The sequence below is a fragment of the Crocuta crocuta genome, unplaced genomic scaffold, assembly GCF_008692635.1.
Source record: "Crocuta crocuta isolate KB4526 unplaced genomic scaffold, BGI_CrCroc_1.0 scaffold515, whole genome shotgun sequence".
Classification (NCBI taxonomy): Eukaryota; Metazoa; Chordata; class Mammalia; order Carnivora; family Hyaenidae; genus Crocuta; species Crocuta crocuta.
Window position 1 is genome coordinate 177,786 of NW_027528633.1, and position 72,089 is coordinate 249,874.

A 72,089-nucleotide genomic window follows, 5' to 3' on the forward strand; every position below is an offset into this window, starting at 1 on the left:
AGAGTAAAACATATATCTAGTATGAGGTTCAGTGTTAATTATTAGAGGGTGGAAATCCATTATATTCATTTATTTGAGCTTCTGTAGCAAACTGGCACAGTTTGGTGGCTTAAACCATAAATATTTATTCATGTGTTTCAGCATGTTGGGAAGTCCAAGATCAAGGTGTCAGCAGATCTGGTATCTGATGAGAATCCCATTTCTTGGTTCACTATGTTCTCACAAGATAAAAGAGGCTAGGTTCTCTTATATAAGGTAGGGGTATCTGAGGTCTCTTTTATAAGATACTAATCCCATTCATGAAGGCTCCACCCTATGACCTGATCACTTCCTAAAGGCCTCACCTTTAGTAATGCTAATTCCATCACTTTGGGCATTGGAGTTTCAATGCATGCATTTTGTGAGGATCAACCATTCAGTCTACAGCAACTATATTTTAAATAGCCATTTTGAGAATCTCAAATGTAGGGGGTTGAATTCTTGTCAGGTTTTGTCATATTAACACCAAATGTTTTTAATCTGGGCAGGCAGCTAACAAAAAGCTTGTATTCAGGAGAAAAACAGACTTTGTCATTTACAATTTGCTTGCTTTTTATTACTATTATCTTTCATTTATAGTTTCTTTGCTAATAGTTCTTTTGGGATTGTTTACTTAACACAAGAAGATTTTACTTTTGCAAATCCACTTAAAGAGGTCCCTGCAGTGTACTGTGGCAGTTTCCATGAAAGTCACCATTGCCAGCGTCTGCCTCAGGGAGGACCACCTCCTGTTAGGACCTCCTTGTGTGGATCATGGGGCATGATGGCTACCTGGGATGGCCAAAGTGGGGCCATTGTCACTCTAGCTAAGGATGAGTTCAGCTTATTGTTTAAATTTTAGATAAAACAAATTGAAACAGATATTCTAATATATTCTTTTGAGATCCTTTTAATGCTCTGCATACTAAGGATGTAAGATCTGAGGGGGCCAGGAGTTGTCCTGTACCTACTGTATCCCAGCCTCTAGAATAATGCTCGACACATGATGTATATTCAACACATGCTTACTTAAGGAGCAAAGGTATTTGGATTGAAATCAACTTTTTGTGAACCAAAGACTGACTTCATGGCAGGTAATAAATATTCAGGTGGAGTTCTGACTTCATGTCTAAATCAGTCTTCTCTGGACTGGAGTCCCCTCTAGTCTGGAAGGCCATCAGACAAACTTCCCAGACTCTCACTTACTGCACCCATTGAGTCTGAACAAGTTCCCTAAATAAAAGGGTTGTGGAGTAACCAGTATACAATTTGGGGGCCTTCAGATATGAAAAGAGTTCACTAAAAAGGAAACTTTGGTTATAGCTTCCCAAATAGGGATAAACCTGTAAAAGTAATAATAGTCACAGCAGTAGCAGTAGAAGAAGCAATAATAGTAACAAAATGGCAATGGTAGTAGCATCAGCAGTAAAAGCAGTAGCAGTAGTAGAAGGAGCAGTGGTGGTTAGTAGTAGTAGTAATCGCAGCAGCAATAGTTGTAGTAGCGACAGTGTCAGTAGATGTACTAGTAGTAGCAGCAGTACCAGTAGATATGGCAGCAGAATGACAGCAGTAGCCACCCTTTATTGAATGCCTCTTCTGTGCAAATCACTGTCCTAGATGTAATCTAATTGAATCCTGAAAATGGCCCTGTTTAAAACTTTTAGTAGCTTCAATTGCCCTTAAAATAATGTCTGAGCTCCTTAACTTGACTGATAATACCCTTTGCAGCATCTAGCCTCACTTAACATCCTTTAGCCATATGCCTCACCAGCACTCAGCCTGCATTCTTCTTTCAGTTCTGCACATTCTATCCTCTTCCTTGTTCAGGTTCTATGGGAACAGGCACCAGTCCTTAACATTCCCAGGCCCCTAGTCCACAGCCTTCTGCCCCCAGTCTTAGCTTTTAAGCAGTCCTATTCGGTAAAAGCACCTTGTGCATGGTAGTTCTGTGTTATTGTAATTGCTTGTTTAACACTTTATCTGCTCCTACAGGGTCAGAAAAGAAAGAAGCACTCAAAAAAGGATGGAGAGACTTTTGAATGCTGACAAAAACTGAGGACTGATGGATGTGGGGGGAGGGGGGGATGGGCATGGAGGAGGACACTTGTGGGGATGAGCACTGAGTGTNAGCAAAAAGAGTTGAGCAAAAGAAAAAAAAAATAATGTTAAAATGGGATTCTAATCCATAGAATAAAATAAATTCCATGGGTCTATAATAATATAAAAAATGCAGACCCAGTAAGAGGAGGAATTCACTTGTCTTGCCCACTACTTATTATTGATCTCTCTAGGATCTAGCATACAACATGACACATAGTAGATACTTAATGAATAAGACTTAAATGAAGGAATTGTGTTATCACCATTTCACAGATGGTTGAAAAGTTAAAGGATTGCCTAAGGAAGTGCAGTTAGTAAGGGGCAGAGCCAGGATTTGATCTCAAGGATTTCTCTTTAAACTCTGCTTTTAAAAAAACTCCTACCTTCCAAAGGTGAGGCCCAAACTCAATTAGCTTCCTAGTTGTTATCTTGCCATATGAGTCAGGAGCCGGGATTGACACTTAGCAATTTTGTAAGATACTGAAACCTTTGGCTCCTCATTGTAAGGTGTATAGAACTATTATTTACACTGTAATATGCCACAGCTTACCCAAGCGGTGATGGAATCCTTTGTAATTCCAAGCGGTGAATCTCCTTGGTTTAACAATGCAATAATGACAAATGGAAATATTGTTCTGGCATATCTTATGCCATTCAGACTTTATTTTTGAAAAGTTAACTTAGAATGTTTTGCAAATGATAAAGATAATTGATAAATTTTAAAGTACTTTTTTAAGATGAGTTTAACAGCATTTAGCAGAAGTCTAATGCTTCATACCTTGTTATTTGGAGTCATCCTTATTCCAAATGTTTTTGTACAACTTTGACTACCTGACTGAGCAGCTCATTGGCTGACTCTCAATTTTTGGCTTATAAATTTGGCATGTGGGTGCCAATGAATTGTTTGGAATTTATGTCAGTATTACATAATACATTATAAACTAAGCAATGGTTATTGACATGTCCTATGACATATCCCTGTTTCATTGCTGCTTGAAGCAGCATTCAAGTATGTGGTGTGACTTATGCTCTCCTAGATTCTGTTGTATTTAAATACTACATTTAGAAAAATGAAGACAGAGATTTGATTCCTAGTTTCAGGCTTCCCAGGCTGGCAAAAACTATAATTACTTCAAAGCCAGTCACCAGAACTCTCTGTTGAGTAGAGAAGTCCCCAAAGGAGATGGGAGTAACCCAACCTGTATGCATACAACTAGGAACATTCCATGGGGTCCTATACTATGTCAGGGGCTGTTTCTGGTGGTATGGAAATAGCCAAGACCAGAAAAATAAGGTCCCCACTCTTCTGAGGCCAAAGTCTCCATGAGAATTTGGTGACTGGAATGCAACTATGATTTTAAAATGTGAGGATGGATTTTGTGGAGAAGTGGTTGATTCCAATATACAATGGAATATTATTCAACTGTAGAAAAGAATAAATCTTGCTATCTGCAGTGACATGGATAGAGCTAGAGAGTATATGCTAAGTGAAATAAGTCATTAGAGAAAAACAAATACCATATAATTTCACTCATGTGTGGAATTTAAGAAACAAAACAAACAAGCAAAGGAAAGAGGGAGAGAAAGACAGAGACAGAGAAACCAAGAAACAGACCGTTAACTACAGAGAACAATCTGATGGTTACCAGAGGTGATAGGGGGATGGGGGAAGAAGGTGATGTGGATTAAGGAATTCACTTGTCGGGATGAGCACTGAGTAATGTGTAGAATTGTTGAGTCACTATATTATACACCTGAAACTAATATGACACTATATTTTAACTCTACTATAATTAAACTAAAAAAAGGAAAAAAGAAGTGGTTGATTCCAAAATTGGAGCAGGGAAAATACCAGATAAGCCTGAGACTTGTGGGGCCAGAAAATAGGAGTGTTTGAAAAAGAAAGTGAAAGCACAATATAAAATTTGAATGAGCTCCCATTGGCCAAAATTGGAATAATTAGAGCAGCACAATACGTAATGGATTCTAATCTGTAAATAAGAAGTAATTTATTCTAATCCACAGGAAAAAATATTCATGAATCTATAATGATATAGATAGATGGTAGATGATAGATAGATAGATAGATAGATAGATAGATAGATAGATAGATGATATAGATAAATGACAGAGAAGGAGCAGATCTTCCTTATACATGAATCCAAGTTAGTAAGTGTGGAAAGAATGAGGAAAATATACAATCATCGATAGACAAAGATGATCATAATAATCATTGCAAGCAAGATTCTCTGATAGATACAAAATTACTGGTCTAAGACTAAGAAGAAAAATATTTTCAGTCTCATTTTCCCCAAGTGACTGACCAATTAGAAAGGGAAAGAAGTAACTTTGCAGCAGAGAAACTCTGTAGCCACCTTAACAAAGTGCTTAAGGAAATATCACCAGGAAGACCTTACCAAGTCACATACTCCTGATATGATGCACCAAAGGATGGTGCAGCATCATTTCCATGGGACTTCCGCCAAAAATGTGTTACCTCAATATATAATCAATAATGAGATAACATCAGACAAATCCAAATTTTGAGACATTCTACAAGCTAGGACTATCAACAGTGTCAAGGACATGAAAAATAAGGAATGACTAAGGAAATGTCAAAAAAAATTTTTGGTGATATGCCCTCCTAAAAACAAAAAGGGAAGAGTTGGATAAAGAGAGTCTCTTAAACTCTGGCAGGAGTTGGGTATTATCTGGAAAGCTTGAGATGTAAAATGTAAAGTAAAATGTATCTCTGAAGTTTCTATAACGATAAAATGAAGTATCAGAGAAAAAAACATCTGAATTTGGCCAGTGTAGATGAACAGTTAGGATAATGCAAACCCAAATATCTTATTTGTCTCAGTAGCAGGTTGAAAAAATAACCTTTATTTGAAAAATTGCCTAAATTCTTATTTGCCTTTCAGGTAGCTTACTTTGTACACAGCATTATTTTAATTCCTGTGGAAAATAATAAAGATATAGAGAGTGTAACTCTTACCTTTAAAACTTATTAGGAGGAAGGAGGATATTACAAGAGAAATACATAAATTATAGATTAAAAACATGCCTGTACTGAACGGATAAAGAATATATGGTATATAATTACAATGGAATATTATTCAGTCTTTAAAAAAGAAGGAAATTCTGCCATTTGCAACAACAAGGATTGGCCTGGAGGGCATTAGGATAAGTGAGATAAGCCAGATGCAAAAAGACAAATACTGTAAGATATCAATTATATGAAAAATCTAAAATAGTCAAACTGATAAAAGCAGCAAGTAGACTGGTAATTGCCAGGAGGTGGCAGGAGGGAGATAGAGGGAGGTACAAAGGGTACAAAGTTTCAATAATGCAGGATGTGCAAGCTCCAGAGACTCACTGTGCAGTATAGTGCCTATAGCTAACAAGACTGTATTGCATACTTAAATTTTGCTAAGAAGATGGACAGATCTTATGTTAAGTGTTTTTACCACAAAATTATAATAATAAGGGATGTAGGAAAACTTTGGGAGATGATGGATATATTTATAGCCGTGATAGTAATGATGATTTCACAGATGTATACCTACCCCCAAACTCAATTATGTACATTAAGTGTGTGTGTGTGTGTGTGTGTGTATTTTTTACATGGCAATCATACCTCAATAAAGTGGTTTTAGAAATAAATAAATAATTGACTTTAAAAACCATGCTTATAGATATTACACAAAGGTCAGCCCATTAAAGGTGAGTGAGACATAAAGGATCAGCCCAGGAAGAGGAAGTTGAAAACTGATTGAATGGCTGAATTAGGACTATGAAGAGAGTATTCCAAGATGCACAGAGACCTGACTTTTGCTGCTAAAGACAGAGCACTTGGATCCTTTTTTTTTTTTTTTTTTTTANAAATTCCTAGCAGCAGAGCACTTGGATCCTTAGGAGATAGGGGTATAGTAGAGGTTAAAGGCAAGCTTTGAGGTGTATTTTTTTTTTTTTATTGAAGAAGACAGCATAAGCCAGTGGGCCCAAGGTTATGAGAATAATTGGTGTCATGAAGATAAACATCTTTGAAGTATTTGGTCAGATAATTTGGGTTGATTCAAGTACATTGTGAGGCTTAGAGATTCTGAGAAGCAGGAAAGGAGTTCAGTTAGACACCAAAGGATTGTGAAAGCTATGATGCCAAAGATCAGATTAGGAGGGATGTCCTACAGAAGAAGCTGCTCATCGTAGGTAGAAGAGCTGAGAGGCCTAGGGACTCAGAAAAGGGATGAGGCCATTGGATTTCTGCCAGAAAAATCATTGGTGGTTTAATAAAAGTAGTTCCTCCAAGGTAAAGACCAGAGAACTAGAGCTACTCAAGTGAAAATTTATTGAGGGAAGGAACCATGCTTTAATATATGTTTGTATTTCCCCAAAATACCTAACCCAGAATATCATCTTTGAATTTTCACAATGAAGTTCTATGTTTCCCTGCTGAGAGCTTCAACCCAAACCAGGTTGCAAGCATTCCAGAAAAAAAACACATATGTGAAAATAGGAGTAATTTGCACCAAAGATGTGCTTAAGAATGAATTGTATACTAAGAAGGAAAAGATGGAGGGCTGGCAAATTGAGGAATTAAATAAAAGTGAAGGTCAAGAGATATTTCATAGTTGACATAAATCTACATGAGCAATCTTAATATGTGTTAATTTTCTGCTCTTAAGATACTATTTTCATGGTTTTGATTATATTTTATGCCCCTAAAAGTAAAAACTTCAGAAAAAAATGAAGATTAAAAACAATTTATATAAATAATGTGTGACCTCACCACACATGTTGGGGTTTTCCCTAACTCTTGTGCATTTTTCTCAGTTAAGATGGTATCATGCATATAATTTTGCATTCTGCTCTTTTCCCTTAACTTTATATCATAAGTATTTTCCCCAAGTTAACAAAAATTTTCATAAATAAATTTCCCAACCATGTGAATATACTAACATGTATTTAATTTAATTTGATTTAAATAGACACTTAATTCCAAATTTTACAGTAACAAATGCTGAGATGAACATTTTTAAAAATACACAATTACTTTCTAAAAGGAGAGTGTTTATTTTAACCACATGGATATTGTCTCATATGGTCTCATTAAATGGGTATGTTTTTTTCTCTTTTTAATGATCATTTATTCATTTATACAGAAAACATGTATTGCACATCTAATATATGTGGAAACTGTTGTATGTATTGGCTATGCCAGTAAGCAAAAGCATCCAAGTCCATACCTTCATGGGGCTTACACTTTAGTTAGCTGAGATGACCATCAACAATGTCAACAAGTAACAAAAGTAGATTGTGAAGAGCTAAGTGCCATGTGGAAAGATTAAGACAAGTGTCTAAGCATTGGTTTGGGGGTGGTGGTTCTCCTGCATGGAGGTCTGAGTAAAGGCCTAATGAAAGGCAGGTAGCAGGCACAGATAACTGCAAAGAGTTTTCCCAGAGAGAGAGGTTATTAATGAGGCTGAAATTTTTTTTCAATATTAATCATATTGGGTTCATTTTATAATGAGGTATGTAGCCAAAAGCAGTCCTTACTGCTCAGTTCTTTCTGTTGACATCAGGTACCTCTAATAACTCCATCTATCTTAATGTGTTCATCTCTAAAAATGGGATCATTATTTATTCATAAAAGTCTGCCTCACTTTTCCACTGTGTTATAGTGGAAAACAATTGAAGAATCAGCGAAGAAAGTCCCATTTAGTTAGCCATAGGCCAGATGTTAGGTTGGCTCCTTTGCAGTTTGCCATAGAACACTACTCCAAAGTAGCATTTTTGTGGAGACTTCTGACCTTTCCCACAGTCCACTTTGACCATGCGAACAGGTCCCTGACTGAATGTGTGGCTCCCAGGCTCCCTCCTTCCAGTGCAGGACAGAACAGCTTCATGTTTCAAAACAGTTTGGGGGAAGAATCGTCCAAAAAGTCACTGTATTCATAGGAGCTCCCCATCTTCCCTCCTTCATCTGCTTGCATATGGCAGCTGACTATTCTCCTTGTTTGCCTCATAGGTCCCAACAAGTCTGCTCTGACCAGGCATAGCATAGAGCAGTGTTTCCTTCCAGGGAAAAGGAACCTGCAGCAGCCCATAAAGGAAGTTACCTTGGGTCGTTCCCACCCAGAGCCACTCCACAGCCACACTGAATGAAACTTCTATTGGAGGGAAGTGATCAACATCCATGGTCAGAGGAAGCCTAGTTCCTCCTGACCTCCCCCTGCACCCAACCATACAAGTTTGGGGCAGGCAAATAGAGAAGCCTGCTGTTAACCAAAATAGCCACTGTGTTTAAGATACTTAATGAGTCCTCTGCTATCTCCCTGTTAGCCAGTGAGCCATATACCTGGTTCCCTATCTAACCTGCTTCCAAACTTGAATTCCAATTGTTATTTATGGGACTATCTGTCCAAACATCCTTCTTGGTGCTTCTAAGCCCAAATTCCCAAGACAGACTTTACACCCTCCATCCTTTGTCACTCCGTTGTCATTTCCTGTTCCTGGTTCTCAGTATATCTGGTACCTCTCTTGCCTACACCTCAGTGAGCCATAACTCTCTGTTCCAGTACCTCCTCTGTGACTGCCTTGGTCCCCAGGGCCTGCCTCATACCCAGAGATACATAGACTTTCCACCTGCATACTTTTGCACCTCCAATCCATGTTGTACCCACTGCAAATTTCCCTTCCTGAAATTTGAGTTGGATTATGGCACTTCCTGCTCCAAAACTGTTAATGTACCTGCCCAATGTTGTCTGAAGTGTGTGGTCCTGGAACCTCTGAATCAAAATTCCCACTGTCTTATAGAAATACAGATTCTTAGGTCTACTGACTATCTCTAGGATATAGTGATGTTGAAGAACCAACATTCTCTTAATAAAGTACATGTCCCTTAGTTAGTTTCAAGTCTCTCCTTGGTCTCCCTTGATGGACTTCAGCCTCCTTTCTGGCCCCTGTACCTGCGTCCTTATCTCAACCCTGGACTCTGTTCTTCTAACAGCATCCCACTATCATATTTCAGAACTTTGGCCATGCTAGTCTCAGCCTAGAATGTCCTTCTCTCTTCTGCTACAATATTGAAACTGTGTGACTTCAAGGTTCAGGCCAAATGCCATCTGCATGATGTTCTCTAGCTCCTCCAGTTGCCCTTCTCTTTTTCTATTTTGTCATAATTATATTTCATTCTGCCTTGTGATTCCTCTGGTGGGTAAATGGTGTGTGCTAGTCTAGGCCCATAATGTGGTAGGTTCTATGTAATGGTTATACTGATGTCTTCCTTGGTGGCTGGTGCTGTGCCTCATAAAAGTATCCTATCTGAAATAAACCACAGAATCTTGAAAGAAAATAATGCTTTCTTGAGACTCAAGATGTAATTCAAGCTTGATTGGGTCTAAGAGAAATGTTGTGTACTTGCTGCCAATTTCAGGACTTTGCTTCAGCAAGCTCTGTCTCTTCAGAAGAGAGGGGGGACCTGCAGCAGAATTGGGAGAGGATGGGTGTCCTAGAAAATTCACACAACCACTCTGGAGAAGGGACTCAAAGAATGCAGTGGAATGTTCAAATGAATTGTGTAGTGGGTGAGTGGGACTAGGAGTGCTCCAAAATCACATAAGGTAGGTCCCTCTTGTATTTCTGTAAGAGACCTGGTCACAAAACGGGGTTTGCAGCCCCTGGAAAAGAAAGTATGTCCTCTGCTTATACTTTTGCACATTAAAACATCTTCTTCAACTGGACAAAATGAAATAGTGAACAGAAGTCTCTCAGTCAGAACAGTCAGAAATGGCTATGAGCCTAGAAGTGGGGGTGAATGCACATGAGTAGAGGTCATGGAGTCTCATCACACACTACTAGGGAGACATGTGTCTACAAAACCCATGGTGAGGAGAGGGCTAAAATTACTGAGATCTGTGCCTGATAAGTCAGTATTTCAAGACTATACCTTTTTTCTAAAAATTATTTGATAGGTTAATGCAAAAATAGTACACACGAAATATATACTCATCTAATGGGTATTTTAACATGAGAATCAAAATTAAGATACCCTGGAACTTAGCTTTGTTGATGGACAATGAACTTGATTTTCTCTTTTTTTAAGTTTTTAAAAAATGTTTTATTTATTTATTTATTTATTTTTTTAATGTTTTATTTATTTCTGAGAGAGAGAGACAGCATGAGCAGGGGAGTAGAGAGAAAGGGAGACACAGAATCCAAAGCAGGCTCCAGTCTCTGAGCTAGCTGTCAGCACAGAGCCAGATGCGGGGCTCGAACCCATGTACCATGAGATCATGACCTGAGCAGAAGTTGGACGCTTAACCAACTGAGCCACCCAGGCACCCCTCTGAACTTGATTTTCAAAAGGAAGAAACATTGAAGGGATTTGGAAGTTTCTATGGGAAAAATAATAAGAATATCCATTTCAGATTTATAAAGATGGAGGCAGAAAAGAACTTATGTTAAACCAAAGGTAAAGCCAATAAACAGTAAAAATTTACCCAAACAAAGAACAGTATATTAATTTATAAAATAAAAAGTCCATATAAATCACAGACTTGCAAAGTCAACATGTTAAGCCTCCCAAATGTTCTGTGTAGGTCACCCAGGCTGAACACACCCAAGTACAACCTGTAAGAATGAATTTATGAACTGTGACTACATTGTCAGGGACTATAGTGACACATTGATTGTTCAAGATAAAATGAAAGTACATCTGCCTAAGAAGCTTAATTAAAATGTTTATAGCATAGTCCCTCTGAGGTCTTGTCTTTTATAGAAGTTGGTTCCTTTTTACATTTGACAGATGATACCAAATAAAAACAAAATACCAAATTCAGTGAGTGGAAAAGGACAGACAAGTCCCTGGATTTATTAAAAATTTATACTGGCTTTTGGAGCGCCTGAGTGGCTTAGTCGGTTAAGCGTCCGACTTTCGCTTAGGTCATGATCTCGCGGTTCGTGGGTTCGAGCCCCGCGTCGGGCTCTGTGCTGACTGCCAGCTCAGAGACTGGAGCCTACTTCAGAGTTTGTGTCTCCCTCTCTCTCTGACCTTCTTCCCCTGCTCACGCTGTCTCTCTCTCTCTCCTAGAAATAAATAAAAATTAAAAAAAATTTATACTGGCTTTGAATAGTATTTTGCAAAAAGTTGAAGAAAAGCCGCAACATTTAGAGGAAAAAGGGAATTTTTGAAGGGAGTTTCAAAACCAAACTTTCAGTTTAAACTGGATGAAGGACACAGGTTAGTTCAGGAACACAGATTAGTTCTGTGAGTTGGGTGTCTTCAGGGTGTTTCAGGAGTACAAAGATAGCCTGAATAGCCCCAGGGTGGTCCTTCACACAAGGGTCTTAAAGGGGTGGGAAGAGAGAAAAGCAGATAAGGCTCTCACAAAGTCAGCAGGGAGGAAAGCTCACATCTCACTGGAAGTCTCAGGCATTTCTGAGCAGAGTCATCCTCTTAAAGACCTCTGATGTTCACAAAAAGTGCCATTATCTGTCAATAATAGCTGTCAAATAAGCATTATAGAAAACAACTTATAACAACATATGCCTTTCAAGAAGGTTCAAACGTTTTGGGCAACTCTTCCTGTCAGTTGAATGCCAACAAAAGGACTTATGTCCATTTCTATGGGTTGTGATTCCATTCGCATATCTTACTATCCTGCTCATAAGTATCCTTTCAGAACTTTGAAGGTTTTAGGTGAAATGACTAGGCATATCTTACCAAACACCTGGGCCTGACTGCAATGGTTACTTAGAGGGAAATAAAACAAGCATCCTGGTGGTGCCTCCAGTTATTCCTTTATTCACTCATTCAGCTGTATGAACAAGTTGAAAGTGGATACAGAAACTCCCTCTGGGACAGGAGAAGGTGGAAGGGAAGTTGCCTGGGCACTCACATCTCCTGCCTCATCTTTTCTGGAGGGGATGAAGGTGGGGGTGATGGGCAAGCATGCAACATTGTGCACTGTGAGGAGTAAGTTAGGGAGAAAAATGGAGAAGGCAAAAGCCAAGTCTGCAGGACTACCAAAATACAAGAAAGGCCAAATCTGTGTGGCTTTGTTTTCTCAGGACCATCCTGCATGAGCGAAAAGAAACAAGTGGAAGTGGCATTGCTGATGATCTTGGGTAAGGACTGATAGAATGGCTGAGTGCAAGGTCAGAGGCCAGGGGCCTGTGGGAATCAGCAAATCATGTGGCCAAGGGCTGTCTTCACTGCCCAGTTCTTTCTGTTGATATAGGCACCTCTAAAAACTCCTTGATCTCAAATGTTCCTCTCTAAAATGAATACATAATGTCTGCTCTACTTCCCCATTGGGTTATAGTGAAAAATTATTGAGGAAACTATCTTCCAATGTGTCACAAGCCTCTCTGAAGTATCAGAAATGAGGCCTGGCATTGCCAGCAGGACAAGAGTCTAGTGGGAAAATGCAAAGCTGCACCAGTGAAATTGAAAGGAGAGAAGTTCTAATCTGTAATCAGAACAGTCTGGAGAGTGGGATGTGTTTCCAAGCCAGATGGGGCAGGCCTGGTGTTGCCCTCTGTGCTCCCCCAAAATATCTGAGCTTGAATGGATGTGTGGCCTTCTGGGCATGTGCTTTGCCACATTGCCTTAAAGGAACTCCCACTCATCCCCAGAGAAACATAGAAGGCCCTTGGAGGGCCAGCCCTTTATTCCAGTTCAAGATCCAAAGCAGGCATTCCTATCAAACTTCCAAAGTTGTCCATTTCCAGAGCTGCTGGTGACTGTAGGATAGGTAGAGAATATATATCAGAACAACAGTCCAAATCGAGTAGCCACCTGATTTAGCCTAAGTAGCCCTCTCACACTTCTAAACCAGAACAAATCAGCTGCCTTACAACATTAGAAAGAAAATATGTTCAGATTTTTTAAGCTAAATATTTGTGGAGCGATGTGGAAAGAATATTTGTTTGAGTTGCCTAATATCCAAATTAAACTTAGCCAGTCTTTTGCTAAAATCCATAATGCGTGTAAACTTCTTAAACTGCTGTTTGACAGGGGCCATTCTAGCATATAAAGTATGGAGCAAAGGAGGAACCAACAATTTCTCACTCTAAAATACCCTCTATGTGGCTAAAATGAGCAAATCAGAGGACTCTAGATGCCAGCCAGGATGTGGAGAAACGGGCACCCTCCTACACTGTTGGGGGGAATGTAAACTGGTGCAGCCTCTCTGGAAACAGTATGGAGGTTCCTCAAAAAATTAACAGTAGAACTCCCCTATGACCCAGCAATAGCACTGCTAGGAATTGACCCAAGGGATACAGAAATGCTGATGCATAGGAGCACATGTACCCCAATGTTCATAGCAGCACTCACAACAATAGCGAAAACATGGAAAGAGTCTAAGTGTCCACCAACTGATGAATGGATCAAGAAGATGTGGTTTATCTATACCATGGAATACTACATGGCAATGAGAAACAATGAAATCTGGCCATGTGTAGCAACATGGATGGACCTTGAGGGTGTTATGCTGAGCGAAATAAGTCAGGCAGAGAAGGACAAATATCATATGTTTGCACGTATAGGAGGATTAGGAGGAACTTAACGGAGGACCATGGGGGAGTATAAGGGAGGAAATAGTGGGGGAGGGGGAGAGAGGCAAACCATGAGAGACTCTTGAATGCTGAGAACAAACTGAGGACTGGTGGGGGCGGGGAGCGGAAGGGGGATGATGGGCATGGAGAAGGGCACTTGTGAGGATGAGCACTGGGTGTTTTATGGAAGCCAACTTGACAATAAACTATTAAAAATAAATAAATAAATAAATAAATCTGAGGACAAAAGTAAAAACAAACAAACATTGGAAAAAAAATTTTTAAAAGAACTGCCTCTACATAAAATAAAAACATGAGTTCAAAAGAAACCAGTTATTTGGAAACACAGTTACCAAAATAGTTAAATAATAATATAGTAAAATATCTAGCAAGCTCTAGCAGCAGGCTTAATAAGTATTGTAATTTCAGAGTTTTGATGAACCTGACATTTCATGATGTCTGTAACAATCATATGTGATATGGAAATATTTGTGATATCTATTGATGACAAATTCACAAATTCTGCTAATTATTGTGGCTGTTGCCTACATTCATATTTAAAGAAATGCGAATTTTTCAGTTAAAAATTTTTAAAAATAAAATAAAACAAATAAAATACCCTCTGTGAACCTTCCCCAAACAACCAGAGCGATGATTCTCATCTCCTGCCCTCTCCTCATCCATCTTCTCTAGGTGTCAAACCTCCCTCCAGCCCCTACACCAGGCCTTGGGTTCCCCTAGCCTATTTGTTTGTCATTGTCCATGATTCCCCTACCTGCAATGCACCTCCACCCTGCCCTGCCTAGAAAACCCCAACTCTCTCATTAAAGTTTTGTTCTAATATCATTTCTTCCATTAAACCTTCTTACAAATTCCCAACAGCCTCATCAAATATTGCTTGGTTATACAAGTGATGTCTATGGTTTTTTTCTGCTCTTATCTCAGAGGTACAGTGATCTCTAATGTGGTTATTCCTTTAATCACACTGATGGAACTGGCCTGATGCATCAGTTTAAAAGGAACAAGTTGGTAGACTGTACAGATAGGAACACTGAGGCCCAGAGGAGACATGCACTGCCCTTGTTCCCTATAGCTCATGCTGGAAGTCACCATTCACACTGCATTGAAGAAAGGATTTATTCCCTCAGCTGCTAGAAGCACTGCAGAGAGGCTTGAGTTCTCAGTTTCCCCTGAACAAATGCTCTGAGCCAGCAGAAGTCACCTTCCTTCCTACAAAGAGTTAGTGTTCCCTCTTATTTGGAAATGATAGAGGCTTCTCTTCTGTAAGACAACATATACTCCCATCAAACTTTATCCCATCACTCCTCCTGGTCCTTATGCCAATAACCAGGGTCAAGTTATTAGATAGCCTAACTGGGAATGTGCAGAATGTGCTAAGGGAGCAAAGGGATAGTGCTCTGAAGGAACCACAGTGCTTACCTACATGTACAACAGAATCTTGGAGGGTACTCATGGAACTAAGTTCTGAGAGTGCTGGGATAAGAAGGTGAGAGTTACCTTCAACTAAGAGTGACAGGATTGAACCGTCAGCAAGGCCCCAGAAGACGTTGGAAATATGCAGGTAGGATGGTGTCTAGAAATATGAGAAAGCAATGGTCCACTTTAAGTAAAGCAGAAATGCTGCAGCCCATGAGTGGGTGATGGAGGAAGCCTTCAGAATGCTTCCTATTGTACTTGTCCCCAGCAGGACAAATAGGTCAGGGAACTAAGGGATGGAATTAGGAGCAACCCCACTGTCATCACTGCCAGAGACCACCTGGGGAATATATGCTTCTTATATCTGCAAAGCTGGGCTCAGCAAGGATCCCTGTTCCAAAGGGGACGATATACTCCAGGAGACATAGCAAGAGTGCTACTGAGCTCTAAGCTGTGGTAGCCATCTGAGAAGCTCCTGGAGCCCAAGAAACCACTGGAATCCTGGAAGACCTGCTCGCAGAACTTGTAAGAGAAAGTGAATCAAAGTAAAACAAAGAGTATACTTTGGTGGATGCTGTCATGCACTGCTAGATACCCACTTGAGAGGTAAGAAGTCACCATGTTGACCTTGTTCAACAGGAGATGTAAGTTTCTTATACAATAAGGTGAGAACTGAGTGACTTATTTGGGCTCCACTTGTGCTCTCTTGTGCAGTTTTGATGGTGAATGGTATGTGGGGATGCAACACTGGTGGGTCAGTAAGGGCATGAGGAGATCAGTGCTGAAGATTTAGACCTTGTCATCAAGTCTGACACTGGCCCAGCAGAGTTGCTGGCTAAAGGTGAAAGAATCTGGAAAGGACAGAAGAGGAGGCACAATTGATAAATTTCAATTGGGGCCCCCAAACCAGCTACAGTGATGGGCTTATAATTTGCCTCACTAAACTCTCTTCAAATTTCCTCCAGGATAGGGTTGTGAGATAAAATATAAGTTGCCCAGTTAAATTTGAATTTCAGATCAACAATTAATGGTTTCTTTAGTATAAGTATGTCTCAAATATTTATGGAACATACTTAGAAAATTATTCACTGTTCATCTAAAATTCAAATTTAACTGGGAGTCCTATATTTTTATTTGTTAAACTTGATAACTCTACCCTAGGAAAAGAAACTACTGGTAAGCTACTCCCAGAACCTATAAGAGAAAGTCAATTAAAGTAAAGCAAGGAGTATACTTTGGTGGATGTTGTCATGCACTACTCAGATACCCACTCCAGAGTGATGAATCCAATCCCTTGGCTACTAGACTCTTCCTAGAAGATAGTACTCAGCAAGCAGCCCTCTTTGAAGGTTGCTTCCAGGTAAAGAAAATCACCTTGCCAAATTTATGCCTCTTTCTGAGGACAGCTGACACCTGTGACTGATCAGCTCATGGGTTTAATGACACTATCTCTTCACCCCAATTTGAAACAGATTCTTCCCAGCTCTAAAACTCTCTGATGCATTGACTGAGGCCTTTATAGTAGGCATTGAATCTTAGCTTCTCTGCCTGCCCAATCCTGCTTCCTTCTCCTGACTCCATAGGTATTTAGCCTGTAGGTATTTACTGCCTAATACTTATAAGTCCCACAAGCTAACCTCCATCTTAGAGTCTGCTGCTGTTCCATTGGTTAGAGACTCCTCAGTCTTTCACTAAGGATCCCACTGTAATCTTCTCTCCAAAAGCATCCCCTTAAAGGCAAGACACATTCATTTTTAGTGCTCATTGGTACAAGGCACTCAGCACATTTAGATGTTATGGTTCAACGATGAGCAAGAGATAATTCTGTGTTTCCAGGGAGGAAAGGGATAATGCCCCTAAAGGAATCACAGCACTTACCTAGATCAGCCTGGATGTTGAGATCATCTCAAATTTCCCTGTCTAGTCTCCCATAAAAACCTTCCTCCTCCAGATGTCTTTATTTAGGTTCTTAGTCACACCATGCCCCCAATCTATGAACCTGGAAACTGTCCAGTTATCTCTGACCCCTCTATATTGTTGCACCATATCCACATAACTCCTTATGTACTCTTCTTTCTTTCTAACAAACTCTCCATCTTCCCCTGTCTGAGAACTCCTTGTCTCTCAACTGTATCTTCCTAGGACTCCTGGCCTTTTTTCTCTCTCCTACCTTACCCGTGTTACTGCCAGGCAATTCTTCCTTCATTGTAGTTCTTACCTCATAACAGGAGAACATGAGTCATGGTGATGTAATGCTTAAAGAACCAGTATGTGGTTCTCCCTGTATGATTTCTCTATGCCATGTGACCAGGAATGACCTAAATAGATGGATTAGTCTACTGGCCTGGATTCTCAGAGTAGTGATAACCAATCAACAAATAACTCACGTAAATAAGAAGTAGTACTGCATTGTTGTAAGCCCCTGAGATTTGGGGGACTTATTACCAAAACATAATCTAACCTTTCCTGAACATATACTCTATCACCCAAAATGCCCTCTAGTCTCAGAAGTAGTACTTCATTTGACAAGTAATGGTGTGTTGTTTCACAATGAGGACATTGTTCAGCTGAAAAGGCAGTTGATGAACTTTAGAATAGCCCAAAATTATGAACTGCTACAAATGGGTGGAATTAGCAAAACTATTTGGTTTTCACTTATTGCTTCAATTTTTGGAAAATGCCCAAAGTTATTGTATTTGCATTTTTATTGGCTTGGTGAAGGGAGTTGGAAGTATCATGTGGCTCTTGTTAAAAACCACTTCATTACTTATGTAGAGAGAATAACAAGTCAGAGAGAAAAGAAATGTTACAAGGAGACTTCTTAGAATACTGGCAAGAAGAGGAGACAAAAAGAAATAGTTCTTTATAAACAAAAGCAAAGGAGGCAATGTTGCTTTAGTGTCACTGACTTTGTGACTTTTTCTAAAAAATATAATTTATTGTCCAATTGACTAACATACAGTGTGTAAAGTTTGCTCTTGGTTTTTGGGGTAGATACCCATGGTTTATCACTGACATACAACACCCAGTGCTCATCCCAACAACTAAACCATATTTTCTTTGTCCATTCATCGGTTGATAGGCATTTAGGCTCTTTCCATAATTTGGCTATTGTTGAAAGTGATGCTATAAACATTGGGGTACCTGTGCCCCTATGAGTCAACACTTCTGTATCCTTTGGATAAATTCCTAGTAGTGCTATTGCTGGGTCATAGGGTAGTTCTATTTTTAATTTTTTGAGGAACCTCCACACTATTTTCCATAGTAGTTGCACCAGTTTGCATTCCCACTGACAGTGTAGGAGCGTTTCTCCACATCCTCACCAGCATCTGTAGTTTCCCGATTTGTTCATTTTAGCCACTCTGACTGGTGTGAAGTGGTATCTCAGTGTGGCTTTGATTTGTATTTCCCTGATGATGAATGACACTGAGCATCTTTTCATGTGTCTGTTGACCATCTGGATGTCTTCTCTGGAAAAGAGTCTATTCATGTCCTCTGCCCATTTCTTCACTGGATTATTTGATTTTCAGGTGCTGAGTTTGGTAAGTTGTTTTTATTACAAAATTGATTAAAATGAATAGTCTAATTTCCTATAAGCCTGAAAGCAGGTTATATTCTGCCTAAGCAAAAGCCACACACTTTAGCTCTGTGGCCTAAAAGAGTTCACAAGCCAGTCCTAAACAGCTGTGTTCTGGAAATGCTTATGATGGAATTCTGCACAGTTCTTTCAGTGAAGAAACTCAGAGCACTTTGCAAATTAAAATTAGGAAAGTGTATATAACCTCTGTATGAAAAATTGTTTACATACCATATTGGTATTAGAACTTACCACTTTACAAAGAAAGATCAATTAAATTCCTAAACTGGGTGTGCAGTGAAAGCATTTAACATAGAATTTTATTTCCAGAGTATTCCATCCTAACTCCTCTTCTGTATAAGTAGTTTATAAGGTTAGATTTTTTTCAAAGGATTAATATTTGAAAGTAGTGGCTGAGAAACACACCCATTTCCTTCAATTTCCTCAGTGAATACAGCTTCACAAAGAAGAGTTAAGTGAAGACCAGTTGTTAGATCAGTCACTTAAAAAAAATACAAATTTTCTTACTAGGAATCTATCATAACCAAAAAGGCAACCAGACTGTGATTGATGGATTTAAGGTAGAGCAGAAAAAAGAAAAAAATTTGTTTAGGTTGGAAGAAGGTTTGGTGGTTGTCTGCTGCCAACCTCCACTTCACAAACAAGGAGAACAAGGTCAGGAAGACTGCATCTTACCCAAGTTGTCTTAGCTAGTAAGTGCCCAACTAGAATTAATATGCTACCTCTATACTGATAGGACTGCACTCAGAGGCTGATTCTGAAATATTAAGGCAACAGGCAGCTAAATTCCTATAGACAAGAGGAAAGAACTGTCGGTTAGAATGTGTCCTTGGGGAAACCATTTGGACTCAGTGGACCTCTTTCCTTATCCATACAATGGGCTAAATATTGCCTGCTCTGCCCATGAGGAAGATTTGGTTGGGAGAGCAAATGAGATAAAGTGTGGGAAACTTCTTTAAATGTTGAATAATATATGATAACTTTTTGAACACTTGGGATGTGCCAAGTATTGTGCTAGAAGCATCATTTCATTATCACAGCACACATTATCACAGGCAATAAAGCCATTACCTTCATTGCATATATGAAGGTAAGACTTTGGCTAAATAGTTCACTCAAGACCTCATGGATTTGAACTAGATCTAGTTGACCCTCATACTCAAGTATTTAATTATCAATAGTACCATACAATAATCATGCTATAATATTATATAATGTAATACTATAATACTACATTATATCACTATAGTATTGTAGTAGTGCTGTAGTGCATATTACTATATCACTACAGTATATTGTATAGTACTATACTATTACATGTTATACTATTATATAATATTATTAGTATTACATATAATACATATTATACTACTAATTTAATATATATTATTACATTTATATAATAATACAATAATAGTATTATAATAATACTGCATTACAAGATACATAGCTAATAGTAAAACTTAACATTGTGTACACATATTGCTAAAGAGAATATATTTATCCTAATGATTCTACATCATAAAAACAAAAGATTTTATTATTTTCCTGATTTTTACAAGTAATTATAAATGCCCTTTAAACTTTTTCAAGAATATAGTTGCCTTGTTTCTAACAAATTATAACACCTCTTTTTTCTTTTTAAATTTCTGAGAGAGAGAGAGAGACAGCATGAGCGGGGAGGGTCAGAGAGAGAGGGAGATACAGAATCTGAAACAGGCTCCAGGCTCTGAGCTGGCAGTCAGCACAGAGCCCGACTCAGGGCTCGAACCCACGAACTGTGAGATCATGACCTAAGCCAAAGTCAGATGCTCAACCGACTGAGCCACCCAGGCGCCCCAATACCTCCTCTTTTTAAAAATGAACTAGTAAGAAAATAGTTTTAACAAAAATAAGATTTCAATAATTTATTTATTGTGCCGAGTATGGGATTTTAAAATTATTTTTTCTTGTATATGAATGTATAGTTTTTAAAGATTGATTTTTTACCATATTGGGTTTAAGTAAATTCAATTTTTCTTACAGTCTTTTTATGATATTGTAACTTGAAAATTGCAATGCTTAACTCAGATTGGGCTCCCTTTACAACTTCTGGACAATTCGCTGAAATAGTGTCCTCACATAATATAATGATCAGCCTTTGTTTTGGATAAACACTCAGTTAACTGATTTCTTATTTGTTTTCACTTTTTAACAAGTTGTGACATTTGAAAATAAATGTCTAGTCTTTTATCAAAGAACCCTTTGATTTTCCCAAGTGTATGGAGGGTGGGGGTGCTCAACTTTAAAAACTTTTGTTATTTTTGTTTCAATTATGACTAAGATGTAAGCCTTCAGTGAGTAACCGGCAACTCCTACCTATTCACTCCCTCCCCTACCCCAAGGGTAATGAGGACATCAAGAGTTTTAGCATTTAAAATATATTATTCTTTGTATTCACCTCATCATAAAAATTAGCAGATCAATATGACAAATGAGTAAACCAGAAGATGGCGTTGAAGATTAGCAATCACATTTTACAGCAAGGTAGATGTGAAGTCTCAGAAAGTTTCATGCAGTGACTGTTGTTTTGCACTTCTAAAAGTACATGAGTGAAGACTGTTCAAACTAACTACACCTGGTGTAGAGGACATGTGTAGCAAAATGCAAAAAGTTGTTTGCCATTATTGTTCTTAGCAATCTCCGTTGTTTGAGAACACTTTGAGAAAAAGTAATCCATTAATTAAAATGCCATGCAACATTAAGGCAGTGACCTTTTTTTGCTTTGTTCACTTAAGTATCCCAAGCGCCTACAACAGCCTCTGATAGGTAGCATGTGTTCAAAAAAGCATTTTGTTGAATGAATCTATGAAAGGAGGAGAAAGGGAGAAAAACAGGTTGTGACTAGAATTTTCTTTGAACACAACTTTGTTGTTTATTACATAGACTTTGATAATGGAAAATTGCTTGGGTGAATAAAAATATGGCATCCTGTTAATTTCTGAGAAAGTCCTTTAGCTGTAGGAAAAGCATACCAAATCTGTGCCTCACTGCCTGTTTTGCTCTAGCCTAAACTTAGTTTTATCTTGAGAAGGAGACATTGACCCTATATGTAAGTTGAAAAGAGAAAAACTGAGAAGTAAGTGAAATCAAAAGGTTTTTAAAAGTTGCAAGCTGACCTACGGTGGTGGTGGTCTAAAATCATATAGAAACCAGTAATCTGACAGTTTACCTGAAATTACTAAGTACATAAACATGCTGGAAGCATCCAAGATGCTCTGGTGAAAACTTAGTGGGCAGGTGTAGGTAGTTTAATTTTATCATTAAGGATATCTTGGAAAATTAAGTAAAATCACATGTCCATTGAAATATTATTCCCTTTCTGGACATTTATAACCCAATAGAAATTTGCTTCCTACCAGATTGGAGTTAAAACTATACCATTTTAAGGTGAACTGAAGTCCAGATGCAATTAAGTGTTTGGATACTTCCAGACTCCTCCTCCAACTCATTCATGTTGCCATAATTGAAACTTTGGGGTCTATGCATTGTCTGTCTGAATCACCTCAGTTCACCAGTTTAATAGATACAAAAGTCTGCAAGTTTTCAAAATGTACACAGTATTTGAGCCACAGTTTACCGTTCAAAGTATCTGAACCATGTTTTTCTTCTTTTTCTTTTTAATGAGTAGGATGTTCTCTAAAAAGCTAGGAGGGTAGGGCTCTCAGCAATAGCTGCGATGCCAAGGGTGCCCCCACCCACCCTCAGTTCTACAATGTGGACTATTCCTCCGTTTTTAGCTACACGCTCTGCAAGTGAAGTCCCCTTCACACCAGATTCCCGCTCCTACACGCCCCCCACTTCCCGCCCTAACCACATCGCAGTCGTTTAGCTGTTATTAGTTATCATCAACCAGCCTCCCGCAGGACCTGGCGCTGAGGCGGGGTCCGCATTTAGCGCCTTGCCCTTTGCAGGAAAGCGCCCCAAGTAAGAGTCCCCCAGGCTGCAAACGCCAGATTCGAGTTGCGCTCGCGGCGCACAGCGCGAGGAGGAACGCAGCCGGCGCAAGAGCCCCCAGCCTGGCGGCAGCCGACCCTTCAACACACTCCTTCAAGCCTTGGCCCTGGGACTCTCCCACCCGGCCGCAGTCTCCGCTCACAGCGCCCCCCTCGCCCCAATCCCGCAGGCGCATTCGTACCCGCCCAGCCCCGCCCTAGGCTCCTCCCCAGCGGGGCTTTTAAGCTTTATAAAGTTCCTCTTTCCCATCTCCGATACTTAGTTTCAACAGTTGAACTTGCGACTCACTGCTGCCCTCAGCTAGGAGTCGGGGGCGAGGTAAGGCTTGGGGTCGGGCAGGAGCACGGATGTGAGGCTGGCACGACCCAGAATAGGGAACGCGAGACTAGAGGTCCCGGGGTTCATCTCGAGGGCAACGCTGGGAAACCCAGTTTAGGAGGCGGGAGGGAGCATGCCCCTTGTAAGAGCTCCGATTCCCACCTCTTCTGCTCTGGGCCCCGGGGTCTCTGTGGGGGATTCTTAGAGGGCCAGCAGGTGCAATGCCCAAGCATTGCCCTCATCAGTCTGTGGGTCGGCCCCGCCCAAGCCCGGGAGAGGCCACGCGCTGGACGGGATGGGATAAAGAGAGTCAGGGCCTCAGGAGTGGCCGAGGAGGGGCCAAAGAAAAGACCCACTCTGGACTACAGGCTTTCCCTGAGGGGGTACATCGCCGTACTCCCAAGGCTCCAATCTCAGACTTCTCGTCCTGTGGCCCTGAAGGGCCCAAACTCACCGTGGCCTCCCGCGCATTTTTCCTCGGCTGGTGGTGGTGGAGGAGGAGTTCCAAATTTGGGCCACTTAGGGCCCCACGCTCTGCTGCCGCAACCCCATGCCCTCTGAGAACCCTCCAGGCACCCTCCCCGCCTCCGCTTTCGCTCGCTGGCCTCCGGGGTCCTGCTGATGCTCTGCGCGCCAGAATCTTCATCTACTTGGGTGAGCTCGCCGGAGGCCGGGTCTCCGCCAAGTGTTGCTCCCAGGGCCCACTAAGCCTTGCTAGCTGCAGAGGACTCAGGGATACTCTTGAGGGAGAGAGTGCAGATACTGGAGGAAAAGGCCCAGGCAAGAGTTGCTGGTACTGAGCGCCTGGAGCGTCCAGACTGCAGGCGTTCCCACGTGCGAGATCCTTGGTGCCCAGGGGGCCACCAAGGGAATGTGAATGGGAGAGTGGGCAAGAGTGGTAACTGAAAATGAAGGGAGGAATGGACTGGCAAAGGTCTGGGAATGGGCAAAGAGGAGCAGGAACTAAGAGTGAGCAAGCAAACGGTGCCAAAGATCAAAGATCGGTGGTGGCTGGATTTTGCCATATGCACAAAGGCGAGAGTGGTGTTTCCTGGGCAGCGTTTGGCTGTGGGATGTGTGACAAGAATGGAGAGTCCAGAAGGTGGGGTAGGTGGCTGGACTACGCCGGGGGCATGCTCTAGCGGCGGCAATACCGGACGCGCCAAAGGATGAGACAGGGCGCCTTCTCTCAGGGGCCTTTGGCATCACCGATTTTTATAGAGCGTGCCTAACTGCCTCGGAGACTCCAGGGCCTCGTGGTCATTGCCAGAGGGGTTTGAGAAGGGTGCTCCGAGCGCTGTGCCACGGTGGCTAAAGGTCGGCCCTCTGCTCTGCAGGGCAGAGCCAGTGCCGGAGGCGGATCCTGGGCGCGTGCGGGCCACAGGCGCGCTGGGCATGAACCTGGAGGGCAGCGGCCGAGGCGGAGAGTTCGGCATGAGCTCGGTGAGCTGCGGCAACGGGAAACTCCGCCAGTGGCTGATCGACCAGATCGACAGCGGCAAGTACCCAGGGCTGGTGTGGGAGAACGAAGAGAAAAGCATCTTCCGCATCCCCTGGAAGCACGCGGGCAAGCAAGACTACAACCGCGAGGAGGACGCCGCCCTCTTCAAGGTTACTAGCACGAGGGAAGACCAAGGTGGGGGTGGAGGGAAGGCCCCAGGAGCCTGGTGGGTCCCTAACCTAGATTTCTTGGCGAGTCTTGTAGGCACCGGACGGTTCTCAGAGAAAAGGGGACTTCTTGGGAAGGGCGGGATGGAATGAGCCCCGCGGGGCAGGCGGTCCGGGAGCATCAGGTGGTGTTTGGCAGAAGCCTTAGGGGAAGGAGAGAGGTTTCAACCTTTGTAGTGTTTTTAGAAATGGGAGACCAGGTCCCAATCTTGAGCGTGTGGCATGAGCAGTACCCAGAAAGTCAGGTGGCCCCAGCAGCAGGGGAATAAATGTCTGGAGGTTCAGTTCGGGAAGAGCAGCGGTCCAAGGACTCTGACTCTAGTGTTCTTGGTTGCGTTTCTGTGAATTTCTCTTTTTGTACCTCTGTACCTCCTTGCCTTCTTTGGTCAGCATGTGTCTCTCTTTATCTCCTTGTTTCTTTTCTGTGAGCACCCTTAGATGTGCTTTAGTCTGTATCTGTTTTCCTGTCCCTCTCACTATGTCTGTCTGTCTTTCTCTATTTCACTGTTTTCCTATGGAGATCTTTCTCTCTGGACTTTTTTTTTTTTCTTTAGTTCAATCTCTCTTGTAGGGTCTCTATCTTTTAGCTCTCTTTGGTCCTTCCATGTGTTTCTTTCTCTCTGTTTCTGTCTGACTCCCTCTTTTCAAGTCTCTTTCCAGACATTTTTCTCTACTCTAGGTTTCTCTCTCTTTCTTCCTCCCCCCCTCCCTCTGTGTGTGTGTGTGTGTGTGTGTGTGTGTGTGTGTAGTGATGATTATTTTCCCCTAGAGCAGTTTACCCAGTGAAGTGTGCATTAGAGCCCAGCCTCACCACCTGCAGGCAGAACAGGCAAAGGGGACTTCCTCAGGAATTTGCTCTCAGAATGCCTCAGATTGTTTGACCATTCAGATGTACTCTATGGGTAGCAGCTCACCCCATAGCTCTGCCCCTACTTCTAGTGGAACTAACCTCAGATACTGAGGTGGTGGGCCAATTAGGGCCCCTTTCCAGGGATCCTCCACATCTCACCTACCTTTTATAAATCCCTAAAGAATGTTCAAACCCCTTATCTTCAACTCAGCAATGATAGAGTCCAAGGTGAAAAGTATTTTGCCCAGAGTACACCTGGAGTCTTTTTGTCCCATGTTTTGAGTAACAGTGTAAATCTGAGGCACCTAAGCATCATTCTTTCCTTTACAAATACAATTCTCAGATTCTTTTTTTTTTTTTTTAAAGATTTGTATTTTAATTTTTTCATCCCTTCTTTCCCACAAGGCTTGGGCACTATTTAAAGGAAAGTTCCGAGAAGGCATAGATAAGCCAGACCCTCCTACCTGGAAGACACGCTTACGATGTGCTCTGAACAAAAGCAATGACTTTGAGGAGCTGGTTGAGAGAAGCCAGCTGGACATCTCAGACCCCTACAAAGTATACAGGATTGTTCCTGAGGGTGCAAAAAAAGGTGGGACTTTGGGGATTGAGGTCACAGAATATAGGCCACCAGACACTTGTAATGCCTTAATTTCATTCTGAGAGTTGATTTGTCTATTTTATTTCAAATAGCCTGCCTACCTCCTGCCTCCTGCTCAATCCCAGAAGGCTCTTTGCCCAAGGTCTCAGGGTCATAAATTGAAATTCTTGTGGTATTGGTTAGGATAATTTCTCAGATTCCCACTCTGTACCTGTGGGTGTATGGATATGCATGTGTGTGCATCTGTGTGTGCACATGGTTTTTCAGTAGTTCTATTGGTGTAAGATATATGCCAAATTTTTCAAACAAAAAGTGGAAAACTTGTTTGAAGCTTTATCTTTACTTATCAGTGTTTCATGAGTAACCATTTTGTAGAAAGGAAACATACATATATCCACATATTGTTGCTATTTTAAGTTAAAAAAATGTCAGCTTTTAGACTGTACTGTGGTCAGCTGGGATGCTTATTGAAATTCAGAACTTCTCTTTCCAAGTTTCTGACCAGTGTGTCACAGAAGAGTCCAAGAATATGCATTTTAAACAAATCGTACAAATGACTTCACTTGTGGGACATCTTGCTGGTGGGGCCCTTTATGTGACAAGGTGCATTCACACACAGTATTTCATCTCCTTTTCTACCTGTCCTACATAAGTCAGACCTTGTAGAAATCAGCTTAATGGCAAGAACAAGTAATTGCCCATGGGAATTGTTGGGAAAAAATGCCTTATTTGTCAACATTGTTATGCATTCTAGGAATTAAACTCTCAGGTATTTTTCTAAGATTTCACTTTTAGTTATGACAGTTCCTTTTTTCACATTTTGCCATTTGCCTTTTGGTCAAACACATAGGAGCGAAGCAGCTCACGCTGGAGGACCCACAGATGACTGTGAGCCACCCCTACACCATGACAGCTCCTTATACCTCACTTCCAGCTCAGGTATGGTGGAGAATTCAGGGCTTCTAGAAGCAGGGACTGGGTCTGTGTGAAGCCATGTGAGCCAGATAATCTCATATAGCAGGAAAGATACACAAATAAAAACAGCAGCACTTTGGTTTTTCTATTTAGTCAATCAGCCAAACCATATCCCCAATCATTGGATGAATGTCTCACTTTCCATCTGGTGTTACTACTAGTGTTGGTCTTAAGGAGAGGAGAGGTGGGTGTATCTGCCTCTTGGTGTATAGACTTCTACTACTGATTCTGAAATCTGGGAAACAGATCTGTTGTGGAAGATGAAACTTTTGGAAACAGTGCTTTATCATGTGAAACCACAGGGCAGCTGATCTCTTCAGACTTTTCTGATGTGAATTGCAGCTCTGTTTTATTCACTCTGGTGGGTAAAAGAAAGCAAATTTCCCTGCAGTACTTTTGGTGCCAGGTTTAACCATATGATGAAGCTTTACATAGGTCATTACTTTATAACACTGTCTTCATTGTGCTTTTTAATTCTTTATGGCTACTTTCCACCTAGTGTGATGAGCTATTCACTCCAAAGTCTTTTGAGATGATAAAATGATTTGGCTGTCAGCCAATTAAGAGATTCTGTGAGGAGTTTGAATATAAAAGAATGTGTCACTCTTTCTCAATGCCAACCGACTGATCTTTGCAGAGCTGGTTGCTTTTCATCTTAGCTTCTCCCTCATGTTTCTTTAGCAGGTTCATAACTACATGATGCCACCCCATGACCGAAGCTGGAGGGAATATGTCCCTGATCAGCCTCACCCAGAAATCCCATATCAATGTCCTGTGACATTTGGACCCCGCAGCCACCACTGGCAAGGCCCAGCTTGTGAAAATGGTAAGGAGTGTGCTGGGCTGGTTCCTATGGCTGTGGGTGACCCAGCAGAACAATCCTGGCCAAAGGGCCCTGTTCTTTCCTGATTTGTCCTTCTGAATAGTACCCCAATTCTTTCCCCTTCTCAGAACTGCTAGTAAAGATCTCACATACATTGGAGAGAGGATTTTCTCTTTCCTGCAGGATGGTAAGGTCCTCACGGGAAGGAATCCAAGGTTTACTAACACTGGCCTGCTTGTGCCAGGACCTGCACAGGGAACTGCCTTATATGAGATCATATTTAAACATCACAGAGATCCATCCCAGACAGTTAAAAACTGCCCCATTGTTTTTTGAGGCAGACTCTCAGAATGTAAGTAATGCACAAAGTTACCCAGTGAAAGTGAGGGACTGGGGTTCAATTTCAGATCTCCTAACCCCAAAGGCCAGCCTTTCATTTAAGACAGAAGATGTCAGATGTCAAACTGGTTGGCTGTAGTTTTTAAATTACCTGTTGGATAGTTTACCATTTTTCATCCTTCCTGAATATTCCTTGGTGAAAAGTAATAGATTTTGTTAGTATTCCCTTCTGGATTGTCCCTTAATGTTGACAGGGCCACATAATCTTACTAGTTTGTTTCTTCCATACACTATAGCTGTGCCCAAGCCCTCTCCCTATAGGGACACCAGGAGGTTATTGAGCTAGTATATTTCTCTTAACCAACAGTGTGCCCATGGAGCACCTGGCTGATTCAGTTGGTAGAGCAGGGGGCTCTTGATCTTGGGGTCATCAGTTCAAGCCCCACACTGGGGGTAGAGTTTACTTAAAAAAAACCAACAACAACAGTGTGCCCATTATAGTTGTTAAAGGTGGGGTTAAAGGTGAATAAGAATGTAATGAATAAGTACTATGAAAAGAAAACAGTCTCCAGGAGGTGATTAGTGCTAGTGTTAGGGCCCAAAGAGCTTGGCTCACTCCAGATTAGATGTGGTGCCATGCCCATAGGAGCTCCCCAGACATCAAAATGAGATCTCTCAGTGAGAGCACTAATCAGCTAAGAGCAGAGAAAACTTCATAGCATACTGAATACAGCAAACTACAAGCTTTTAGGACTTTTGAGTTAGTTATTTAAATAGAAATTCTGAGACAGGTAAATACTCAAATTCTTCCGTATGTTCTAGGAATATTTGGTCCTTCACAATTTAGTCCATTTTTTCTAATCGTGTTCAGGTCACTCTTGGCTTTATGGGAATGACTAAGTGTACCATCATTTAAAATTTGTCTTGAGTGGTGTGTTTACAAAAAAAACCTCAGCATTTGATTTTATTAGCTTTTCAAGAGTGATCTGAAACAAAGATTGTTTCCCATACCATAGTGGAGAAGTTATCTAACATTAAACTGGTTTCTGAAGTTCAGACCTATGGCTAGTGCATCAGGCTCTATTAAACAAAGAACTTTATTAACAAGCAATGCCTCAAACTATACAAAAATATACAATAGGTAGATATATTTTGAAGCCTATATGATGGTAAGTTTTAAGTGCCAAAAAATTAGGTTCTATTACATATTCTTTCTCTATAAATATTAAGTGTGACCCAAAGCTTCTAGGTTGCCAAGAGACATGGTTCAATATTCTCCTAAACCCAGAAATAGAAAAGCTAAATAAATTTGAACTAAACAAATTGGTAAGTTTTTAACTGGGCTCTTTGGCATCAGAGCTCAGGTAGACCTGAGCTCACAACTCTTCTATGAACTTGCTATGTGAACAGAATAAATCTTTCTGAGCCTAGGCTACCCTGTTTATCAGGGTAATTATAGAGGGATGTTGGTCAAAAGGTACAGACTTCTTATAAAATGTATAAGTCCTGGGGATCTAAAGTATAACATGGTGACTATAGTTAACAATACTCTATTGTATTGAAAGCAGCTAAGAGAGTAGATCTGAAATATTCCCACTATACAACACACACACACACACACACACACACACACAGTGGTAATTATGTGAGGTGATGAAGGTGTTAACTAACTTTAAAAAGAAGAAAGAAAAAATTACACAAAGATTGTTCCAAGTTTCCTTCCAAAGCTCCTTCCCCTCTCAGTCTTGTTTTTTTCTGATTGAACCTCAGCTTATCTTTGTTCCTTGAGAATGCCAGTGGCCAGTACTAGAGAGCCCTTGGCCCCTCCCTCTCAGGGTTGGTGCACTCTTCAGGGGCTGAGTGGCCATATCCCAGGGAGAGGAGCCATTCCGATGCGTCGGACAGATTCTGTTTAGACTTCATCTGATTCTTATTTGCAAATGCAGGTTGCCAGGTGACAGGAACCTTTTATGCTTGTGCCCCGCCTGAGTCCCAGGCCCCCGGAATCCCCATAGAGCCAAGCATAAGGTCTGCTGAAGCCTTGGCGCTCTCAGGTGAGTGCAGCGTTCTGTTCTAGAGGCACCCCCAGGAGGCTGGCTTCTGCTGTGACTCCACCCTCACCTTTGGGTAGATTTGATTGGGAGGTGGGATGTCCCTGAGTATAGCCCACGGACACTAGCTTTCTTCCATCTAGGGACTCAGGTAGGTGTAAACACATCTGACTCCCAACCTGTGTGAACAAGGGACATCATTAGAAAACTTAGCACTAAAAAGCCAGCTTGCCATTCTGATGCCAATTCTAAATGCTGGTTTGAATTGAGTCATTTTAAGGTCTCCATTTGACATCTATCTGAATTTCCAAGAATATGCAAACACCTCAGCTTTACATACCAAGGGCCCCTCTTCAGCCAACATTCTCACAATATAGTATAATTTCTTAGAAAAATACACAAGGACTTCTCAGTTTGAAAAGCTGATCATTCTTTCAGGTTTAGCTGCAAATAGGTCTTCCTCTTTGGCATTGAGTTCTTCCTCTGAAATTTGACATGTCCTACAAAAAATTTGGATTAGATCTGATTTTCAAAGTTTCATTTCTAAAAGAATCCCTACAGTTCAGAGATGTTGCTGTTTTACTAAACATATGTGGTACATGTATATTTATTTTTTTAGATAGCATTTGGATTCTTTTAAAATGGGATTTTTAATTATATTAAAAATAAATAGCTTAAGCTTCAGGGTTCTCACCTGCCCTTGGAGCCTTTTACAAATCAGTTATAGAAAATATAAAGTAAATTCCTAAGGTTTCAGGGAGTTGTGGGCACCTTTCTCACTTCCAGGTTCACCAGTTATTTCTTTTCAATTCTGAAGTTCTAAATGAGGCTTGCTGCCTTTCTTCTTAGATGCTCCTAAATGATGGAGGGGAGATGTAACTGAGCAGAAAGGCTTGTGCCTGTTTTTAGAAACTTTCTAACCCTTCTCTTCAGCACCTAAGACTTGTGTGGGTGCCTGAAAAGTAGGTAATAAACATCTATTTATATCACTGAGACCTTGTGATTTCTGGTGACATTAAATGAAATGAAACCTGCCCCGAAAGTCACCTCAAATGGCCAACTCACTGTCATCAAGGTACCCTGTCTGAGTTTGCTCTCAGCTAGTGTGTTTACAGCAGTAGAAATTGAAGAGGAGAATTGAGAGAGCAATGTGGGTTGTTTAAATCTCAATACTTGCCATTGAGGAATAAGAGGGATTTGTGGGTTCCTTCCTTCCTTCCTTCCTTCCTCTCTCTCTCTCTCTCTTTCTTTCTTTGTAGGACAGACTATACCTGTATAATCCAGGATTTGGTTATACAGATTAATTATCAACCTTGAGCACATTTGTTGGAGACCTGTAATTCCCATTCAGTTTTAAAACCCATACAGTTATGGGATTTACCCAACTCTTGCCTTTCCATAAAGCCCTTCTGCATTTCTTTTTTTTTAATTTTTAAAAAAATATTTTTATTTATTTCTAGGAGAGAGAGACAGCGTGAGCAGGGGAGGGTCAGAGAGAGAGGGAGTCACAGACTCTGAAATAGGCTCCAGGCTCTGAGCTGGCAGTCAGCACAGAGCCCGACGCAGGGCTCGAACCCACGAATCGTGAGATCATGACCTAAGCGAAAGTCGGACGCTTAACCGACTAAGTCACCCAGGCACCCCTAAGCCCTTCTGCATTTCAGTTAAGGGGCTCTTTGCAAACCTAGCTTGTCCTTTCAGTTTGTGAAACCTTCTGAAGAAGATTCTGAAATCAGAAAACTTTTGTAAATGAACTCATATTGTTTAATGTTTTAGAAAGCAGTTATTTTCAAGGGAAATTTTGAAAGTTTAGTGGGACTTTAGCCTTTGAACATTTTTCTTATTGATTCTTTTTTTCCCACATGAATTAATTTTATTATACAAGTAGTACATACATAGCATAAAAACTAACTTGACAATCGAAAGCAAAATTGGAAATAAAAACATCTCATTCCCATTATCCTTCCTGAAACTTCAGTGTGTGTGTGTATGTATGTGTGTGTGTGTGTGTGTGTGCGTGTGTGTGTGTGTAAGTGATATTATGTTGGTATTTTAGGACAGTTTCAGATGTAAAATATTTGTTTCTTTGTTGAAACACCATTATATTCTTTTTGCTAGTAGAAATTTAACTTAGGGTTTACTTCCTCCAAAATCAAAACTGATCACCATGCTTAAAGATGAATTTTTGCTCAGTGGCACGTGACTTAGTATTTTAGACATAATTGTTATCATGACCACTATCATCATCACCAAAACAATGACATAGAAAGTTCTTGAGTGATACTAATACAAGTCAAACATATTGTGCAGAAAACTAATGTAAGGGATGCTCCCCCTACACACACACACACACACACACACACACACACAAATCTGTGATCACATAAATTTGGAAAATGCTGAGTTAGGTAACATTAAATCGATTTTTGCAGGATTTCTTTAATATTGGTCACTCTGTGTGACTCCAAGAAGGAGATGAGGGTATGTAATATTTCCTATACTTCCTTGACTGTGGAACTTTCTACTTTTTATCTTGAGACACCAGTGTCCCACCAAATAAACATGTTCTAGTTGAGTAGTTTGGCATCCTGATGGGTATCCAACGTTCCTTGGTCCCTTAGAACTGACTTTGAAATCTCTGTGTTTACAGACTGTCGACTCCACATCTGTTTGTACTACCGGGAGATCCTGGTGAAAGAGCTGACCACATCTAGCCCTGAAGGGTGTCGGATATCCCATGGGCACACCTATGACGCCAGTAACCTGGATCAGGTCCTTTTCCCCTACCCAGATGACAATGGCCAGAGGAAAAACATTGAGAAACTTCTGAGTCACCTGGAAAGGGGTGTGGTCCTGTGGATGGCCCCTGATGGCCTTTATGCCAAAAGACTATGCCAGAGCAGAATCTACTGGGATGGGCCCTTGGCACTGTGCAGTGACCGGCCCAACAAACTGGAGAGGGACCAGACCTGCAAGCTTTTTGACACACAGCAGTTTTTAGCAGGTAACTCACCAAATTATCTGTTAGAATGGAGCATCCCACACCTGTGAGCCTAAGACACAGAATAGGGGGTGACAGTGTGCCTGCCACAATGGTTCAAACAGAAGGTCACTCCCCCATCAGACAGAGGTCTTCCTTCTAATAACCCCTGAGCCTAGCCAGCATGATCCGAAAATAGATTTCCTGTTTGTTCATCTCTCACCTCTGCCTCTACCACCTGCTCCTCTCCATCAGCGGAGGGGTGTGAGAGGGAGGGAGATTGCTCAAGGGCATTGTGGTTCAGGCTGATATCTTAAAATTCTGGTCTTCAACCAATAGTCACTGACTAATAAAGTTCACACTTTATTGGTAGTATGATCTCAGCAAGCATGTCTGCTGTTTCAGCTTTTTAACGTTCCTAGGAAAATCATAAAGATTAGAATCATTGTTAATGTTCTTGGTCCTGAGATGTGTTACCCCTATGCAAATGTCCCCCACCAGGTGGGACCCAGGATAGAGTATGTGGAACTGATTTTGCAAAAGAGAAATTATGAGAAGGATTTGAGTTACCTCTATGATATGCATGTTTCAAACCTTATTTTCTAAGACCAGTAAGTTTTGTTTTTCTAGTTTTGATTTCATGACAGTTAAATTAGCCCTGGGCTGACTTTTGTGAAACCACTTTTGTGAAATTATTGTTGAAGCTTCATTCAGCTATCTATATGGATGATGCCTCTTTTGGAAGGAGAAAGTTGTTCCATCATCTCACTGCCACCACTTTCTGAATTTAACCTTAAGTTATTCTTTTATAAGTATCCCTTTAGAAATACCCTATGTCTTTAGGTTTTCATGTGCCTTTCCTTTCCCTTAATGTGTTTCTTGATTCAATTCATTAAATATATAGTATATATATATATAAATAATATATTATATATATAGTATATATATAATATATACTATATATATAATTATATATATTTAAAGCATGCATGTGCTTTGACACCATTGACATTTGCTTAGCTTTTTGGGTTTAAGTTGCCAAAATTTGTGTAGGCTCATCAAATTCTCTTTTAGTGCCCCAAGAAAAATATGTCCCTATATGACTAAGTCTTGACTAACATGTGTGACAAGAGGAAGAGGGAGAGCTGAGTTTCTGGTTCCCCGAGGCAGCACCAAGGTGTGAAAAGCATGTGGGCCTGAACACCTCTCCCTCCCTCTGAGCTACAGAACTGCATCCAAGCCTGCGCTGTGACTGTCTTGTCCATCCTGGGGTCTCATGTGGGTGGGTGCCCAAGGAAGAGTCAAGAACCATGAAGGTGTATCTTGTCTGTACCTCTTATGTTTGCAATGAAGTCTGAAAGAGCCCTTATGGGGTTAGATCTCCTCAGAGACTGTGAATCTTGGTCTTTTTGAATTCAGAAGATGCCACAAGGCTAGGGCTTTAGTTTAGGTGTCCCAGGCAAATTACACTTGCTTCTGTGAGTTTCTCTCACCTTGTATATTTTAGGAAGGTAGAATCCTCTCATTCTATAGGCAAGAAGAAGGAAGCCATGATGGACTAGTTATGAATATCCTCAGGCTGTGAATTCACTTGCCTAGAATGTAATATTTATCTGTGAGCAAGAGTTCTTTTTTTCTTCCTCTGTAATTAAAGCCTGTGCTTTTTGCTCACTGCACTGCACAACCTCTTATCTTGAAGTATTCACTGAAGTTCAAGGAAGAACCTATGAACTTAAAAACTGTAGCTGTGTAGACCAGCTTCTGCATAATCAAGGATTCCCACAGAATGTTCTCATGTTATCAAGCATTTGAGGCATGACTTTTTCAGAGAATTGTGCCAACACGCCACTCTGATTAGCTTGTGTAGGTGTAGTCTCAGAACTCAGTAGTGTGAATGCCTTTTACACATTCTGACTAAGTCAGTTAGGTTTGATTTGAATTCTGGAAGAAAAAAAAAAAGCAGGAAGTCAAACAGTCCAGTGAGTTAGTTAGAAACTTTTCTTCAGTTGAAGAGAACAGTGGAGATCTTTGATATCTACCCATTCAGGATTTGCAAACTACTAGGGGACAGCCCCAAAAGGCAAAGCCTGAGGGTGCATATCTGATTAAGATGCATGCGCATACTGTTCTGCAGAAGTTGTTGCAGCAACCATGTAACTGCATGGTTGTTTCTTTTTTGGACATGACATTTAACTCTAGCAGAAAGGAAAGAATAGGAGCCACTAGAGACATAAGAGTCATCTTGAATGTGGGCAAAGGGACATGGGTCAATGTCAGGGATTGAACATGCGTTGTTCCAACAATGCTCAGTCTCTGTTTTGAATCCTTAGGGTAGGGTGGTGTCTTCAGGGTATATATATCCACAAAAGTGGGGACCCCTAGTGCTTCATCACTACCTTTCTCATTTCAAATCAATGTCTGTCCCAGAAAATGGGCAAGAAGTCAGCTCAAAGTCCCACAATTTAGGCTTAGTGCCAAGTAGGACACATCTGCCCATAAGTGGTGCTTAATCTCCAAGATAATGTGAAGCATTTTCAGCAATGACTGAGTCACAGAGAGGACCCTCTATTGGGTCAATGCTGCAAAGCAAAGTTCTTAATCTGCAGAGTATATTTCCCTTAAAGAATCAAGTGAAACCTTGAGCTCTCTCAGGAAAAGCACACATATGAACATATACATGAAATTCTGTGTCTGGGATCTAAAAGTTAAGAACCCCACTTAGAGAAGTAAAGAATACTCACTCCTATTTTAGTTTTCCAGATCAATGTTAAACTTTTGCTTCCTGCTTTAAACTGTCCTGTTCAGTGATGGTTTCTGATCAGGTTTATTTTTTTTTTCTTGTGGGGCTTCTCCAGAGCTACAAGCATTTGCTCACCATGGCCGTCCTCTGCCAAGATTCCAGGTAACGCTGTGCTTTGGGGAAGAGTTTCCAGATCCTCAGAGGCAAAGGAAGCTCATCACTGCTCATGTGAGTATTTAGTCACATTCAAATTATTGAATTTTCGTGTTTTTCATCAAGAGCAGGATCCCAGTTAGAAAAGTCTCAAATGAAAAGTAAATGTCAAATAACATGGAAAATTGTGGGGGAGGAAGCATGGCTCAGTGAATGGTGCAGGGAGCACAGCCCAGAGACCTACATGTTTTTCCCACCCCTAGTGGTCTGCTAATCACAAACCTGCAGACATGGACTTAATTTGTCCCATCTTATGTATTGGTCACGACATTGTCCTATTTACATTTTATAAGGATCTAAAAGGACTGGTGATAAAAGGTGCTCTTTAAAATTCTCCATGTTTAATATTGCTTTTAAAATGCTGTCTAGCTGACTTTCACTTGATGGAGAAACTTTTCCCAAATGGGAAACTGTTCACAGACTTATGTATTTTGCAGTTTCCACAAATGTTTTCCAAATCCTCTTTTATATCTGGATTTTTAGAAATTATTTAACTAGTGGAAATCAAGGACTATGTATTATTTGGAGGAGGCTAGCTCTTTCAAGGAGTTTAAGTAGACCAGACTGCTGCAGTGTTCCATATCAGAGTTTAAAACAGGATGAACTGCAGCAAGTAAACATCTTTTTCATAAAAAAAGAAAAGAAAATAGGTTTATATCTGTAAAATTTAGAATACATTTGCCACAGGAAACAAAGTTTTGAATACCTAAGATTTTTTGAATCTGAAAACTTTATATTGCTACCTACCTTTGAGAGTTATTAATGGGTCCAGACAATAAGCAGTAATAGTTAAAAAATTGTAACAAATAATATAAACATGCAGGTCATAGTTTACTTCTGATAATGTTTCTTGTTGAAAACTGAAATAACACACCATCTCATTTAAAACACGCAGTCCTCCCTCTTGATTGTAAAATAAAAAACCAACCAACCAACCAACCAACCAACAAAAATATAGTCTTTATACACTTTAGAGCTTTGGGCTTTTTCATGAATTCTCTCCAGTAATTGATACAATAATTGATATCTTGTTAACACCTGACTAAATAAACTTGGGATTGATAAATAACAGTTCAGAAGTTGGTGAAAAACTCCTGCATGTGTCTGATTTTAAAGAGTTTTTGGATGCACTAGCTCTTCTCCTCTGAGTTAGGGAATAATGGGTTCCTCAGGCAAGGGTCCCTGGAAGTTGTCTGGTATGGAAAAGAAAAATGGGTCTGTGTATACCTAGAAGTTCCTGTTCCTTTTTGCTATGGATTTAGTTTATTTTAGGTGTTTCATATGAATTATGCTTAAGTTTCTGTATCTGAAATGACACAAAGGCTCAATTTAATGGCTCAATTTATTGACGAACTATTATTTTCTTAGATACTGTAAATTAAGGAAATGCTGAAAGGTGAATTTGTTTAGTGAATGTGAACCACATAAATAGTCAAACTAGATGAATTGGGGGTTAATTAACCTCTCTTTCCCCATAATAGCAGTGCTGTTGTTTGATTTTGCTCTTTTTGTTTTCCTTTATTTTAGGTTTAGAAATATACAGATTTTGTAGGTCATTCAGGAATTGTAAATTGTTCAGGATTTACACCTTCATCCCTGTCAAACTGTGGTCGTGGAAAAACTCATTAGCCTAAATTATCCTAAATTATCTCAAAGTTCATTAATCACTTCAAATTTCCTTTTAATTTGGCCATTTTACCTGATTTGCTTAGGCTTGGTTAAACATAAATTTTAAGTGGCTATTGATTTACAAGTATCATCCTTGACTTTAACTTCAGTCCAAACCCAGAATGAGTTAGAATCTGTTTAAAGGTTAGTACATGTAAGGACTAACAAAACATTACTTCTTTAGAATGTTTTGATGTGTGTAGCATCTACCTTTGGATTTAACTTTACCATACCTTCAGATATTGAGTTATTTAATGATGAGCCAATTATAGGATGTTAAAAAGAATATTTTAATAATATCTTTTAAAATCTCTTTTTAAAGGTCGAACCTCTACTAGCCAGACAACTATATTATTTTGCTCAGCAGAACAGTGGACATTTCCTGAGGGGCTATGATTTACCTGAACACATTAGCAGTCCAGAGGATTATCACAGATCTATTCGCCACTCCTCCATTCAAGAATGAAAACCATCAAGACAAGTGATTTTGTTTCATTTAAATATCTGACTTTAATAGGAACAGCTGATTGAACTGGGGCTTTTTCTTTTGAGAAACTTGGAAATGGGGCTTCAGTTCAACACTTTAGGAGAATCTCAGCAAGAATGAGTATAAAAAACCAACCCCATCTAAATGACAAATGAGCTTATTCCAAAAGGAAGGACAGTCTTCAGGGTCTTCCGTAGACTGCCAACTTTGATGATTACTGTGAAAATTGACCAAAGAAAGTGTTTACATTTACTTAAAATGATATCTTTAATTTGATGTGGATTATTTCTTGCTTTAAAACTGAGAAAACTTGTCTTTCAGTATTTACCACTAATTAGAAGGATAAAAGCACTTAGGTGCTGTACTATTTCTCAGGGAAGTAATATCTAAATTTGAGGTGACTGCCTACAAAAGAAATATATTAATGCACATAGGTGATGTTGCTCTTGTATAAAACGCTTGCTAATAGAAAGAAACAGAATCATTGACTGAGGTTGGACCATGGGCCTCCAGCTTTGGGGTGGCTCATCACCCCACCTGGCCTGTGTCTCACTCCATGACAGGCTTCCCTGCCCTGCCTCACACTGTCCCCCATTTGCTCTCTTTTCTTGAGTGCCCCTGGAAGGTACTTGGTATTTTTTGGAGCCAAAAAGCATTAGTGCTATACTCGATTAGTACATTTTTGTCTGTTCTGCAATCTCATAATGATTGGTTAAGATATTTTTTTTGTTTGTCATTTTGTCTGTCCTTCTATAGAAATTATTGCTAAAACTTTGTTTTTCTTTAAAGAAGAAAAAAATATCAACAATCCAAATACTAAAGATATATTTTTGAAACTCGGTGACATTTCCCCTCTTATCCTGTTTGTTTTGTTTGGCTATCAGTTAGTTATCCATGACAACACTAAAGAGGAGGAGCCGATGCTTTTCAATTTGGTGAACTCTGTTAGGAAAGATGATGACAGGATTTCACTGATTGCATAACTGCAGACTCAGTGGACTGTTTTTGCTTATTTTGTATATTAGATGCTTCCTCATGCCAATATGGTTTGACAGGGCCTTTACTTGCTTAAGTAAACCTGATCACTTCCTTGTTGATTGTTTTGGAAAAGTACAGATGTTTAGACTGTGATGCTGGCAACTGATATTTTTATCATACTACAAAAAAATGCTCTTATTTTCAGGCTCAGCAAAGATTTGATAGTTCTCAAATATATCCACTCTTATTCTAACCTATATTTTTTAAAATCACTCAACACATTGTATCCCTTGCATTAGACAGATTATATATAGCCTTTATCCTGTTTAGTAAGCAATGAAGCATTGGGATGTTATTTTTTTAACTTTTAAAAAGAGTTTTTAATGATAACATAATACATATTAACTATGGAAAATGTAAACAGGTAAACAGTATAGACAGGCAAAAATGAAGCACATCCTCCTTCTTTATCAAAGCCCAAATCCTGCTGCCTTGAAATATCCACAAGAAGAGTTTGACTTATTCTTCCAATACACTTCTCTATAGATATGCATCAGTTCAAAAAAAAAAAACCCTCAAAACATCATCTTGCAACCACTTTTATGCAGTGCTCTTTTAACCTAACAATACAGATTTACCTCACTCTTTTTAGAGGCATTGTTATCATAGAACTCAACCACCATGTAGTCAGTAGCATAGTTTAAGGAATTTCATCAGCCACTTAGAATGAATACATGTGGACAGCAAATTATATTTCATGAATTGCAGTAATTTATACATCTTATAGATGCAAAATATTTTAGGGTATATTATCCTAACGGCGAACTGAAAACAAAATTAGGAATTGCTGTGACACAGGTCTAAGTGTGTGGCCCTCTTCCCTGGAGAGTATTTAACCCCATCCCAGCACATCAGAGAAGCTCTATGGTGTCAGTCCCAGGGATGTTTTGTCTTCTGAATTCTCCAAGCAGATGCTTGATTTCAAATGTTGTCATGAATTCTTTACTGTCTTTTTGTTGTTGTTGTTCTTTATTTTTTAAATCTTAAGCTACTTTAACACTGGAGTTAAATTTTCTGGAAAATACTCCTGGTTTGGGCCACTTTCCCCTTTCTTATGTTTATTCTCATCTACATTGATTTTTTTTTTTAATATGGAGGAATCAGAGTGGTCACTAGTGAACGAATTATGAAATAATTAGGGTGAAGAATCCTGACAGCTGTCTCAGGACTTTGAAAATGAATAGTTGCCTCTTTCTTTGACTTGATGAAGTGGGATTAGCAAAGTAGAATTTAGTTTATTTTCAGTAGAAGATACTATAGAAGACTTTAGGCATTTATTATGCTAAAAAGCTTTGAATGGCATAGTTAAAAAATGTGTCTCACAGGTGCATATTCTAATGGCCTATTTCCTGTTCTTTGGATTTAGTAGAACTGGGCAGTAGTTCATGTCTTTTGGAACACTATAGAGAACTAGGGTGACCAACCCACTTAAAACCCAAACCTTGAAACCCCCTCAGTCCCGGGCAAAACAGGACAGGTAGTCATCCTATAGAGAACCCAGCAAGACTCTTGCCTTTGAGCAAGGAAGAGATTGTTCCATTGGGAGATAAAATTTAAAATCCTGCATGGAATGAGCAGCAGGACAACATAGTTATCACCAAAGCTCAGATATGAATGCCTAGGTTCATGTTTAGAAAAAGGCGCACACTGGGCTAGGGTCTAAACGAGGTTTTCTCTGCATGTCACTGTGTGTAAACCCCAGAGTTGGACAACTCTGGTGAAGGGTCTGGTATGGGTTTTTGCTTGAGAAGCTGAGTAACAGGTGGACATGCATCCCAAGAGAATCCTTGCTCCTGTGTTGGCTGTACCAGTGAAGATCAATGTTTTTTCCCATCAGTTATTTTTAGCAAAAACTCTTTTAGTTCAAACCCCCTCTTATTTCTCTTTGATCAAATTTCTCCCCTTTCTCCAGGTGAATGCTTTTTTGGAAGTGATGAGCTTCCTTAAGGCCCATAGTTTTACAACATATCTCCCTAGTTTATAATTGACTGGCATCTACTTAAATGTTGCATTAGGGCTATCCTGCCCTATGTATTGTTCTGCAATTTACTTTTTTCATAGTCTTGTCTTTGAGATTGATGCATGTCAATATAGGTGGGTCTCATCCATCTCTTGTTAACTGGTGGTAAATAGCTTGTCACATGATGGCAGTGAAGGTCAATTTTCCTGGTATTTATGTTCACTGCTTTTAGGAAAGCCTGTATGTGAAGTGTAGTTGAAGTGAAGGAGGAAAAAGAGGAGATGTGGAAAGAAAAGAAAGGCCAGCAGTCCAATCCTCCTCCAATATAAACTCATATTTTGCTTTAGACTCTTTGAGATGGAAGAAACCTAATGGGTAGTGAAGTTCATTTTGCTGCACTCCATCTGTATAAGTGGATAGGACCAAGCAGCCCCCTTGACTTCAATCCAAAGCTATACTGGTTCCATCTTGCTGCTAGGCCTCCCAGGCAAGGGTGTCTGGAGAACTAGGTAGATCATCTCATGGACAATTGTTGTACATAATAATGCATGATTTTTATTATAAAGACTTTTTAAAAAAGTAATCCGTTGTGAGCTGTGTGTGTTATTAAGCACTCATCTTGATAGCTTTTTAAAATACTTCCTCCTTTTGTTGTGTTCTTTCAGAGAGGCTGCCGCAGCAGCCTGCTTCCTTCCTGATTGTCGTATGCGTCCATGAAATCAGATCTCAAAGTGCTCTGCTTGTTTTTAAAAAAATAGCAAAACTTGTTGCCACATAGGACAGTTTCTCCAGCCCACGGAAACACATCTAAGGAGAGTATTGAACAATCCTTTCCCTCTTCTCCCTTGTGTTTTAAAAGGTCTAGTAGACCCAAGGAAATAGTTAAAGTTTCCTTTTGTATTCATTGTTTCTTTGATTTTGTCATTGTAGTTAAAGGGGAGGGGATGTAGGTTAACCAGCATCCGGAATGTGAAATATAACATAGAACTGTAAAAAAAAAAACCTAGTAACTGCTTACAAGTCTAGTGGGAACACTAGAAGGACAATGGTGTTAAAAGCCTTGCAGTCAAAGATTTCATGGAACTGTCAAAAATGTTTGTAATCTGCATCTAGGAGCCCCAGAATATTAGCTTAGAAAAATTTTGAAATTTTCCAAGTGGTAATCAAATAGAGCTATTGGGAGTATAAACTATCATACTACTTTTGGGGGCTCTATCTGCTCAACACATATGGACAAACTTGAGTCAATATATATAAGCAGGATTTTTTTCCAAAAAATATATCAATTCTTTATGTCTAAAAAAGAATTTCGAAGGGATTTTGAGCCCTTGAACTTGTTCTTAAGTAATTTCACACCTCCTTTAGGTACCAGTGATTATAAACCTTTCTTTATACTAGTGCGAATTGGACTATATTGGGTTCAGTTTCCTTAAAGCAAGTTTTATCTTGACAAATACATACTTTTATATAAAGTGCACTAGCAGTGTTTATCAATGACAGTGTTTATCATCAAGTTCTACATCATCTCTTTGGAAAGACACTCCAAGGGTCATAATATCTCTTTTTTCCCCCCAAATTAACTCATGTAGATAGATCTCTTCTGAATTAGTAGAGAGTTATTATTCTAGGGTGTTATAGGTATGAAGAAACCCTTTCAGTGACCCCTGTTCCTGCTAGGTTGGCAATATGTTGGCAGATGGTGGCCTCTAGCTATTTCCTCTGCCATTTTTGTTTCTCCCACCTGTCAGCCATAAGCTATTATAAAGTTTATTTTATCCCTGTCCTTGAGTGACTGTTCAAAAGTTTGGACTTATAGAGTTCAATTATGAACACTTTATTATTCTTGAAAAGCTGCCTTGTGTGTTTTAAAAGGTCTAGTAGTTTCTCTACTTAGGTAAATTACCATTCTCATTTTCCCCCTTTTTTTATAGGCCGGGGCTTGATGGTACTTTAAAGAGACTCGTCCCAGCAAATATAAATTCCTTTGCCTTTTATTCCCCCTCTCCTCCTGATTCAGGTTTCCATAGCACTCTTTACCTGGAAGAAAATTAGCAAATGCATCTGAAACCTCCACATTTATTTCCTGTCATCCCCCTTTCTGATTTCACATGCCAACTCTGCCAGACTATTACAATAACACCTCTTTCCTCTCCTGGAAGACTTCTCCTGCTGCTATCTGGTCACCTGGCTAACCCCTTTTTCTCCGCTAAGTCTTAGCCATGACATTTTCTCTTTCTGGAAACATTTTTTCACTTCCTACGACTAGGTCAGGAGGCTTTCTTATTTGTACCTTCTGTTTGGCTTTGTAAAGGATCATGTTGTTGGAGTATTGAAAAAAACACCCCCACTATGTACACTCACATTGTCTTCTGCCTACTCCCAACAATTAGGTCATCACTGCTGCAGAGGAGAAAGGAACTAACTTAGGTATCTGCTCCTGGCATTTGTCTTCTAAAGATACTCTTTCTGGGAGAAAACTGGACTCAAGACATTGGGATTTAAGAAAAATAAATTTTTTCACCCTTTCTGGTCTCCCACCCGAGACTAGAGAAAGATGCTCAGAGCATCAAAGAAGGATGAGAAGAAATGAATGTATAGACTTCAGCAGCTCCCAGATAAAGAATAACAAAACCACAATGAGATACCACCTCACACCTGTCAGAATGGCTAAAAATAACTCAAGAAACAACAGATACTGGAGAGGATGAGGAGAAAGGGGAACACTTTTGCACTGTTGGTGGGAATGCACACTGGTGTAGTTACCCTAGAAAACAGTATGGGGGTTCCTCAAAAAATTAAAAATATAACTACATTATTATGAACACCAATTGCACTCCTAGGTATTTATCCAAAGGATACAAAATTGCTGATTCAAAGGGGCACATGCATTCCAATGTCTATAGCAGTCAGGAGTGGAGAGGCAAGATGGCTGAGAAGTAGGGAGCTCCGTACATTTCGCCTGCACCCATCTCTCTAACAGAGAAGGCCTGAAGTCGTAGGACACTGAGCCACAGGAGTTTGAGAAGTGAAAGAGAGAGAGTATACTGGGAAGGAAATCTCATAAGTGCGTGAGTGCCAACTGGGGAAGACAAAAGCAGGATGGGACCCAGAGGATGGGAGGGAGGGGAGGGAACCCGGCCTGCATGCAACTGCGGTGAGTGATTAACCGGCCAGTGGTGGTGAGCTGCTGCCAGTCCAGGGGAATGGAAAGAAATGCTGAGATTGTTCATAGAACCGTCCCTGGAGAAGAGGAAAAAAAAAAACCACGGCTTGGAAAGACAGTGTTTTTTAGCTCTGGCTGGGGTGCTGACTTTAAACTAGGTGCCCTGGTCCCAGAAGGCGCCAGGAAAAACTGAACTGCCCCCAGCCTGACACCATCCATGGCAGCGGCGCCCAGTGAAGCAGCAGCAACGCCTATGGTGGCGGTCCTGGCGCCCAGTGAAGCAGCGGCAGCAGCGCACTGTGGCAATGCGGACTCTGCCGACCTGAAGTTGCTACCTTCCCCAAACGCACTTGGTTTGTATTGCTGCTTGACCCGGAGAATCTGAGGCTGCGACACTTCCCCCACACGCGACTCAAACCCTGGCAACAGGGAAGTAGCGACCGGCTGGACTGTTCAGGGTGGTATAACAAAGCCCGCGGACTGGGACCTGGAAACGAGGCAGAGCATGGGGCATAGAACTCAGTCCACCTTGGTTACATCCTCAGCACAGGGGGATCGGACCTGAAGAAGTGATTTGCAACACTTGGTTAAGAAGGGACTGGGGGATGGGGCGCCTGGGTGGCTTAGTCGGTTAAGTGTCTGATTTTCGCTTGGGTCATGATCTCGAGGTCCGTGGGTTCGAGCCCCGCGTCGGGCTCTGTGCTGACTGCCAGCTCAGAGCCTGGAGCCTGTTTCAGAGTCTGTGACTCCCTCTCTCTCTGACCTTCCCCTGCTCATGCTGTCTCTCTCTCTCTCTCTCTATCTCCTAGAAATAAAAAAAAAAAAAAGGGACTGGGGCAATGCTATTCTTCTCCCTACAACCACCAAGGAGGGGTCTCAGGGAGGCCAGCAGACACAGTGGAGACAAGACATGCCTACACCAAACCATGCCCATTCCCTCCAGATACCTGTTTTGTTGTTGTAGCTGTTTTTACCTGAGCCTGGGTTTGTGTGTTTATTGGTTTTGTCTGTGCGTTTGTGTACTTGTGTTCCCTCTGTGGTTGTGTGTTTTCTTTTTCCAGGGCTACCTCAAGAAACAAACCAAACTACACATAGTGGAGAGTCCCAAATACCACTACCAGTAGGGAAACAAAATAACCAAAAGCTCAACAAGAGAAACCAAGAGACACCATCCAAAGAACACTTCCTGAAGAGACAGACCCTGAATAGTCAAAAGAGCCCTCTCTAATACAGCAGAACTCGCAGGGGCTGAGTGTACAACAAGCTTTTAAAAGTAACAAGAGATAGAAAGCTAACCAAAATGATGAAGCAGAAGAACTCTCCTCCAAAGAAACTCCAGGAAGAAATGACAGCTAGAGAACTGCTCAAAACAGATATAAGCAACATAACTGAACAAGAATTTAGAACAATAATCATAAAATTAATCGCCGGGCTTGAAAAAAGCATGGAGGACATCAGAGAAACTATGGCTACAAACAATATGGAGCTTAAAAATAGTTATGGTGAATTTAAAAATGCGATAAATGAGCTACATAATAAACTGGAGGCGTCCAATGCACAGATTGAAGAAGCAGCAAGGAGAATAAGTGATTTAGAAGACAGTATTATAGAAAAAGAAGAAATTGAGAAAAAGAGAGATAAACTGATCCAGGAAGATGAAAGAAGAGTTGGAGAGCTCAGCGATACAATCAAACGGAACAATTTCCATATCATAGGAATTCCAGAAGAGGAAGAGAGAGGGAAAGGAGCTGAAGGAGTCCTGGAACAAATTATAGCAGAGAACTTCCCCAACCTGGAGAGGGAAGTAGAAGTTGAAATTCAAGAGGAACAGAGAACTCTCCTCACATGTAACTTGAATCGATCTTCTGCACGACATATCATAGTGAAACTGACAAAATATAAGGACAAAGAGAGAATTTTGAAAGCATCTAGGGAGAAAAGGGCCCTAACATACAAAGGGAAACCTATCAGAGTGCTGACAGACCTATCTAATGAAACTTGGCAGGCCAGAAAGGAATGGCAGATCTTCAATTTGATCAACAGAAAAAATATGCAGCCAGAATCCTCTATCCAGCAAGCCTGTCATTCAGAATAGAAGGAGAGAGAAAAGTCTTTCCAAATAAACAGAAATTGAAAGAATTTGTCACCATTAAGCCAGCCCTACAAGAAATCCTGAGGGGGACTCTTTGATGAAAGTGTTACAAGGAACGCAAGATACCAGAGACACCACTACAAGCATGAATCCCACAAAGGACACAAAGACTCTAAACCCACATGTTTCAATAATAACACTGAATGCAAATGGGCTGAATGCTCTAATCAACGACATAGGGTAGCAGAAATGATAAAAAAAAATCCATCTATTTGCTGTCTACAAGAAACTCATTTTAGACTGTAAGATACGTTCAGATTAAAAGTAAGGGGTTGGAGAAATATCTATCATGCTACAAAAAGTCAAAAGAAAGTGGAGAAGCTATACTTATATCAGACAAACTGGACTTTAAATTAAAGACAATAACAAGGGATGAAGAAGGGCATTATATAATAATTACAGGGTCTATCCATCAGGAAGAACTAACAATTATAAATGTCTACGCACTGAATATGGGAGCACCTAAATATTTAAAACAATTAATCACAAACAGAAACAATCTTATAGATAAGAATGTGATAATAGCAGGGGACTTTAATACTCCACTTACAGCAATAAATAGGTCAACCAGACAGAAAATCACTAAAGAAACAATGGACTTGAATGACACATTAGACCAGATGGATCTGACAGATATATTAAGAACTCTACATCCTGAGGATAGGGAATTCACTTTCTTCTCAAGTGCGCATGGCACATTCTCCAAGATAGATCACATACTGGGACATAAAGCAGCCCTCAATAAACATAAAGAATTGAGATTATACCATGCACACCTTCAGATCATAATGCTTTTAATCTTGAAATCAATCACAAGAAGAAGTCTGGAAAACTTCCAAAAACATGAAGGTTAAAGAATACCCTAACAAAGAATGAATGGGCCAATCAGGCAATTAGAGAAGAAATTAAAAGATATTTGGAAACAAATGAAAATTAAAATACAACAATCCAAAGTCTATGGGATGTGGCAAAGGCAGTCCTAAGAGGAAAGTGCATTGCACTCCAGGCCTATTTCAAAAACTTAGAAAAAGCGCAAGTGCAAAATCTAACAACTCACCTAAAGGAACTAAAGGGAGAGCAACAAAGGCACCCTAAACCCAGTAGAAGAAGAGAAATAATAAAAATCAGAGCAGAAATAAACAACATAGAGACCAAAGAAACAATTGAACAGATCAATGAAACCAAGAGTTGGTTTTTTGAAAAANTCCTAAGCACACATTCACTACCAAAATTCACACAGGAAGAGATAGAAAATCTGAATAGACCCATAACTAGTGAAGAAATCGAATCAGTAATCAAAAACCTCCCAACAATAAAAGCGCTAGACCTGATGGCTTCCCGGGGAATTCTACCAGACGTTTAAAACAGAATTAATACCAATTCTTCTCAAGCTATTCCAAAAAATAGAAATCGAAGGAAAACTCCCGGACTCATTTCATGACACCAGCATCACTCTGATTCCCAAGACAGACAGAGATCCAGCAAAAAAAGAGAACTACAGGTCAATATCCTTGATGAATACAGATGCAAAAATCCTCAACAAGATAGTTGCAAATCGAATCCAACAGCACGTAAAAAGAATTATCCACCAAGATCAAGTGGAATTCATTCCTGGGTTACAGGGCTGGTTCAATATTTGCAAATCAATCAATATGATACATCACATCAACAAAAGAAAAGATAAAAACCATATGATCCTGTCAATAGATGCAGAAAAAGCATTTGACAAAATACAGCAACACTTCTTAATAAAGACCCTTGAGAAAGTCGGGATAGAAGGAACTTACTTAAACATCATAAAAGCCATCTATGAGAAATCCTCAGCTAACATCATCCTCAATGGGGAAAAACTGAGAGCCTTCCCCCTGAGATCAGGAACACGACAGGGATGTCCACTCTCACCACTGTTGTTTAACATAGTGCTGGAAGTCCTAGCATAAGCCATCAGACAACAAAAGGAACTCAAAGGTATCAGAATTGGCAAAGAAGTCAAACTTTCACTTTTCGCAGACCATATGATATTCCACATAGAAAACCTGACAGACTCCACCAGAAGCCTACTAGAACTGATCCAAGAATTCAGCAAAGTTGCAGGGTACAAAATCAACTTATAGATATTGGTTGCATTTTTATACTCCAACAATGAAGGAACAGAAATGAAATCAAGAAACTGATCCCATTCACAACTGCACAAAAAAACATAAAATACCTAGGAATAAACCTAATCAAAAACATAAGAGATCTGTATGATGAAAACTATAGAAAATATGAAGGAAATTGAAGAAGACACAAAGGAATGGAAAAACATTCCATGCTCATGGATTAGAAGAATAATTTTTTTAATTTTTTAAAATTAATTATTTTTTTTACAAATAGTTTATTGTCAAATTAGCTTCCAAATAACACCCAGTGCTCATCCCCACAAGTGCCCTCNATTTGCATCCGTAAGAATGAATTATTTAAAATGTAATTACTACCCTAAGCAATCTACACATTCAATGCAATCCAATCAAAATTGCACCAGCATACTTCTCAAAACTAAAACAAACTATCCTAAAATTTGTGTGGAACCACAAAAGACCCTGAATAGCCAAAGTAATACTGAAGAATAAAACCAAACCGGGAGATATCACCATCCGAGAGTTTAGCCATCATGAAGACAGTATGGTATTGAAACAAAAACAGACACATAAACCAACGGAATAGAATAGAGAACTGAGAATTGGACCCAAAGGTATACAGCCAACTAATCTTTGATTAAGCAGGAAAGAGTATCCAATGGAAAAAAGACAGCCACTTTAACAGTTGGTGCTGTGAGAACTGGACAACAACATGCAGAAGAATGAAACTAGTTCATTTTCTCACACCATACACAAAAATAAACCCAAAATGGATACAGGACCTGAACGTGAGACAGGAAACCATCAAAACCCTAGAGGAGAAAGCAGGAAACAACTTCCTTGACCTCCACCGCAGCGATTTCTTACTTGATACATCCCCAAAAGCAAAAGAATCAAGAGCAAAAATAAACGATTGCGACTTCATCAAGATTAAAAGCTTCTGTACGACAAAGGAAACAACCCATAAAAGTAATAGGCACCCGACGGAATGGGAAAATATAGTTGCAAATGACTTATGAGATAAAGGGTTAATATCCAACATCTTTAAGGTACTCACCAAACTCCACAACCCAGTTAAGAACTGGGCAGAAGATATGAACTGACACTTCTCCAAAGAGGACATCCAGATGGCCAACAGACACATGAAACGATGCTCAGCATTCCTCCTCATCAGGGAAATACAAATCAAAACCACACTGAGATACCACCTCACGCCAGTCAGAGTGGCTAAAATGAGCAAATCAGAGAACTGTAGATGCTGGCGAGGGTGTGGAAAAACCGACACTCTCCTACACTGTTTGTGGGAATGTAAACTGGTGCAGCCCCTCTGGAAAACAATGTGGAGGTTCCTCAGGAAATTAACAATAGAACTCCCCTATGACCCAACAATAGCACTGCTAGGAATTTACCCAAGGGATATAAGAGTGCTGATGCATAGGAGCATATGTACCCCAAAGAGGTAAAATGAAAATTATATAGCAGCACTCTCAACTGCTATATAACTGGAAACATGGAAAGAGCCTACGTGTCCATCAACGGACGAATAGATCAAGAAGATGTGGTTTATCTATATGATGTAATACTACATGGAAATGAGAAAGAATGAAATCTGGCCATGTGTAGCAACATGGATAGGCCTTGAGGGTGTTATGCTGAGCGAAATAAGTCAGGCAGAGAAGGACAAATATCATATGTTTGCATGTATAGGAGGATTAGGAGAAACTTAACGGAGGATCATGGGGGAGAAGAAAGGGGGAAATAGTGGGGGAGAGGGAGAAAGGCAAACCAAGAGAGACTCTTTTTTTTTTTAACATAAGTTTATTGTCAAATTAGTTTCCACTTAACACCCAATGCTCATCCCCATCTTCTTTTACTCCTCTAGGCTCCACACTTTGCCTTTGGCTCCACTGTTTACTTTCATGTGAATGGCAACACTTGGGGTTGCTTGAAAACAGGAAGGAAAAGAACACTTTATTCATTCACTCTTGCATTCATTCATTCAGTTATTCATTCCAGTATCGTTAATGTACAGTGTTATGTTTCAGGTGTACAATATAAAGTGTCAACAATTCTATACATTCCTCAGTGCTCATGAAGGTAAATGTATTTTTAGTCCTCTTTATCTATTTCACCCATTACCCCCTACCAACCTCTGGCAACCACCAGTTTGTTCTCTGTATTTAAGAGTCTAGTTTTTGTTTGTCTGTTTTTTTTCTTTGTTTGGTTTTTTATTTTGTTTCTTAAATTCCACATATCAGTGAAATCTTATGGTATTTGTCCTTCTGGGACTTATTTACTTAGCATTATACCCTCTAGGTCCATCCATGTTGTTGCAAGTGGTAAGATATCATTATTTTTTATGGTTGAAAAATATTCCATTATGTTCCAAAATGTATATGATATATATTCCAATATGTATACCACATCTTCTTTATCCATTCATCTATCTTATCTATGGACATTTGAATTGCTTCCATATCATGGCTAATGTAACGTAAATGATGCTGGAATATACATATGTGTGCATATATCACTTCAAATTAGTCTTTTTGTTTTCTTTGGGTAGATATCCAATAGTGGAATTATTGGATGATATGGTAATTCTATTTTTAATATTTTGAAGAAATTCCTTACTGTTTTCCACAGTGGCTGCACAATTTTCTTCCAACCAACAGTGTATCAGTATTCCTTTTTCTCCCCATCCTCACCAACAGTTGTTATTTCTTGGTTTTTGGTTTTAGCCATTCTGAGAGATGCAAAATTATATCTCATTGTGAGTTTAATTAAAATTTCCCTGATGACTGGTGATATTGAGCATCTTTTCATGAGTCTATTGGCCATCTATGTATCTTCTTGGACAAATCTCTATTCAGATCTTCTGCCCATTTTTTTAAGGTTTATTCATTTATTTTGAGAGAGAGAGATAAGAAGAAGAAGATAGGGGAGTAGAAGAGAGAGAAGGAGAGAGAATCCTAAGTATGTTCCATGCTGTTAGTGTGGAGCCCAATTTGGGGATCAATCTCGTGCCCCGTTAAATCATGAGTCCATTGTTTAACCAGCTGGCCACCCAAATGCCCCTCCTCTGCCCATTTTTATTTGGAATATTTGTTTTGTTGGTGTTGAACTGTATAAGTTTTTAAGTATATTTTGAATATTAACCTTTTATCAGAATTATCATTTGCAAATATCTTGTCTCTTTTTTAAAATGTTTTTTAAATTTTATATTAGAGAGAGAGCAGGAGAGAGAGGCAGAGAGAGAGAATCTCAGGAAGGCTCCATGCCTAGCCCAGAGCCTGATACAGGGATTGATCCTGGGATCACAATCTGAGCTGAAATCAAGAGTCAGACTCTCAACAAACTGAGCCACCCAGACACCCTGAAAATATTTTCTCATTCAGTAGTTTGCCTTTTTGTTTTCTTGATGGTTTCCTTTGCTATGCAAAAGCTTTTTATTTTGATGTAGTCCCAATAGTTTAATTTTGCTTTTGTTTCTCTTGTTAGAGGTTGATATATACATATAAATGGTGGCCAAACACACAAAAAGCAAAATGTATCATTTTCAAGTGTACAGTTCAGTGTTATTAAGTACATTCACACTGTTGTACAACCACCACCACAGATCTCTTTCATCTTATGAAACTGAAACTCTGCACTCATTAAACATTCAATCCTTTCCCACCTCCCTCCAGCCTCTGGTAAACCCCATTCTACTTTCTGTCTCTACGAATTTGACTACCCTAGGTATCTCATATAAGAGAAATAATACAATATTTGTGTCCTTTTGTGACTGGGTTATTTCACTTAGCATAATGTTCTCAAGGTTCATCCATGTTCATCCACAATTTCTTTTTTTTTTTTACAAATAGTTTATTGTCAAATTAGTTTCCACATAACACTCAGTGCTCATCCCCACAAGTGTCCTCCTCCATGCCCAGCCCCCCCTCCCCCCCCCTATCCATCAGTCCTCAGTCTTTGTCAGCATTCAAGAGTCTCTCATGGTTTGCCTCTCTCCCTTTCCCCCACCATTTCCGCCCTTCTTCTCCCCCTTGTTCCTCCGTCAAGTTCCTCCTAATCCTCCTATACGTGCAAACATATAATATTTGTCCTTCTCTGCCTGACTTATTTCGCTCAGCATAACACCCTCAAGGTCCATCCATGTTGCTACACATGGCCAGATTTCATTCTCATTGGAGAAACATCCACAATTTCTTTATCCACTTCTATGAATGAACATTTGGGTGGCTTCCAACTTTTGGCTATTGTAAATCATCCTGCTATAAACATGGAGGTACAAATATCTGTCCAAGACCCTGCTTTCAGTTTTTTGGGATATATGTGGAATTGCCAGATGATATGGTAATTCTATGTTAATTTTTTGAGGATCCTATATGGTTTTGATAGCAGGTGCACCATTTCACATTCCTACCAACAATGCAAAAGGGTTCCAATTTCTCCACATTCTCTCAAACACTTGTTACATTTTGAAGAACTTTTTGGGTTTTTTTTTGTTTGTGTTTTTTAATTGTTAACTCAACAAACATCTCCTGAATATTCAGCGTGTTCCTGGCCCTCTGCTGGTTTCCAAGGATACACAGCCTCAACAGGACAACATCCTAGCCTTGAAGGTATCATGGGCTGACATAGGTATGGCATGGGCTATGTAGGTGCTGTGGTCAGGGCACCTTCACCAGCCAGGGGTGGGAGTGGTCAGTGATGACCTTTAAGAAGGAATTATTTTCATCCCCATTTTTAAAATGAGGAGGCTCAGAAATCTGAAGGCAGTAGCCTAATGTTGAACAACTACTAAGAAGCAAAGCTAGGATTCTAATCCAGATCTTTCTGATTTCAAAGCCTTACCTGTTGATATTGATGCCAAGCTGTAGTTGACGGAATGAGTCTGAGAGGTGACAGTTTACCCCATTCACATAGGTGGTGAGCTTCCCACCAGCATCAAACCTATACTTTCTAAGACCTTTGGCATTTTTTCACTAAGATGAGTCCCACAGATGGGAGCCTATCCCTTTAGATGGAGAAAGAGACTAGAAGCAAAGAGAACACCAAGACTTGAGGAAGCGAAAATCCAAGGATCTGATTTTTCACATTAAGATCTGCCTAACCCCCATTTAAAATCTCATTAAATTACCATTTAGTGGGTACTAAGTGCTTTAATATGTATCAGCTCATGTGATCCTCAAAGTAATCCTAGAGGACAGGTGTTGTATTTCTCACCTTACCAAAGGAGAAACTGAGGGCCAGGAGGTAAGTACCTCATAAGGTTGCATGGTTAACAAGTGTCAGGGAAAGAACATAATCCCTGCTCATCCTATGCCAGGTACTCTATCTTTCTGCTATGAAAGTCTGTCTTTTAGTTTATTCTGTAAGATGAGCATTTACTTCATGGGATCATTGTCAGGATTAGTGAGTAAACTGTCAAGAATAATGTCTGGGACATAGTGCTATGGAACCATTGGTTATTATTATTATTTTAAACTCAGTATTTATTATAAACTCCTTTGAGAGTTAGAGATGGTAGCTTATTTCAGTAGTCACATATATACTGCACTTAAAATTTTATGATTATTTATATATTACCTAATTAAAATCTCTGGCTAATATTATTTATTCATTCAATATCTATTTAAAATGTGACTTCTAAAAATACATTTTAAAGTATTGTTATTTTCTTAAAATCTTTAGGTGGACTCACTTTTCAAATTTAAAAGTTTACTTTAGCATCATTGTAAGTAAGCAATAAAAATTGGCAAAAGATACAAAGTTGATGTGCTTGTTGTATATTTTCCAATATCCATTTAAAATAAATAATGATTGAAATAAAAATGAACATCACTGCACCATCTAAAACACTCCTCACACTACCTGTGGGGCATACCACTCCTTGGTGAGACACCAAATACCTCTCTCTTCCCATCTTTCCACAGCACCTGTCATGCTGCTTCGTGGCATGGTGTTTATCAAATGAATGGCAGATTTAAGTAATTAAGAAGCATTAACTTCTTAATCGATTATTGACTTCATTAGAGATTTTCCATCTTTTACTGTGTAACTTCAATTAGCAATGATATATTAATGGAAATAGTGTAATGCATTTAAGGATTTTTTTAAAGACAGTTCATGGATTAAATTTGAAGAAATGGAACAAAACAGGTCCTAAAGAAAATCCACTTCCCCCTTCCCCCAAAGGACTAAACACCCTCTGCCCACTCTAGAGTGAGTGCTAATTCCTTCCACCTTCCATTATCTGATGGTCAGATTATATAGACTATAAGGGAGTATTTAATCTTTAGAAAATATTTTCTCTGACCTACCATAAGCCTCAAGCAAATAAGCAAATCCCTGTTTGAAACCTGGCTGGATCCCCTTGTGCAATTTCAGCCTTGTTGAGAAGTGTGTAGATGTGGTTCAGCCCAGGGCTTCTCCAGTTCTGCCTTTCTTCTGGATAAGAAACATATACTAAATGCTCTTGGTTAATCTCATGTACTGACTTATGCTTTTTTCATGTTGCTAACACATTACTGTTCTCTATAAATGATGACATGTTAAAGCCTTTCCTGGCAGAAAGACCAAGAAATGCAAACTTTAAAGCCGGGACATTAAGTTAAGAAGCGTGCAAACATTTCAGTCATTCCTGTCCTTGTGTTGCTTGGGCCATCTCACCCCAGGTCTTACTCACCACTGTGTGATTTGGTTATCATATCACTCCTGCCCAGTGCTTCAATGATTCCTGTAATGCAGCTAAGTGGGCTGCTTACCATTATATTAACAAACAAGACACAAACTTTTCTTACATGTAGGATCCCAGTCATCATAGACAACATTAAACTTAAAAAATGTTTAGGTTTAGATATAAATATTACCCTATCTTCTACTTTTGAGGAAAATGTGGGAGAGGAAGCAGAGTGAGTGGTGTTCTCTGTATGAACTTCACCTTCAGCTGTGATGGGTCTTGATGGGCCCTTCCAGTCATTTGTCTCCTTTTCTTCTGTAACAGGCCAGCTGCCTTGGGGATCTCTGTGCTTCCTTCCAGCTAAAACATGGGCTCTAGCTTACAACTTTCATCGCCACAATGACCAAAATGGGTTAAAAGGGGAGAAGATTTCTTAGGAGACTTTTTTCCTACTTGAGAAACTTTGAGTGAGGAGGAGGGACTCATGTATTTCCTGAAGGACTCAGAGAAAGTTGGTTCACTGTTGACCTGAGCAGGCCTCTCTGCAGACTGACTGACTCCTCTCCTCAAATGTGGGCAGGGGCCACAGTGGATAGGTAGGGCGTAAGGAGCAGAGGAACACCCTCTGGGCTTCCTAATTCCAGATTCTTTCTTCAGGCAGGTCAAGTTGCCACCTACTCTTTAGGGTAAAGACAGACAGCCCTCAAAATGTCCCATTGGAAATACAGAAGAAAACCTCAGCTGTTTAGTGCAACCACTTTGAGAATGGAAAGAGGTTTGTGGGACCAGAAAATCTGAGCGAGAATTGGGTGGATCCTGAGCATTCTGGACAGATGTTTCTGCCCAACAGACAGTAGGGAGGAATATTGCCTCTTGAAGGATGGACATGACCAAATAGGAAAAGGGAGTGGAGTATGGAATAGAGGGGCATATTGAGGGCAAGCTTTGGGGCAGAAGCAAGGGAACTTCAAAGGCAAACTTGGGCCTCATGTCAATTTCATGCAGCAAGTTCTAAGGTTCTAAGGAACTTTCAGCATTTTCCATTGGCATAGGGTTGGAGAGATCTGGCAACTGTCGGTGATGGCAACTGGCAGGTTCTGCTCCACATGTCAGCCCATCTGTGGACACTAAATGTCAAGAAGGATTCATAAGATTGTTTAATGGTGTTTGTGAAGGGGATAACACACAGTTGGTATGAAATTACATGCACTTTGCTTACTTTTCCTAGGCACAGAACAAATAAGACTCTCCTAGGGCCCTATTTTGCTATAGGCCTGGACAAGAGCAAGAACCCTGGCCAGTCTATTCCTGGTAAGCCCAGAAAAAGTCCCCACCAGTCCAGAATGATGAATAACTGCTTTGCAATTAGAACATTACACCAGCAACAGAAGCAAAACCTCTGGTCAGGGGAAAAACAAACCTTTACTCATCTGACAACTGAGTTCTTGTGGCTCTCCTGGTGCCAGCATCAGAGGCTCCCACAGAGCTCTACATACTTGGGGCCACTCTCTCTCAGGCTATAGTAGACCTCATTGTCAGGACTGTTGAGTCCTGGACCAAAAGCCACCCCTTGACCTTGCCAGTTGATGAACATGTCCCCCAATTCAAGGGGTTATTGATTTTTCCTCCTGCTGCCAACTCTTTAGTGCTGGGTCTCTGCTAGATGTCTGGATGTCAGCTCTTCCCCTAGAAAGGAGAAAGGCATTGGGAATCTGTGAAAGTCTGAAGGATTTTTCAAGCTGTGTGGCTTCCCATGGTGGTGATTCTGGTATCTACTACCTGGGCAGGAAGGTCCTCACAGCTGAAAGGCTGGGAGCTTCTGTGGGGCAGAATGGGAGTGGGGAGCTGCAACCTGCATAAAGTGGGCCTGAGGGGATGACAGTAGGGACTATAGAGAAGGCAGGTACAGAAAGGAACAAGAACTTGAGGTGAGATAAAAGGGAGTGCAGAGCTGAGTGGCAGTAGTTGGGTGGCTTCTGGGAGGCCTGTCCTAAGGTTACTGGGCAAAGGCCTGGGCAGAGCTGGACATTCAGGGCCAAGTCCTAGGAGGCCTTGCAATTTGGGAGCCAACATGTGGAAGTTCTCACAACATGTGAGGCTGAAGAGAAACCAAAAAACTCCCAGATCTGCTTCCTCAGGTGCGTGTTTGCATGTCCCCTAGTGTTACTGCTGCCTCCTTACAGAGAGAAGAAAGAGGTGACTGTAAAGTGGGGTTTCCTGTGAGTCAGAGCCCTTGTGTTCTCTCTGCCCTGAGAAATAGCCCCTGAATATGGAACTTTGTCTGTGAGGGTGAGGGGCACAAAACGAGGAAGTTGCCTGAATGGGATGCCTACATTGACATGCTGAGCATTACTGACCCACCTTTTGCCTCCTTCCCTGTCCCACTGCCAGGGCTGCGATGAACTGGAGCTGGCTAAAGTTGACTACCAACAGCCAAGCGTCTACTTTTCAGTGGTCATCAAACAAAGCCATTATCAGAAATTAAACTGTATAGTTGTATAATAAATTATATTAAACACAAAGTTAACAAATCCTCAAAGTATTTATTACTTCTAAATTGTTTGACTACAATATACTATTATCTCTATTTTGGGCATTATTTCATATTTTGTATGTGTATGGTGGAAATACAATACCACATAACCATGTGTTACTGAACACATTTTCCCAAATCCACTTCTGTGGCATTATGTTGTAGCTTGAAACTAACTGTGGCAGGACTGTTTACACCACAGGAATCAGTAAGCACAACAAATCAGGGTTTCCCCTCCTCTCCCACTTCCATCCTGTTGTAAACCATGTAAACCTTTACCAGCACACCATTTGGTGGAGTTTGGCTTGCTCTTTCACTCCCAGCTTCCTTCAACTCTGGTTTTAGCTGCTTTGAAGGGTATTGGGTGTGAGAGGAAGGATAGCAGATAGCTGTAAAAGAAGGGCCCACAGGACACTTCTCCTCATACCCCCTCCTTGGAGAAATGGAGGCTGTGACCACATTTCCACAGGTCCAGCAGCCCTTAGAGGGGATGAGGCAAGCTGATCTCCATCTGTGGAATATCCCTAATAGGCCCAGAGCCCCAGGTGAAGTCAGGTAGCAGGATAGACTTGCTATGATGACCTGGATTCACATGTTCCATGTGCTGAGTTAACTATTTATCTAGTTAAAGGTGAATCATCTGGGCCTAGCAGAGCCCTTCTCATCACAACAGCCTTCAAATATTTGGCTCCTGCCCTCCTGTCCTGGCTGAGCCTTCTCTTCCCTAAACCTAACAAAGTAAAGCAGAGGGTGTTAATTTAAAAAATTGGGGTGCTTTCCTGGCTCAGTTGATAAAGCGTGCGACTCTTGATCTTCGGGTCTTGAGTTTGAGCTCCTCATTGGGTGTAGATACTTAAGTACCAATTAAATAAACTTTAAAAAAAATAAAAATTTCAGGGGAAATCTGGCTAAAATAGTAGGCTCCATCTCACTTCCCTTTGCTTATTGTCATTTTACCATGGTTCCATTAATTCTCTTTTATCTGATTTGAGTATATCATCTATTAATTCTATTTCTTATCCATGTCACTCAGGATTGAGAAAAATCCCTTTTATATCATAAATGGCACTTGGCAGTGAGATGCTTAGTTAGTGATCTGATTTTCTGCAGTAAAGATTGGGGGGGCCCAGTCCTTGATCCCAAAAGAAGCATCATCACCTCTGAGTATATTGTGTGGACTACATGAATGAACTAGGTGTTGTCCTCTCTTATACCCTGTTCCTGAAATATTCAATGTCAAACATTATTCTTAACCAAATGCCACAGAATAAGAGGGGACTATTACTTTGCTTTTTCTAGATACCTTATTTATATCAAGGAAGCTAAAATAATATGCAAAGCACTATGTAATGGAGACTGCCTATTTCAGAAGGTATAAGTCTGGAATCGAATGGAAAGTGTTGCAATGGGTAATTTGTTTTTCTACATCTTTATTCCAATGATGTTATTATATTAATTTAAACACCTTAAATTTAACTTCATATCTGCACCACTGTTATGTCATTATTGGTAATTCCAATTTCTTGTTTAATTTCCATGCAAGATAGGGCCTGCCTGTAAAATACATTGACAGAGACAGTGTTCTATATTTAGTGAAAGAGATGTTATCTATAAATTACAGGGAAATGATTACATCAAGGTCCTCTATTGATGAAATAAACCACAAGAAAGAAATAAAGTGTGTTAGAGGAACAACATCCTAAAAGTCACTAAGAACAAAAGGTGATTGGCTTTCTTGCATCTGAAGATTCCTTCACCCACAAGTATCCTCCAAGAGAATGAGCAGCATGGTCTTTGTGCCTTTGGTGGAAGGTGGGAGACAGGTTAAAGGAATAGCAATAATTTTATAACTATTACTTCTATATCTTAAGAAAATGATCTTCTCTATTAGATGGTTGTGTATCTTAACCACAAAACCACAGGGTAATTGGATGTGTTTCAAGGCAGGATAAGAAGTGTGGCACAAATATTCTTTTGGCTTCCATAAAACTCAGAGTTGGGAGAGAGTTTACTGCCACCTATCTTGCCCCGTCTTTCTGCTTTTCTAAACAGAGAAGGATAGGATCCTGCTTAAGACCAGATTTCTGACTGAGCTGGGACTAAACCAAGTCTTCAGCTTCCCTGTACCATTCTTTCTATCAAGGAAAATGAACTCTCTCAGCTTCTCCTATCAATTGGGGCTATCCAGTAGAAGCACAGTGCAAGGTCCATTGTGCTATCTACCAAAGTTAATCACTTCTGTAACTTTAGTAGCCACAATTAAAAAAAGAATAAAAAGAAACAAATGGAATTAGTTTTAATAATATATTCTATATAAGTTCCAGTCTATCCAACATTATCCTTCTAATGTACTCAATATGAAACAATTATTAATAAGATGTTTTTTAAAAAAAATATTTTTATTTATTTCTAGGAGGGAGGGAGAGAGAGAGAGAGAGAGAGAGAGAGAGCGTGAGCAGGGGAGGGTCAGAGAGAGAGGTAGACACAGACTCTGAAATAGGCTCCAGGCTCTGAGCTGGCAGTCAGCACAGAGCCCGACGCGGGGCTCGAACCCACGAACCGCGAGATCATGACCTAAGCGGAAGTCGGACGCTCAACCGACTAAGCCACCCAGGCGCCCCTAATAAGATGTTTTACATTCTTTTTTTGTATTAATTTAAATGAGTATGTTACACTGATTGCATAGCTCAGTGCAGACTAGCCACATTTTAAGTTCTCCGTGGTCATGCATGGCAGTGACTATTGTGTTAGACTGTGAACATATAGATATTTAGCTCAGAGGCCATGATCCCCGGTGTCCCACTCTGGGGCTGCCACTTCTTACAGGTATGATTTTAAACAATCTCCTAATCCCCTTGAACTCAGGAGACCTCGAGGTCTCCTCACATGTAAAATGAGGATATGAATACCTATTCTATCAGGTTGTAGGACCATATGATCCAACCAAATCCAAGACTGGCCTTAGTGATAGTAATGCTTCTTGGTTCCTGGCACCTAGTGACATACTTATATTTATTGCTATCACTAAGGCTAGTATTCTCATTAGGTAAAGTTCCTTCCAGCTATTTTGGGAAATACATTAATTTCTCAGAGTATCATTTAACTAATCCAAGACCACAGTCTGGTAGAGGTCACCAGTGGTGAGTAACTTGATTTAAAACTTGTTTTGAAAATCTATGTTCCAGACCTTGGGCTTGGATAAGAGAGCTTGCTGTTTAAAAAGACAGTTTCAGGGGCACCTGGGTGACTCAGTTGGTTAAACATCTGACTCCTGATTTTGGCTCAGGTCATGATCTCATGGTTCCTGGGTTTGAGCTCTGAGCAGGGCTCCATGCTGACAGTACAGAGCCCACTGGGGATTCTGTCTCTCCCTCTGTCTCTGCCCCTCCCCTGCTTATGCACACATGCGCGCGCTCTCTCTCTCTTTCTCAAAATAAATCAAGAAGCTTAAAAAAAAAAAAGCAGTTCTGTTGTGCCTGATTGGCCTAGTTAGTAGAGCATGTGACTTTTGATCTTGGGGTTGTAAGTTCGAGCCCCAGGTTGGGTGTAAAGATGATTTAATCAAATCTTTTTTAAAAAGAAAGGAAGAAAAAAGAAAAAGACACAATTCCTTTCTAGAGGATGCGGTGAGAGAGGAAGGCAGCATTTAGGAAATTTCTGTACTTTCTGTGTAATTTACATAAGCCTAAGCCTGCTCTAAAAATTAAGGTTATATATTAAAAAGAAGATAAGATCACTGCCATCTAGTAGATTACAATCAGCACCATAGTTAACCTGACTGGACCTTTGTGCAAGTTAGACAGAGGGACCCCTTTCTTAAGGTATTTTATTGATAACAAGCAGAAATATGTTTATATTTATAAATATAGCTACATTGACTATGACATAAATGGTGCCCCTGGAGTCATGCAGTGTAAAACCTTCACAACAGTGCACAATGGCCCTACTTTACCATTGATCCACTGGGGGAGGTATTACATACCAATTAGTTATAGTTTAAAAAAAAGAATAAAATACGTCCAATAACATGGGGAAGATAAAACCAAGTGAAAGCAAAGGATAAATGAGGAAATAAGCCTGGGAAGACAAGTGGAAGGGCCAGGAAAGAAATGGGGGAAGTAGATGAATGAAATTGAAAGGCAGTCATCTATGCTAGATTCCAGCTCCAGCTTGCCCTGGCCCATGGTGACTTGTCCATAATTCTGTTATCACTGCTCTGTACAAGTTGAGAATCTGTTGATGGGTTCCTAGGCCTGTCTCTGAGAACTGAGGATGCCCCACTTGTACCATAAAGCCATGTGAACATAATATACCTAATTAAACCTCCTGGGACAACATTTATACTAGATAGTGATTCTTCTCTCTCCTGTGGGTGTCACCACCACTTAAAACAGGGCTTGAAATGTACTGGGCTCCCACAAAGGCTGAAACCTTGACCTATCAGCACCAGGACAATGTTGCTTTCCCAGTGATGGGCAACTTTGGGCTCCTTCATCCAAGCTCATTTGCCCAGATGCCCATGGAAACATATATTTTGGAGATAGCTAACTCCCAGTTGGCACCTACTGGTTCAATGTCATGGTATTACCCTTATTCACTAGACAAATCCACTAAACCAGTCTCAGCTCCATGGAGAATTGCCACCATGGTCCATTTTCATATGAGCCTTTCCTAATGAGTTACAAAAACTCAAGCTTGAGGCACAGGATTTATGCCCACGGTAAAGGTAAAAGTGGAATATTGATCTCTGACATCTACCTCATGCTGCAGTGCAGTAGGAGAAGGGAAGTTCCAGAGAACTGCTCTACCTCTAGCACTCATGAAGTAAAGGTCAAATCCAGTAGCTACCTCAAACCACTCCTTCACAGTAACAGTCATGGCCTTACAAAGGGCTGAGGAGAGACAGTTTGGTGAGACCACATCCACCAGAGGCTATACTCATATCCTAACCACCATGCAAACAGACTATAGTAGAAAAATTAGAGCCACTAAACAATAGAACAGGCACAGGCTTGCCAAGCTCACAGAGGCCATCAGAAGACATAGTCTAGAAGAGGTAGGTATTAGTGGCAACCTCCATTTCCATTGTATTTTTCCATAAATATTCCATTTTAATTCTACCTCTCCAACTATATTGTGGGTGTCTACAAAAGTAGTAAGTGAATAAAAATATTCATGGGAATTATACACATCAACTCAGGGTGGTAGCTAAATCTCATAGACATTAGTGGTCAATAAGCAGATGAACATCTGTTCTAATAGTATCTGTATGTTTGAAGTATTTTATTAACAAATAAACCTCCCCCAAAAGATATGGATGGCAAATAAGCACATGCAAAGATGTTCTCTATAATTAGTCATCAGAGAAATTCAAACTACAAAGAATTCTGTAACACCTGTTTGCATGGCTAAACTAAGAAAAGAACCTGACAAAAACAAATGTTGACAAGGATGTGGAACAGCCCAAACTCCCATAGGTTGTTGGTAAGAAGACAAAATGCTACAAATACTTTGGGAAACAGTTTGGTGGTTTCTTATAAAGCTAAACATGCATTTAATATATTACCCAAATACTCTCCTACTAGGCATTTAACCAAGAAAATGGAAAACTTATTTTCACATAAACATGAATTAATCTTAAATGAATTTTTTAAGTGATAGAAACTAGACTCAAAAGCTACCTACTGGATAATTCCACTTACATGACATATGGAAAAGACAAAAAAACTTATCAGCAGTGAAGATAGGGGGTAGGTTTTGGGAAATGATGGGACTGTCCAGAGTCCTGACTGGTGATAGTTACTCAACTCTATGCATCTGTGCACCAAAAAGAGTGAATTTTACTGCATGTAAAATGTTTTATTAATCTACATCAAAAGTAGTCAGTTCTAGTGGCTTCAGATCTCAGAAAAATTATTTTCCCTTCTGAAAAATGTGATAGAATTCTATTTTTATAACAGATAATATTCTTAGAAAAGCCAAACATAAATTTAAAAAAAAAAGAAAGAAAAAGAAAAGACAGAAGCTGACACTAACAACTTTTGCAGAGTTTATATATTTCAGGGTCAAGAAATAATCAGAAAACAGAAAGAAACTTCTAGGCACACCATGGCAGAGTACCTTAAAAATGCAAAAGTTTAAGTTGGAAGGCACCTCCAAGAGCAAATGCTAGTTTGTTTGTTCTTCAGAGATGTGGAAGCTGAGGTCACATTTGAACAGCATAAATTTGGTCCTGGACATCAGCTCTTTGGGTTCATGACTGCCAAGTAGTGTGCTGTGGGGTGGGGTGGGAAAGAGAAAGGAGGGATCAGGGTGGATGGCAGGGGACATGTACCCTCAAGGTGAGCACCTAGTGTTGTTTCTGTATTTGTCATCAAAACCTTATGGCCCCTTCTCCTTCCTTGGCATTTCTCTCTTGATGGAAAAAATTTCAAAATGCCAGGAATTAGGAAATCTTCAGCAGCCCCAACCAGGTATTTTCAAGAAAAGTCAATATTCAAAAAGGAAAGTTCACTATCCTTGGTCTTCCTGCCTGCTGGCTTCCCAAAGAGATATAGAAAAACAGAGCTTTGGTTTGAAGATGCAGTGGGGACCCTGGGCATTCAGCATTTTCTTTCCATTTTTATATTCTTGCCAGTTTTATATTAGTTGTATGAGCTGTATCTTACCCATTCTATATCCCCAGCAACCATAAACCATGTGAGATATCACTGATAATTAATTAAGAGGTACTAAAAAATCAGGGCAAAGTAACTGGGATTGCACTGCTGTCCTTGGCTCTGTCACAGAAAAAGGTGGAAAAACTCCAGAGACATTAAAAGATGACATCTTTTTAGGGAGAAGTAACTAATCTTATGTGGATTATTTACACAGCACTTCAGGTCACACCACTCAGAATGAATATTTTATAGTTAAAATGAGTCTTCCCTTAATTGCAGAGCAAGCAAAATGATTTCTAAAGGAAGTAAGTTCAACTTACTTTGACCCAGCAAGAATACACAGGGACTCTTTCTGTGCTGTGTTTTGTCTGATTCTTATGCTGGTGGGATTGCCTATGAGACCTTCCCAGTTGTGCAAGGCAATGAAGACAGACCAGTGAAGAGGCAGCTGCCCCACAGCCAAGATGAATGGTCAGAGAGCAGTGACTCATTTCTCCACCAATGTTCATTTTTCATTCTCTGCAGACTTGATCAACTGTCTGCTTTCACAGGGAAAACGCCCAGGTCAGACACAGTTCTTCAGTTATTAGAAATGCTGTGTAGTTTCCCCCAAATCCTTGGCCTTATTAATTGGCATAAGCTGAAATGTGAGAGGCGATTTGCCCACCAACTGGCTTCATTTGTTTTTGATTAAAATTAACTTTGGGCTAGGAATGGAAAGAAACAGATTTTTGTGAATACCAGGTATTATGGCCCAGTGCTCAGGTTTGCAAAGCTACAGAGGCAGGAATTTTGACTCCAGAGGCTCTGATGGAGTAAAGCCAGCAGGCGTCAGATGCCATCTTGAGAGTCAGGGACCTAAACTTTGTTTACAAGATTGGGAAGCCGTCCAGAAAAAAGTCCATGCTCTTTGACCTCTGGGACTCAGTCAGGGCCTGGTCCTGGGCTTCTGGCCAAGGACACACTTGTTTCATGAATGATGCTGCAAACACTTTGTGGTGGTCATTCATGTGATCATCTGCTTGTGGGCTTCACAGTTGGATCAGTTTGTTGCCATGCATGACTTCTGAACTAAACACTCTCTGTTGACTTGACCCTGAGTAATAGTTGGCTGTTTCTTCAAACCAAATTCATTGGCAACTAGTGTGAATATTCAAAAGAACATGTTACACTCTGCTCTGGAAAGAGTTCCTAAAGGAGGATACCAGGCTCTGAGCCAGTGCAGAGGATAGGGAGATAAAGGAAAGTTAGACTTTAATCTCTTTTTAAAATACATATAGCATAAAATTTACCATTTACCATTTTCAAGTGTACAGTTCAGTGGTATTAGGTACATCAACATTGTTGTATGATCAACACCACAAAAGTCTTTTGATCCTGCAAAACTGAAACCCTGTGTCCACTAACTCCCATCACTCCCTCCCCCACCCCTGGCAAACACCATTCTACTTTTTGTCTCTTCCAATTGGACTACTCTAGGTACCTCATATAAGTGAAATCATACAGTTTTTGCCCTTTTATGCTTGGCTTATTTCACTGAGTATAATGTCTTCAAAGTTCATGCATGTTGTAGCATGTGTCAGAATTTCCCTCCTTTTTATGATGGAATATGAATCCATTGTATGCATGTGTCACATTATGTTTATCCATTTATCCTACTATGGATGGATACTTGGGTTGCTTTCACCTTTTAACTATTATGAATAATGCTGATATAAACATGGGGACACAAATATCTTTTCAAGCTCATACTTTCATGTTTTTGGGGCATATACCCAGAAGTGGACTAGCTCAATCATATGTTAATTCTCTTTAATTTTTTTAGGGGTCACCATACTGTTTCCTACAGGGTTGTACAACTCTACATTCCCACTCTATCATAGTCCATTTGGGCTTGTATAACAAAGTACCACAGACTGGGTAGCTTACAAACAACAAACATTTATTTTCTCACAGTTCTGGAGGCTGGAAAGTCCAAGATCATGATGCTAGAAGATTTGGTGTTGTGTAAGATGAAATAAATGGAATGAATACAATGAAATAAAATTGTCAAGGGGCTTAAAATGGAGCTGGGAGGGCATGGGAGAGATCTTCCCAGGCGGGACCATGAACTTCTAAACTGGGCCAAATTGCAAATATTCAAGGATTCAGCCCAAACACCTATAACTTTCTGCAGTAGGAAACTTTGCTTAGTGATAGCTTTAGCAGGCAATTATATTCAATCAAGATTAGTTTTCTGCTGCTAACAACAATCCAAATTCTTTATAAATAATATATACCAGTGCTTTCTTTTGTCTTTAAAAATCCTCAACTTTTATTCCCCAAGAAGTCACTATTTGGGTTGCTGTGTTCCTCAAATTGCAATTCTGAATCCCCAAATCATTCCTTTTATTTATTTATTTATTTTAAATTTTAGCTCTGTCTCTTTGCTTGGTGACAGTGTCTAGTGACATTTTCTGGTTCATAGACAGCTGTTTTCTCACTGCGTTTTCACATGGTTAAAAGGTCAAGGGTGCTCTCTGGGGTCTCTTTTATAAGGACACTAATCTCATGAGGATGGAGACCTCATGACCTAATCAAAAGCACCTTCTCACACCGTCACCTTGGGGGTTAGGGTTTCAGAATATGAATTTGGGAATGGGGCATAGGCACCAGAACTTTATTTTTTAAAATTAGAAACAGGTGAAAGTTGCCATTTTAACCAGAGTTCATGGCAAGAAGGGATGTGTGCAGCTACAGTAGGAGCCCAGGGTAAGTGCACCAGCCCTCAGTCATTTTCAGGCCAGGCTTCTTTAAAAAGATGTGTTCTTAGTCAAATTTTGAAGGAGAGCACATTGGAAGGAGACAGTGGTGAAAACAAACACACTCTGCACGGAGGTTTCCAGGGGTGTGTCCAGAGAGGGGTCTCTGCACTTGTGTCCCAGGGAGCCCTGCAAGCCAAAGGTTGCCAACTCTTTGGTGATGGGAAGGAAATCCCTTTATATGAAAGCTGCAGCAGCTTGAATCTGGCAAGAGTTAGAGTTCAATATTCTTTTTGGACAGATTGGATTTGGTGGGGGCAGGAGAAGGCAGTGGTAGCCAAGGCAGGTAGATATAAGAAAATCAACATGAAGGACATTGTTTTATACAGATGCAAAACAGAAGCACTCTGATGACATGAATTTAGACTGCTTTGTGGATACTAATCATAGTAACATATAAAAAGCAATTTATTTAAATGTATTAATTTATTGATTCATGAAAACAACTCCATGAAGGAGGTACTATCATCATCCCATTTTACAGATGTGGCACAGAGAGGTCAAGTAAATTACCCAAGGTCAAACAGTTAATAAAGAGGACTCAGATTCAGCTCCAGGCAGATTGGCTCCACAGTCCATGATCTTGTACTTTTTTGTCCTCTCTACAGAAGAAAAAGTATGAAACAACCAGACACCTGCCCTCAAGGAACTTGCAGTGTAGTTGGGAATATAGGTAATAAAGAAACAAATAAATAAGTAGATATGATATACATCAGAGTATATATCATATTATATGCTATATATAGTATATATAATAATATATATAATAATTATAGTAATAATAGTAATATATATTATGATATATAGTACAGGGGGCAGCAAATGTTTTCTGCAAAATTCCAGATGATAAATATTTTAGGTTTTGCAAGCCAAGAAGAAAAACTGAGGATATGATGTAGGTGTCTGTTGTCGCTACTCAAGGGCACTATTGGAGCATGAAAGCAACCACAGACAATATGTAATTGAGTACGCATGGCTAAAACTGAACTTTATTAGTGGACATTGAAATTTTCCATGTTTGATGATACTGGGCCACCAGAATGGGGCTGCTACACTAACTGGCGGTGACTCATGCCTTCATTTTGTCTTAGACTTGTCTCTACGTGTTATTATATCAGAAGCCTATGGGTCAAATCCAGGTCACTGGATATGGTACTTTTTTTTCAACCATTAAAAAAACATGAAAACTATTCTTAATCCCAGGGTATTTGATCTCATTATGCACTTTTCATACCAACAGTGGCACCAGGAATTACCAGGAATTGCCTTAAATGAACTTATCTGCTCAAAGTGTAAATACAGCGTGACTTTTAAATCATTCATTATATGTCAAGCATATAAAAACATAGACAGGATAACACAATGACTCTAGGCACTCATTGCCAACTCCAATAATTCTCCACTCATGGCCAGTCTTGTCGTATCTGTGAGTGTCTCGCCACCCCCTAACCTCAGGATTGTTTTGAAATAAATCCCAGGCATCACACCGAGAAATAAATTAATTTTAAAAGCACATACCTCAAAAAACCTTTCATGTAACAGAAATATATCATGATGATCAAGTGAAGATTGTATTAAATTCTTACCAGTTGTATTGTTTAGATTCATCTGGGTTTACTAGAAAAAACAAAACCTTAATATTTCCTCATATAGGGGTGCCTGGGTGGCTTAGTCGGATAAGCGTCCGACTTTCGCTTAGGTCATGATCTCGTGGTTCGTGGGTTCGGGCCCCGCGTCGGGCTCTGTGCTGACTGCCAGCTCAGAGCCTGGAGCCTATTTCAGAGTCTGTATGTCCCTCTCTCTCTGACCCTCCCCTGCTCACGCTGTCTCTCTCTCTCTCTTAGAAATAAATAAAAATATTAAAAAAAAATTTCCTCATATAAATGCACAAAACACATTTTGGTAATCCAGTAGCTTTGAAAATCAGATTCTAGTGCATATTTATTTTCCAAAACTATGGCCCAAAATAGCATCACGCAATATTAGAAAACATAGGAAATTTAAATTTCCCAGGAGAGCTCTATTGATCTGCTGATAGGGGTGTAACAAAACCACTCCCTGCCAAACTTGGTTGTGGAAACTCCAGAGAAAGTGTTTGCAGCAGCTCTTCTGAAAAGATGGTTCCAACAAGATGGACTCAATATAGCTTCTGTACATCGTAGCTGGGATCAACATTTTCTGTTAATTAGCGATTTGTAACTTGTAAACTGTGACTTTGGGTAATAATGACATATCTAACAATTGTCCTGCACATTTCAGCAAAGCACTTTTACTTACATCATCTCACTTAATGCCTCTATTTCTATTCTTTGCAGTTCACAAAATGAATTTTGTGTCAAAACATAGATTAAGTTCAGATTACAGCAGCTTCTTTCAAACTACCCAGTCTGGGTACATCCTATTCCGTCTCCTGAACTTGTCCTTTCTTATCACATCTTCGTATTAACTATGTTTATCCTAAACACTCTGGCTATCCAGGAAGAAGCCTTTGTCCTCACAGAGATGAGGCTGGACCATGGCAGTCACCAAGGGCTTGAAGAGGCACAGATGGGCCCCACTGTGTCACCTCTAGGCTAGGAGGTCAGTGAGATTGACCCCAGCCTGTGGGGAGCAGGCTTTCATTCCGCAGACTAGGTTGCTGGTCAGACTATACACACCATGTCATTTAAGGTTCAGAAGCATGGCCTTTCCTTGATAGCAAGCCTTTCCAATCACTGAAGACAAAAATTTCCTCTTACAGAAATCATTTGGCCTGTTGACAAATGGTCTTTACCTTGCAAGTAACCAGGTAAGACTGTACTCCTTTGCTTTCTTTGTAGATCAGCATAACAACACCTTCTTACTTTGATGGATGAGGTGTGAGAGCAAGTGACATATGTATTCAGGGACACCTGGGTGGCTCAGTCAGTTGAACATCCAACTTCAGCTTGGGTCATGATTCATGGTTCATGGGTTCAAGTCCCATGTCAGGCTCAGAGCCTGGAACCTGCTTCAGATTCTGTGTCTCCTGCTTTCTCTGCTCCTTTCACTCACACACACACACTCTCAGGAATAAATATTAAATTTTTTTTTTTAAAAAAGAGGTAGTGTTCAGCTTGCCACATTCTCTTTTCTGTAGCCATGGTGATCCTTGAAGCTTGCATGTGGACAGGGTTTCATCCACCTGGTGCACCAGTGGCCATGATAGTCAAGTTCTGCTACCAGTTGCCTTGGGATTCCTGCCTCTGATCCTACTGCTTCTCTAGCTAAGCATATCCAGCTCTTGTCCTCCAGATACAGAGACTCCATCCTCCAGATGGATTACCTCCAAACATGCTTTTCTACCTCTTATATCCTTAGGGGAGAAATTAAATGAGTCCATCGACAGGGTGGGTTGAGGAAGGCAGATAGAGCTCAGTGATATTTAGCTCCAGACCTGGCCTCTGTGCACCAGATTGGGGATGTCATTGTTGTCTTTTCCTGCAATGCTTGTCATGACTCTGTTGGTTTGGTTTGCATCCTTCACTGGCACTTCTTCCACACCAAGACATACCACCACTGGAATCTGTCATATATGCAGGGTGACTAACATCCCCACTTGCCCAGGACTGACTGAGGAGGTTCTGGGACTCTGGAATTTCTGTTTTAAAAATGAGAAGGTCTCAGGGAAATGGAGACAAGCTTATCACTCTCCTCATGTATCTGTGACCTTATCACTGCATTTGTCACAGGCATAGTTAACCATTTCAATTCTTGTATTTCTCTTTCTTCTTTCTATAGTATGCCATTTCCTCTGATTTTCCCCCCTCAGAATAAAAAGCAATATATATGATGAGTATCACTGCCTCTGTACTTCAGAAAAGTGTTGGACACACTGTGACCACAAAGGTCCATGAAGAGCCAGACTCTGAAACCATGCTTCCTGGGGCCTGTGGATGCTCATGGTACTGTGAGAATCAATTTTCTTTTCCTGCCACAAACAGGGGATAGCAAATGTCCCTTGTTCACTAGGTCACAAGGACAGTGAAAATAAGCAAAGCAAGCAAAGCAAATTAAATGTCTCCCTCCCACCTTCCATCCATGTGTTATGGTTATATAGTTGGAGAAAAGGAAAGAATAAACACTAAGTGACCTCCCCCAGTAGCTTATATTCAGGTAATCAGAAAAAAAAAAAAAACAAAACCCTGAGGATTAGATTAACCATGTTCTAGAACTTTATAATAAATGGAAGTTTGGTGGGAGTGCTACTTTGGGGAGAGAAGATTTCTCAAAGCCCTTGAGTTACACCAAAGGGCCCTGGGAAGACTCTCATTGTCTGACAGTGTCATGTCTACCCTATATCAAGCTACCACTAGGATTTTTCAGATGTGCAAGATGACCAACCATCCCATTTTGTCCAAGACTGAGGGACTTCCTGGGACTTACTCTGGCCTATCATAAATCTTTCTTCCAATCTCTTTCAATACTCCACTCTCAGGGAGTGACCTCTTCATTGCCCAGTATCTCTGGTGACAGAATAAGCCTCTCCAAATGGCCTGGCGCATTAGTCACATCCTGTTTGTCGATGTTTGG

At 40.2% G+C, this 72,089-nt stretch overlaps 1 protein-coding gene across 2 annotated transcripts; it reads left to right on the plus strand.

Annotated features, from left to right (window-relative positions):
• The first annotated feature begins 12,217 nt into the window (after window positions 1-12,217).
• On the plus strand, window positions 12,218-39,095 carry IRF4 (interferon regulatory factor 4). Of its 2 annotated transcripts, none has more exons than XM_077755174.1 (9): window positions 12,218-12,249; window positions 24,370-24,643; window positions 25,956-26,142; window positions 27,002-27,090; window positions 27,808-27,952; window positions 30,235-30,342; window positions 32,990-33,343; window positions 36,175-36,287; window positions 38,263-39,095. In XM_077755174.1, the coding sequence occupies exons 2-9, from the start codon at window positions 24,428-24,430 to the stop codon at window positions 38,404-38,406; spliced, it is 1,356 nt and encodes a 451-aa protein (XP_077611300.1). In that variant the 5' UTR covers window positions 12,218-12,249; window positions 24,370-24,427; the 3' UTR covers window positions 38,407-39,095. The 2 variants fall into 2 exon arrangements, with proteins under 2 accessions (XP_077611300.1, XP_077611301.1); XM_077755175.1 differs by lacking the exon at window positions 12,218-12,249 and adding an exon at window positions 22,984-23,032.
• The last annotated feature ends 32,994 nt before the right edge of the window (window positions 39,096-72,089 follow it).

What these genes read in the sequence shown, in the direction of transcription:
- IRF4 (XM_077755174.1), top strand. Translation starts at nt 24,428, where the DNA reads ATGAACCTGGAGGGCAGCGGCCGAGGCGGAGAGTTCGGCATGAGCTCG. An exon ending in ATACCTCACTTCCAGCTCAG is followed by an intron (nt 27,091 to 27,807) that starts GTATGGTGGAGA and finishes ATGTTTCTTTAG; the next exon opens with CAGGTTCATAACTACATGAT. An exon ending in TGAAGCCTTGGCGCTCTCAG is followed by an intron (nt 30,343 to 32,989) that starts GTGAGTGCAGCG and finishes CTGTGTTTACAG; the next exon opens with ACTGTCGACTCCACATCTGT.